A 60,750-nucleotide genomic window follows, 5' to 3' on the forward strand; every position below is an offset into this window, starting at 1 on the left:
ACGACAACCGACCTGCCTCTCGGAATATAAGTTATTTATCTGGCACATTCCTGATGCATCTGGTCCTGTTGGGCCGCGCTGATGTCACTGTCTCTCTTGCAGGGGCAACCTAACACGACTTATCCTCTGAACCGGTCTGCGGCAGAGCCAGAAATAGAACCACAGAGGAAGCTGCAGCGTGGAGATGGAGCATCTTAAGGGCCGACCACAGTAACTTTCCCGTTTGCAGAACATGCGCCCTGCGCATGGCACTCCCCTGGGGGCGTGCGTGTTGTGTGCATGTAACCAATCCCTGCTTTCTGTTTATAAAGTTACAGGTAAAAGGGTCTAGTCTCGTTCCAGTTCTTGGATCCGCGCAGGGAGCTGCAGGCAGCTCAGGAGGGAGGCTCAGAGCCCTGCTAGGAGGGATGATGGTGCACAGGCGCGAAGAGAGGAAGGGTGTCCCACGGGTTGTTAGTTGCAAAGGGCTGGGCCTGGGCTCCATCGCCCTGCTCTGCACCTTGGGGGGCGCTGGCACTAGTCTGAGCCATGGTTCTACCCAGCTCTGAAAGGGGCAAGTCACCTCTCACTCCTCCTCCGTTGCCTCCGATTGTAGCCTGGGGGTGGTACAGCCTGACAAGCAAAGGCCTGTGCAGGGCGGAGAGAGGGGAGCGCAGGTTCCTGGCCAGAGCACGCCAAAGGCCGAGATCTCCCATAGGAGAGAGAACAGGGCTCGGCCCCGCAGGCTTGTTACAACAGTGCACTGAAGCCGTAGCCAAAGCCTGGTGCGGCCCTGGACTCCGAGCCCTCTCGTCACCCCCTAGGTAGCTATGACAGAGACTGCTGTTACACAGCCCTGTCACTGCCACTACAACCACGGGGCGGGGCCATGCTCAGCGCCGCCACAGCGCACAGGTGCCTGCCCATGAGGACAGGTGCCTCCATTCCCTGCTGCCAGGGCCCTGAGTCCGAGGCACTTTCCACCTAAGCACTCAGCAAGACCCACATGAAATGAGTAAGGAGGTGCTCAGCGGATGATGACGATGGGCCCGGAAGGCTTGGCTGGGTCCTGGTCCACCAGGGACTGACACAGGGGAATGCACAGTCACATGGATGCCTGGAAATGGGCCCAGGGACCAAGCCGCAGCGTTCGCTCCACGAGATCAAACTCAGCAAGCTGGAGCGTGAACAGAGACAGCCCTGAAAAAAAGCCCCGCAGGGTATCGGAGAAGAGGTAAGCCCTTAGCAGGGGCAGTGCCACTTTCCAACACTGACGCTGGAGGGGCAGCATTAAGGGTGAGGGCAGCAAGGTCAGTGTCCACCTGCGACAGCAATTCAGTGACTGCCTCTTCGGGAGACTGACAGGAGATGGGAGCATTCCTGTGCACAACACCGTCAGCTGACCGGTCCCCCTCCCTGGCGAGCACGTTTCAGGCTGCTGCGAAACAGCAGGCAGACGTGTGTGCGAGATCTGTGACCGAACGGAAGGGGAAATTACAATTACTGCAGAGCTGTGCTTGAAGGCAAGAGAGCACAGGCAACTGCAACAGATATGTAGGACAGCCAAGGAGCCACAGGGCTGCCGAAGAGCGCAGCGCAGCACCAAGCCATGCCCCCAGCCACCGTGAGCCACAGGGCTGCCGAGAGAGGCGCAGGCAGCACCAACCAGAACCCCCAAAGCCCGTGACCCAGGGCTGCCGAGAGAAGCGAAGGCAGCACCAAAGCAGTGCCCCCTCAGCCCAGTGAGCCACAGGGCTGCGAGAGAGGCGCCGCAGTCACCAAGCCAGATGCCCCCCCCCAGCCCGTGAGCCATAAGGCTGCAGTGATGGCGGAGCGTGACCCTGCCACGCAGTAAGCTGGGTGGAATTCAACACTGCTGCATCCCTTGTTGAGAGAATCCACATGGGAGCTGCACTGGAAACTGCTGCAACCAGCACCTGCTCTCCCCTGAGGCAGATGGGAAGAGGATTGGTGCAGCTACACAGCACAAGAAGCAAACCGTACAGAGGGCTCTTTGTTTTTCTGTGCTGGCTACCGTAGCTCCCACGGGTCATCCATGTGGGCTCTGAGCCAAGCCTCTCCCCCCTCGGGAAATGAGACCCGCTCCCCCAAAGAGACGCAGTCCAGGGTGAGAGGGGTTTTACTTTAGCATCTACAAAGCTCAAAAATAAACTCCTATCAAAAATAGAAATATAAAACTCCAGATGGCAGCAGTCAAACTCCCCGCCACCTGTTCTTGCAAGGTCACTAAACTAACCCCCCAACAGGCCACCCCCTTCCTTGGCACCCCCGGAGAGGCTCTGCCCTGCCGATCGGGAAGCCTGCGCATGTTCATTGCTGCAGGAACTTGGCGACAGCTTCTGAGGCTTATCAGAGGCACTGCAGGTGGCATGACCCAACATGAAATTCCCTGATGAAAGTGGGGTTTGTCCACGCAGTAACCCTGGGGAAACACGGTGGGAAGAACCCCTTTGGGCCTGGAACTGCATTGTGCCAACTATAAATTATCACCTGTACACAGCAACGGAAGTGACAGCTGCAGGGACCAAGAGTGAATTATCGCGCCATGTCCATATTCGTTCGCTCACTTGATGCAGACTCCTGAACCAATACACCGCAGAGCCTGTAAGCTCGCGGGTAAGGGTCCTCCTCTTTGGGGGGCGGTGGAATAATAAAAAGGGGGTGGGGGGGGGGTCCCCCCACCCCCCCGCCCCCCCCCCGTCGCATTTCCAATGTGCCCCCAAAAAGGAAAAAAAAAAAAAACCTTACACAAGTCACGCACGCGCCTCGCATCACTGCACTCCCTCCACCCTGCGCCCCCGCCCCTAACTAAAAGTCTTATCGATTTTCTTCTCCCTTTCAGGCCGTGGGATCGGGAGGGCTCCAGAACCTTCAGGGCCGCCGCGGATCCGACCTCCTACGAATCAATGTTCCTTTCCATGGCTTTTCTCCTTTGTGCTCCTCTTCTCCTCCTTCTCATCCTGGCCCTTAGTTGACGCCTCCCCCGGCCGCGTGACGCGTCGCCCACCCGGCCCTCCTGGAGATTTTCTTTTCCCGGGGGAGGGGAGGGGGGGGGCCGCGCCCCCCCGCCCCCCCGCCAAACGTGTGCGGTTTTTCCCCCCCCCCCCCTCCCCAAAAAAAGTTAATAAACACCTTTTTTTCTGTCGTGGGGGGTCCCGGATGGGTCTTTGTTTTTCCATATTTTCCCGTTTACACTTCCTCTGCCTCCTTACAGACAATGATAAGACGAATGTTGGCGGGACTGAGGACACGAAGGGGCGCTACCAGGTTGGCTGACTGCGAGGGAGGAGGATGTTGCAGGACAAGGGAAGGAGCTGGAGCTCGGCCAGACCTGGAGCAGTCTCTGGTAGCCTCTGTGGCACATCCGGTCAATGGGTAGTTCAGACAACATCTGCTGGCAGCCTCCAAGCAACATGAGGGTCGTCGAGAAGAATTTGCTGATGCTACAACCGTCCTCTGAAAGAACTCAAGGGCCCGTACTGCGGACGAGAAGCCAGAGCGTGAAGCTGAGAGGTAATGAACCAGCAGGAGCTCCAGAGAACCGAGGCAGCCCACCTGGCGGCGTTCAAAGCCACTGCTGAAGAACCGCAGGGAAAACAGCGCAGCCAGAGCGATGAAGCACCATTCTCAAGGGCATCAGTGCAATAGGGTATGGCTCGTGCATTAACAGGCAGCATACAGAGTCCAAAGCATTGGCGTGGTGCGAGGGGCACGTTTCGGGCCCTTTGGAACTGTGCAATGGGGAGAAGAGTCCACAGAAGGGCGAGCTGCTGCTTGGCCTGACTTTCTGCAGCCTGGTCTTGATCATGAACATCTCTCTGGCCAGGTGAGGTGCCGGCCTGGGCTCCAAGGGCGGATGACGCCATACTCTTGTCCAAGGGGTCTCCAAGGCCACAATCTGAAACACAGGGCCAGAAAAGTCACATGGGAGAGACGACGCACACTGAACGATTCCTGGAAAGCAACCCTCACTAGAGCAACCTGAGCGAAAACCCAGAAATCTGAGTCCTGGCGACTCGCATCACTGGCGAGCCAAGCTGAACAGCCATTCTACGCCGTTCTCCGTGTGGGGCTAGGCAACTTAGTCTTCCCCCAGCATCACCACCTGTGCTGTGGCACAACAAGGGCACGCCGCACATGACTGTTTAAACCGGGCAACTGGGATCATCCGCAGCAAACATGCTGCAGGCCTGCTCATTAATTGCCAACAACTAGCCCCTGACAGGTTAATTCCTGGCTATGTCCAACCTCGTCGGTTTGAGCAGTAATACTACTAGCCAGTGGAGAAGAGGTGGTTTGCAGAACACCGCTAAGGCTCATCCTACACAGGTACACTAATAATTGGAGCTATACCATCTCCTAGAACTGGAAGGACTTTGAAGGGTCATTGAAGATATCCAGCCCCCTGCCTTCACTAGCAGACCAGGACGATTTTGCCACAGATCACCTACAGTTGGCCCCCTCAAGCTGAACTTCGCAACTCCGGTTTAGCAGGCCAAATGCTCTCAAACAACTGAGCTATCCCTCCCTCAACACAAGAGCGCTGCCAGTGCTCTAAAAAACCACTCTCCACGAGGGGCGAGGCCCACGCTGGGGCACTCGTTTAACTGGCACGTTACAGTGCTGAAAATTTTGCAGCTCTCGCGGGGAGTTTTCACCCGCTGAGCGAGAAATGCTGCAGCTGCTTGTTAACTGCATGTAGAAAAAGCCTGAAGTCGCGACTGTTGCAAAGCACGCTCGCCATCACAGCTTTAGGAAAAGGTACATCACGGGACGATTGTGGTTTTGCACCAGTCAACCAGGAAGGGTTCGTGTTTACTGAAACATAAGGTGTGTTAATCCCATCTCACAAAGCATGGAAGGCCCAAGATCTGAGCCTAGCTCCGCAGATCTTCTGGGAACGTGCACTGCCCACCATCAAAGGAATCACTCCTTGCTGCAGCGATACGGCCGCCAACTGGTCAGCTCCCACGTGAATGGGTAGGTGCATGGCTACAGGGCTACATTCTAAATGGGAATTCAGCTAAGAATTACATCCAAGCCTAGTCGTTCTAATGTCTAGGTGCCTGTTAGTCAGGGAAGTAATTAGCCCTGCTCCTTGCCAAGGGAAGACTTGCTTGACTAGCATCTTGGCAGCCCCAGTGTGTTTAAGGCACCTCCACCGTCCAGTATGTCTGAGGCCCACAGCTCATGCCGCACTATTCCCAGAGCAGAGAGGCATTGAAACAAGTTCTTTAATAGTTAACGGCTGAGGTGGAAGCCTCTGGCCTAGGGCCCTGACTGATGAATACTAGATCCAGGTCCTGGCCCCTGATGTTCTTGCTCCCTGAGTTGAAGGGCTGGAAGGCCATTGAGGCAGCTTCCTTCTGTGCACTTAATGAAGACCATAAGCAGTGGTGAAAAAGGGATCCCATCCCAGACCACCCCAATCCAGGGGAGCACTGCACGCTTGGATCCTCCTGGCCTGCAGGCCCTGAGGTTACCTTACCTGGCTAGCGGCAGTCAATTCCCGACTAACATATCAAACACGGAGGCGAACAGAGGCTCCTCCCTAACCGACCCGACGTAGGCCCTGCAATCATCATTCCCTTTGCTCAATATGTAATCCAGACAAGGCTAGGTTGTCGCACAGGCCTAAAACAAGAATCGTCCCCCCGCCCATGTTGCTGCCAAGAACGGTGGAGATCACCATCTGCTAATGGTGGAAGATGGACAGAGAGAAGCCTGTCCATGACGTGTGGTCTGCAAAGTCGACTCAAACCCAACAACGTCAACTTGGCTGGATAAAAGGCTTTGGTGTGTAAAGCGGAGGAGCCTGGGATGGAAGCATCCTGAGTCAACAATGACCTCTGGCGAAGAGTCACAAGAGAATTAACGCCGCCCCACATCTGCCTTGAGGCATCTCTGTTAAAAACAATCCCATACCATCAGCTCTGTTCACACCACGAACTCCAACTGTCAGACAACTTGTCGGCAGATGAGAACCACACACACACAGAGGACCAATCCTGATCTCGAACGCCCCATATGGCTGCATGGGGCTCCCGAGACATCCCCGCCTCCCATCCAACACTGGCGGGGCCAGTCTAAATCTGCCAGAGAATGGTGGTTCATGCAATTGCACACTGGCAAAACAAAACGCCCGTGACTGCCATTCTGCTGACAGCTCTGAATTTTCCTCATGTGGCCTGCAAACTCCAAAAGGGACAAACTGAGCTCCAGGCAGAGTCGGAACCTCGCAAAACACAAACACACAGGGCATCCACGCAGAAGGCCGACGCTCTCCCTGCCAGCTTAAACTCTGCCGGGCCAGCACAGTTACCTGCAGACACGACAATCACAGGTAGCTGTACCTCCACGAAAGTAGTAGTTCACATCAGTCCGAGGAGTGCCTGGGAAAGAGAAGGGGACAATCACACCTAGAAGCACACCCACTGAGCACCAGGCCCAGGTGTTCCTAGACAGGCAGGTAGCAGCACACTGTGTGCACAGGACACAGACAAGCACTGTAGGCACACGTAACGGGAAGGACCCAAGACTTACTTGGCGAGTGGAATCCTGACCATGCTGGCCAAGAGCTCCTGACTGCTGAACACACTTGCAGGCACGATAAACAGAACCCCTCGTGCAGGGCAAGTCGATCGTGGGTCTGTTCTAGATGAACCATGGCCCTAAAGCAAACCTCCAGAGAGAGGCATCCCCTCACTAGGCGTCAAAGCATCAAGCTGCTCCCTTCCCCGTCGGTCTCCACAAAGTAATGGACCTGGAGATTGAGCAGATTCCCGCAGGTTCCCAAGCAGACTGGGTTTAGTCTGTAGCACAGGAATGACACTGCTATCACTGTGCCTGCATCCTTCTCTGGGGACTGGGAAGATTAATTGATGACTGAGTTGACTTAGGCTCTAAATGTCTCAGGGCAGGAATTCACCACGCACCTCCGCAGTACTTACCACCCACCCACCCAAACCCCACAGTTCCACACTGCCCCTGAAGGAGACAGAAGCCGTGTTACGCCCTGGCCTCACCATGCACAGCACAGTCCTTACCATGAGGAAGGCAGAGTACACAACTCTCCTGGCTGTTGGGATAATCTGCCCTCCTCCCCGGTGCAGCGGCTCCTGAGCGATCACGGCATCCAGGATCTTAAACTTCACATTGCGGATCACTGAGTGTGGGAAGGAAGAGAGCAAGGAGTGACTGAAACAATGGCTGGAGGAAGTCACATTAGAAATGGAAGGTTAACCCTTCCGCAAAAAACAGACCAAACCGCACATAGTCAGGGATCATCACCCCCAGAGCAGACACACAGCTTGGGTGAACAGGAACAGGAGAAAGGCCAGAAGAGACCAATGTGATCATCTAGTCTAACCTCCTATGTAACACAGGCCACAGAACGTCTCTGAATTAATACCTGCTTGAACTAGAGCGCACGTTTTAGAAGAACACCCAATTTTGATTTAAAAGTATCCAGTGATGAGGAATCATTATTTCTAGTTTAAATTTGTCTAGCTTCAACATCTAGCCATTGGATCTTGCTACACCTTTATCTGTTGGACTGATAATGGACTCTCCAAAGTTTTGTTCCCCATGTAGGTACTTATAGATAAGGCTGTGAGTTTGTCGTGGAGGTCACCGATTCCGTGACTTTCTGTGACCTCTTTAGGCCCCCCCCCAGCGGCTGCAGGAGTTTAGATGGGATCAGGACTGGGGCACAGGAGGGGGTGAGGGCTTTGGATGACACTTACCTTGGTGTGGGAGGGGGTCCCTGGAAGCAGCGTCAATCCTGGCCTCCGAGGGGGAGGCAGGACAGGGGGCTCTGCAAGCTGTCTACACCTGCAGGCACTGTCGTCGCAGCTCCCATTGGCCGTGATTCCTGGCCAATGGGAGCTGCAGAGCTGGCGCTTGGGGAGGAGGCAACGTGCAGAACTGCACAGTTGTGCCTTCGCCTAGGAATGTCGTTGCTTCCGAAAAGTCGCGTAGCCGCATAGGGAGCCTGCCAGCCCTGCCCCCATCCCTCCAGCACCAGTGTTGGTCCCGGGCTGTGTGCCACCCCACCCCCTCCCCAAGATCTAGTCGGAGCACACAGTACAAGTCATGGACAGGTCATGGGCTGTGAATTTTTGTTTACTGCCAGTGACCTGTCCACGACTTTTTCTAAAAATACCCGTGACTAAAATGTAGCCTTACTTATAGACTGTGATCAAGTCATCCCTTAATCTTCTCCTTGGCCAGCTCTTTTAAAACTCTTGGAGGCAAGTTCTCTGGATCTGCTGATCTAAAAATGTCTAGCTCCAGTACTGCTGTTTAACATCCTCCTTAGTTACTGTCGGAATGGAACGTATTTCAGCGGCATATGACGTCTGATTTTTCCCTAAACACAAAACAGGAATATTTAGTGAATACTTCTGCCTTTTCTGCATTGTCAGACATCTAGTCCAACCTCCTGTACAACAGGCTGGAGAGTTCACTCAGCGAGTCCTGTTTGGACTGGTGGTTAAACTAGAGCAGACCTTGTGTCCTGGGGCATATCATAGACAGATACTTTGGCTACCAAAGGGGAGGACAATTCATTCTTCTTGTCTTATTATTTGCATCTGGCCCAAGATCTCTTACTTACACTCATCACAGAGGGGCCCTTCCCTTGTGCCCCACTGGAACCCCTGTACGATGCTGTCCTTCACAGAGCCCAGCAGAGCCTTATCCACCTACACAGAAACAGACACATCACAAATCAGCGATGCTGCATCCAGCTCCACCAAGGGACCATTCTCATGAGTGAATTCTTAGAGGAGCAGCACTGCTTTGCACTTCTGTATCCTCTTCCTTTGACAGAGGGGTACAATAAGACAGAGAGCTCAGAGCCAGCATTTCAGAATTTGGCACCTCGACCCATAAATCAAAGTGGCTTCACTTATGTGGGTGCGAAGCAACTTTGGATCACAGGGCACTTAAGCCACATGTGGCTGGGCCCAAAATCAAGGCAAGTCAGTGACAAAGCTGGGACTAGCCCACAGATGCCCTGACTGCTAGCCCCTGTTCCAACCAGAAAGACAGCTCCAGACCCTCCTGCCAAGGCCTGGGGAAAACATATCGCCTCTGAACACCGGAGTGGACAAAGTTGCCCCAAGTCATTGCAGCGTGACTGCCCTCCTCACATCGAACTTCCTTCCCCAGGGCTGCCGTTCCTCACCTCTGAGGGCAGCGTGTCATCTACCAGAATGTTTGGGCCAGTGGCGTCTGGCCCAAAGGCCCAGATGGAGCGGGCAGCCAGCAAATCCCAGTCATACTTGGTCTGGAAGAACTCACCCAGCTTCTTCCTGGTGGGAAGGGAACAGATGGAAAACGTTAGCCCAGTTCCTGGCTCATCGGGGAGAGACATGCAGGCACAAAGCAGCCTCACAGCTCCTCCTACTTTTCAGGCAGCTCTACACTACACAGTTAGGTCAACATAAGGCAGCTGCAGCCTTGCTCCCGCCGACATAACTGCTCTGCTACACCGACATCATAACTCTAACTCCACCTCCACCAGGGGCAAAAGGCTTATGTTGATGTAGGATACATGGTACCAGCTGTGAAATTGACAAGAAGGACCCCACTCCCCTGGGAAGATGGGAGACTGGACCTTGCACCTGGCTGGAAGCCAGGGTGAGAAGTCAGGGCAGCTCCTGGCCGGCTCCCTGCATGGAGCCTGGCAGCCTTGTCAATTTCACAGTTGGGTGAGCCCTGACATTGACAAGACTGCCCAGATCCCGGCAGGGGGCGGGGACGAGAAGCCGGGGTAGCTGCACCTCACTGTCCAGTGGGGAGAAGCTCCAGGCAGCTTCTCCCAGCTTCTGGAGAATGGGGGTACATAAGCTTCAGACGGTTTCCCCCTGCTCCCAGCAGGGAACGGGTAGAGGAGAAGCCGCGGATGGCTTCCCCGGCTCCCTGAGGGGAATGGAGAGTGGGTAGCCCACCAGAAGTCTGTGGGGCAGCCAGGCTCCTGGCAGGGAACTGCTAGTGGAGCTAAGAGGTCGGGCTCTCAGCTCCCCAGACTGCTCCTTTTAGGTTGGTGGAAATGCTCCTGGCGAGGCTGCGCACCACTGACCCATGGAGGACAGCGTGGCACATGCCACCGCAGTAATTACTGGGCTGGCTATAAGTTGATCTAATATAGCTTGACTTAGGTGTGTGGTGTAGATGCAGGCTTAGCCTCAGGGTGACCCACGAACTGGCAGGGTAGCACATTTAGAGACACCCTCCCTATTAGGTTCCTCTTCCTCTACACTGATGTGCGACTTCCAGAGCTGTGCATTTCCCTCCAGTTCTTCTCCAGCAACCGCCCTCTCACACACACAAAGCCTCTGTTCTCCCCAATTAGCCAGACCTGTTCCAGGTGATCTGGACCACCTCATTCTCAATGTCCTCCGCGAGCCCCTTCTCCAGTGGCTCAGCAATCATCGTGATCTTGTTCCTGTGCAAAGAGAGACGACACCAATCAGCTAGTAGCAGAGATGGGAGCTGTCCCAGAGGCCAATCTACAGTTAGCAGCAACAGACTGAAGTGAAAGGGGATGAGGAACCCAGAGAAAGTTACAATGGAAAAATATGTTCCCCTCTTGTTCTGTGGGAAACCACTGTGTTCTTACAACAGCTGCTTGCACCTGGAACGTGGCTAGGGAGATAGAGCCAGCCACACACATGCGTCAGTTTACTGCCTGTTTATATTTCCAGGACTGACTCACTCACAGCTCTTGGAAAGCCAGGAGACTCAGAGTCCTGCTGTGGGAATGGCAGAACCTGGAGCTCAGCAGCCAGAAGGTTCGCAGATGACGATGTGCAGTGGAATCTGATTAGAATGAGCCCTGGACACTGGGAAGCAGTCCTTTTAACCAGCACGTATCAAAACAGAAACTCCTAGCAAGTCCCCTCCTGAGGCCGGTGTAGGACTGCGCCCTCTTGTACACTACAGAGTGCTGGAAACAGGGCGTGCCAGACCAGATCACATGCAAGGTCCATCTAGCCCAGTACCCAACCTCCAACAGCTGCCAGTGTCAGGTGCTGCAGAGGAAAGTGCTAATGTGGGATAATGTGTCCCTTCCCCCCTCCTCCTAAGCACATCAGAGACTGGCTTCAGTCCCCGGGAAGGGGACCCCCTGTCTCCCATGGGGAGACCATTTCAGAGTTGGACTATCAGGTCACAAAGCCATACTTCTTATTGGGTGTCTCAGCAAAACACTTCAGGGAGGAAGTTTCCACAACAGTCTCACAGAACGTCACAACTGGATCAGCAACCTTTAAAAACAACAGCAGCAGTAGTTTGTGTCTTTTCTTTGAACTTTTCAACTTCACAAACACACTTTACACAGGTACTGTCTGAAACCTTTTAAACCTCTCATTGTTACCAGCAATGCCTGAGATTACTATAATCAAAAGCAACGAGAGAAAGAGCAGGTGCCTGTTTTGTTCAGTGTTTCCTTGGGCAACTGGTAGCACTGGGTGTCGAGTCAGTGTCCCCCCTCCTCTCAGCTAGTTAGGCTGCCCGGAACAGGTGTGGGTCACTGTGGGTCTTTCATAGCAGCAAGGAAGTGAAACACATTTACAAACCAAGGAAGTGTAACTGTGACGCCACAATGGGCTCTGGGCAGGGGCAGCTCTTAAAACAGTTCTCAGGGTTTGAAACTGACTGAATTTCTTTAAGGCACATGGCTCCAGGAGAGCAGCTCCCTAGGTTAGACTCTGAGTCCCATGCACTCTGCAGCGTCATGGGGCCAAATTCTTCAGCAAACACCCCTAATGGGAATGTATTGCAGCTCCACGAAATAGTCTTCGTTCCCACTCCTCCCCTCCCCAAACACCCGCCCCCAGCTGGGCCTCAGGGCTGAAAGTGCTCAGTGACCTACTATGCAGCGGGGATTGTTTCCAGCAATGACTATTTCTGACAATGGATTTTTTCTCTGTGTTCCCCAGGCAGCCCAGCTCTGTGGGCCTCAGTTGTGATGGTGTCATCTGGGCAGCTTGGCTCGGCATGGCCGTTCCCCACATATGTCAGAGGAAAGGGCAGCTTGTAGTGAGCTTGGACGGCTCATGTCAGTTCTCAGGCCTTGGCTCTGGCTGCTCTACAGGCAGCACAGCTGCCCAGCCTACGCTTCTGGCTCTGCCTGCAAGCTGCTCGGCAGCTCCCACCCCATGGAACAGAAGCTCGAGAGCTGCAGTAGGTCTTGGCAGGAAACAAAACGCCGGGTATCTGCATCCGGCAAAATGGTAACTTCTGCAGTAAAACTGCTGGATTCTACGGCATCTTGGGAAAAAAACAACAGCCAAGCTCAGCAGCTGCGGAGATGACAAGATCTAGGCCGTGCACCCCCCTCTGAGCCAGTCACTGAGGCTCTCTGCAGACTCAGACCTGCAATGGTTACACTCGGTTCAGGTTTTCAAAGTTATCTTTGCAGCCATGGGGGCTAGAAGCTCAAATTTTAAAAACATGGAGCTGAGATTCTCAGGCATGATTCTGTGCCAAGGGCCCTGGCTGTCCTGGAGGGATGCATTTGCTTTCTTTGCTATTAAGAAATAAAGGGCAACTTCTCTCCATCTCCCTGCAGCTCCTGGAAAGGGAATAACAATTCTTCGCCCTTGTCTAATGCCTGTCATCTAGGGATCTCAGACATTCCAAACCTCACTCTCCTGTGAGGTATGCAAGTATGTATCACAGAGGGATAAAGTGCAGCCTACAACAGAAGGTAAGTGGTGACTCTGAGGTCAGACAGCAAGTCAATGGCAGAGGCAGGAATAGCACCGCGAAGTCTCAGCGGTCTCTCTACACCTCAGGAGCCAGAGTCATGAGACCCTGTGGAGAAATGGGCCTGGGGGCAGCAGCCGATTGCCACACTTCCAAGGGGGAGGAAGTCCCCATTTTATGTACCCTCAGTAATGATGACAGGAAAGGCTCGTTTCGCTTCCTCACCTTGATATCAATCTCTGAATACATTTTCCGTAAGTCATGCATCACACAGTCCAAGTACAGCTCCCCCGTCCCCAGGATCACGTGCTCCCCAGATTCTTCCACCTGAAACACCAGAACAGATGCCCCAAGCTATAGCACGGCATTCCTTCTGACCTAGCCCCTTCTAGCCTTGTCCACAAGGCCAAGGGAAACGTATTATAGTCAGAGAACCTAGAGGGAAAGTTCCTAGCTCCTGAGTCTAATCAACCAGGCAAGTGGGGCCAGCTCCTGGCTTTCTGAGAAGGAAGAGCAGCCGCAGTCATTCAATCATAGAAGACCGGGGTTGGAAGGACCTCAGGAGGTCATCTAGTCCAACCTCCTGCTCAAAGTAACGCCAATCCCCAGACAGATTTTTATCCCAGTTCCCTAACTGACTCTCTCAAGGATTGATCTCACAACCCTGGGTTTAGCAGACCAATGCTCCAACCACAGAGCTATCCCTCCCTCAAATTCCCAGCAACCTAGGTTCCCAGCAAGAGACACTGCAGGACGTGCTGCTGAACCATTTGGCTGTGAGCAAGCACCCAATTACTCTGCTACCAGCCTCTTCTTGCTGGAGATGCAGGCTCTGTGGGAAACCCGTACCTTTGCCAGACCTAGCCCTCCCAGGGAATGACATAGCGTTCACCCCTTGGAGAATCAAGCTCAGCTAGTCCATGCAGACTAACAGCAAGTGGGTTTCAGGGGAGAGAATGGCAAAGCCAAAACAGGGCTAGTTTTGAACATGTAAAGTGTTAACTGAAGATGGCACAAGGGGGCCCAGAGAGCAGGGCAGGGGACACTGGGATCAGCCTCGCCTCAGCCACACACCTTGGTGGTGAGCGACGGGTAGCTCTTGTTGACTTTTCGCAGGCCATCCAGCATTTTAGGGAGCTCCGAAGGGTTGACAGGTTCCACGGCTATTTTGATGACAGACGTGGTGTTGAACTTCAATGGACGGAAGATCTGAGCCTGAAACCAAATCAGAGCGATCAGTAAGATTCTGGTGACAAGGGAAATCTCCGCTTTGTAAGACGACCACCCCTTGGAGTCTGGCGTCAGCCACAGGACATGCCTGTCATTGCTGGGACAGCACTATGGAGTAAGGACAGGCTAGGAGGAGCCCGGCTGCATTCCCTGCATTCATAGTGGTTTTTGTTGTATTGACAGACCCAGCCAGGCACCCTGAAAACTGACAATGCACAATGGGGCTGCCTTGCTCATGGGAGAAAGTAACATTCTGGCTGGAGGAAATCGTTGCCCCCCAACCTGACCATCCTAGACAGCCAGCACGTTTGTTGCCCCTTGACACTCCCCTACTCCGAACGATGCCGAGCCACACATGGTACCTCCTCATTGCCTCTAGGTTCTGTGATGGTTGCAGTCTTCACAATGGGCTGGTCCACCCCCTCTATTAGAATCCAGTTGCCGGCAGGGACCCGGTTCACCTCTATGTGGTATCTGAAATACAGAACGGGAGAGCACAGCCATTAGTTACAGCTGTCCACACCCCTCACAATGCTATCCCTCTGTTCATCAACCCTCATCAGATAGCAACCTCTTGCCCCCTGGTTCTCAGACAAACATGTCTGCACCTTCTTCCATGCTGCCTGCTCCCTGTGGAACAATGCTCCTGTGCTGAGCGGGAGACTGGCTGCATTCCTCTCCTGAAAACCTCTCTCCTGCTGCAACTCCAGGCACACAGGCAATGCTGATAATGGCCCCAACAAGGTTCTAGATGGGAAGTTATGTCTATGGCCAGATTAACTCATCACTGGGCCCTAGCCTAGGCAAACATACACTTCTTCTGGCCCAGAGGGGAGGGGAAGGACTGGAGAGTGAGCGTGCCCCACACTCACCTTGCAGCAGCAGCTCCTGTCCTGCAGGGGGTGGGGCCTAGCTCCCTGCTTCAGGTGTCACAACCTGGTGTATGGGGGTCGCAGCACCACTCGGGTTTGGCCAGCCCTTCAAATGTGAGCGATGCTGCGACCAATGCTGGGCCCAGCCCCACAGGATAGGAGCCCCCTACACGCTCGGTCTCCAACCCTCCCGCACCCTACCACGGTCAGGATCAGCATTGAGGTGCTGGGGTGGAAGGTGCATATTTGTGATGATGGATCACAAAAAAAAGTAGCATGCAGTTGGCTGGTCACTTAGTAAGAAGTTTGGGACCCACTGATCTATCGGATAATGGTAAAAGAGAATACAATCGCATCCATAGCTGTGCTGATCATATCCTTCTCTGCACCCTTTGAATGTCACTTATCCTCTCCCACTGTAAGATCTTTAGGGCTTAATGGGCATTTTGGATCAATTTCATAAACTCAACATAGCCCCAATCCAGTCCATCAATCTGGGACTTTTCACCGCACTAAATGCACCCCTCCATGCCTCCAAAGCCCCGAGCTTTTCTCCCGCATGCTGCACCATCAACAGCAGCAGCAATGAGTGGGGACTCCTCTCTCAAATTGCCAAGGTTTGTCCTCTTCACTGATACCCTGGTACCTTGCCACTGAGATCCAGAGCCGTCCCACAGTGCAGATCTGGGAATCCTCTTCATCCTCCAAGGTGTAGTTTTCTCCCAGTAACTTCACGGGCTGACCTGCATGGATGGTCCCACTCAGCACCCTGCCAAAGGCGTGGAACTGAACCCCGTCGTCTGTGCTGTACATTTTCGTGGTGTGACACATTAGTGGACCCTTCCCCCCCCAAAAAAGAAATCAAAGTAAGTCATTCCCAAGACATGCACTCACACAGCAGTGATTAATTAGACCCATGTGAGATTATCAGGAACTCTGTCTGAAAATCCAAAAGGAACAGTTTTTGGGTCCTCAATTTTCTTCCTCTGCCGGGAATTCCCTCCCCATTGGCCAGACCCCTTGAAAGAGCACGGTTACATGCATTTCTCCGGTGCATACTGAGGCAGATTGGAGTTTTCCTCAGGTAGACACCACCATGGAAGCCTGTAGCTGTGCGACCTCACAATACGAGCCCTGACAATGCAAACGGAGAAGTTTGGGCCAGGCCTCTCCTTGGATGGACCACTTCAGAAAGGGGGATTGGAGAGAAGAACCCCATTGCTGACCTGCCAAGTCACTCCTTGGTTTAAGACCCAGTGCTAGAAATTCTGTGCTGCTGGAGGTCCCATATTTCAGATGAGACACAAAACCCAGGTCATACCCGGGTTTCATGACAGTTTTCACTGGTAAAACTCTGCTTGGGTAATTAACTTTCACTAGTTACACAGCCCTTAACTGGGGTAAGGCACTCTGTCTCTCTCAGCAGTTTAAAGGCAATGATCTACTATTTACAGGTAAATTCTTCCCTTCCCTTCCTAAGCTGTTGTTTAGCATTGGTGGGGCTGTTAAACAGCTGCCGAGTGCCACCCCAGAGGAAGCTACATTTGAAGAAGTGATCCCTTTAGTATAAAAGGCAATATAAAGGCAGATACTCTGCTCAGGCGAGCTCAAACCAATTTTTCAGCTCAGATTTTCAAGCAGAGAATCCGCCTTCATCTAAAATGGCAAAATAATTGTCCCCAAAGGGCCCCAAACATCCAGCCATCACAGTACAATTCCCAAGTGCTGGAAAGTTCTGTCCAAATCTCTGCCTTTCCCCTGCACATTCTCCAATAACCCTCTCTCTCTATGGCTGCCTTGGCAGGCTGCTGAATTTCTCAGTGCAGAGAGATTTGCCTCAGTAGCAGATAAGAGATTGTGAAACGTTGCTGGATGCCTCTCTAGGAGGCGACTGCCTTGCCAACCCCAGGAAAGGAGGATTTCTCTGCTACCCCATGCTGCTTTTGGAGATGGAATGGTAAGTGAAAGGGGTCCTTACATCAGGGTCACACTCGCTCATGGCCTCCCCCAGGTCTGAGTCGACGCCGCCGGTGTAGGTGTGCTCGATTTTGGTCTTGGCGCCCACCTTTGGGGAGGGAATGTGCTGCACACACATGTCCACAAAGCCTAGGAGAGCAGAGCTTCATGAGAATGCTGCTAAGTGGAGGTATCCAGAGTTTAGCACTGAGGGGGCTTGAGTAAAACACGACATCTTTAACCCGGAGGACTAGTCAGTCTACAGTCCTGGATGACACAGCTCACTTGGGAGCGGACAGCTTATACAGGAACTGCCATCAGGACACACTGCGCTGCTGGCGAAGGATCAGTGAACCTCCACAGGAAGCCAGCCTACTGGTTTTTCACTGCACATTGGGGCATTCAGGGGAAGCCTTTCAGGAGAACACACTAAAGGCAGAGTTGAGGCTATGTGTGTGCAAATGAATTACTTTCAGGGACTTCCTGGCACATTGTACCCAGTGCAAATCAATGTCACGTACAACATATGGCCTGGAAACTATACCAGAGCTTCTGGGCAACTAAGTCCCACTTCCTCCAAAGGGGAAAGTCGGTCAACCGGGTTTAGGTGCAAAGGCCAAGACCTTTAAAAACTAGAAACCTACAGTTCATCTCTAAATCCAAATGTAGGCACCGAAATAAGCAGCCTGACTGGTGGAGCAACGGACACCACTGGCACCAGCTGAGAAGCAAGGGGAACTTGCAACATGGGGACCTCGCCACTAAAAACGGAGCCCTAATGCTCTGCCAACAGCAGGTTAAACTGACACCTGGGGGCATTCAGCTACCCGCCCAGGAGCCCAGCAGCTAGGGCAAGGGAGAAACAGGACTTACCTGTGAACTCCCCAAAGAACTTCTTGCAGACGAGCCTTAGCAGGGGTCGAATGTTTAGCTTCAGCTCCTCTTTGGTCAGGTGGATGCCCAGCTCATCCAGAGTGCGGGGGAGGGTGGTGTCCACATCACCAACCACCTGTGAGACAGCACACACCACTGCCACAGTTACCGAGAGGTTCACTGCCACTGACTCCCGGGTGCAGACAATGGTACATCCGAGTCATTCAAATGGCGATGGGATAGGACATCAGTGTGAAAGGAACGGGGGGCCTGCAGCCAACATCTGGCCTTCTACCCTGGGAGAGCTGGGCTCAGATCAGTTTAGTTCCTGCAGTGAAACTGGTTGGGGAGCTTAAAGTTGGTACTTGGTGGTCACTGGGACACATCCCAAAACCAGCACACCTGGTGCAGGTCCTGCTGAGGAGAGCACTATGAACAGAGGGCGTATTTGGAACGAGGAGCAGAACAGGTGCAGGAAGAGTAGGGGCTGCCCCCTTAGACACAAACATTTGTGATTGTGGAATTTTCCTAACAGGACAGCAGACACATTTCATATATAGCATCATCTAGTGGTCAGTCTTTAAACACTCAGTGACAGACAGGTACTACAGGCTTCAATTACTTGGTACTGCACTCACGTCACAGGAAAGGGGAAAGCAAGAATGTACCTGAGCCAGGATCTTGTACAGGGGTTCGAGGACAAACTCTACAAAGCTCCGCTGGGAACTGCTGGTCGGGGCCTTTTTAGTGAACTTTCGTCTGTGCAGGAAAGCCAAGAGGAAAGAGGTGAATGGAAAATGCTCTGCCACCCAAAAGCACTATGACCTCTGTGATATGTACACTAGCCCCTGCGTGCCTGGATATTCGTATTTCCCCCTTCCCTTCCTGGTCCTTACGCAGAGTGTAAGATCTGCAGGGCAGAGAATCTGACCTGACCTGTCCTGGGAAGCTCAGTGCACGCCTGTGGAGCTATACACATTATACAAAAAGACAGACACCAATGAACTCTCATGGGCATTTAGTGGGAACTCGTAATCCCTAGGAACTGAACCTGCAACGCCTCCAGGGTACCCAAAACCACTCAGAAAACTGGAAGTCTAGCCACATGCCATCCCACATCCTCCTCCAAAGTCCCTCTGCATAATCCCGGTGAGCTAGAGCAGGCATGTCTGTGCCCCAGAGTAATCCCAGCAGTGACAGCTAGCAATGCCTGTGGAGGAATATGAGCGCTGTGCCATCAACTGGCAGGACACACAGCAATGTGGATTCACACCTAGTAATGGAGAGGTTCAACTCGGCCTGTTGTTCTACAGGATGGAGGAGTGAGCAAGAGATGCTGCTTGGACAGTAAGAAAGCTAGTGAACAAAGATCATTAAAAACACTACGTACGTCTTGGGGTTGAAGTAGATATCACCCCAAAGTCGCTTTGCAAACTCCTGGTAATTGATGTCTCCTACAAGGGAATAAAGAAATAACCTCAGCTATCACTCGATGAAATACCTCTCTCCACTTATGGGGTCATGTTTTCTTTGTAAATGATCAAGGGAGTTCAGAGCTGCAGAATATCCCATCTCATATACTCTGGGAATAGGCAGGACTGAAGCTCTAGATTTCATGCCATGCTGAGTTTACAAGTGATAAGACATTAGCACCCACTCACACCACTTCTACTAAGAGCACAGTCCATTAGCGTGCCTTACCAACCACTGCCCGCACGCTAAATTAGCCCGAGAGTTGGGAAAACCTCAGGCCGGGCACCGAAGGATGCCACAATGAAAGAGGATCTTGTTTATTCCTTCTTATGGCATAAGAGTGTCAGACCCCTGATCTCTGAACAAAGGCTGCTTTTCATGCCCCCACCCCCGAGTTGGGCCAGCTGCCTAGCAGCACCTCCTAGATCCCAACTTCACCACAACTGCAGTCCCGTGGAACATTCCAACCCAGGGACTTGCCGAGTTCTAGCCAGCCAGGCTAAGCACATGGCTGTTCTTTTACTGCCTGCTCTTTCAAACCAGAGAGACTGCCTCAGGCTGGCAACGAGGGAGCAGAGATGCAAACCACAGCCAGGACAGTTACATAAAAGAGATCCAGGGGGCAGCTAGAAGGCAAGACCCCCCAGGGCCAAGCTTCAGCCTCCAGACAGCTGAGTCTCAACTCCAGAGAACAGGACTTTCCTCCGGCTATGCTGAAAGATTCTTAACCCTTTCAGCTCTGAACCATGTTACCCCATGCAGAGTGCAACACATATGCAACCATTTATCTAGAACAGCGACACTGGTTTTCCCCATTATAGATGTACGTACCATATAGTGGCTTCCACCCATTCCAATATTTACAAGATAAAGAATTACAGGAAAAAATATTTATCCCGCAATGTTCCTCATTGGGATTCCTGTTTCCTCAACCACCTGAAAGTGACTGGTGAGAAATACCCCAATTGGGCTCTGCAATAACTCTCAGCTCCCTAAATGTTTCGGAGCACCTGTGCTAGGACACAGGTGCATACATGAGCCATCAGAGACCTGAGCTGCTGTAAGTTCTTGAAAGGGCTCCACAGAAATGAATAGGACTTGAGATGTTGATGCGTGCATGGTTTTTGGCTGAGTCTTACCAAATGTGTCTGCATAAATCTTTGCAAAGGAGCCAAGCGTGAAGCAGATGCTGTACTGGGAACTGGAGAAGCAGACGTTCCCCAGAAGAGGGGAGAGGATCAGGTTCTCGTCGGTGGAATACATACTGAAACAGAGAGAGCTTTTATGTACAGCATAACTCTATAGCGTGATGGAGCAGAGACTGGAGCTATGAACAGAGGAAGACGCTATCAATGAATGTAAACCCAAGCCCAGAAATGAGACCTAATCTACTGGAGGAATTCTGCACTGCCCACAGGGGCCTACAAGAAGGCTCCAGCACTAAGGAGCTGTGTTTCAGGGTTGGTTGGTGCGCGCGCGCACACACACACACGTTTTACAGTTTAACTATTGTTCTCTCTTTTTAAAATACATCAAACAAATGGAGAAGGAAAAAAACTTTTGGACAATTGAAGGGAAGAGACCAGCAGAGAACAAACAAAGCAGGGATGGAATAAAATGAAAACGTGGATTTGCAACATGCCGCTATCCCAACTGCCAGTGCTGCTCTGTAAGGTGCCCGTTAAAGCAACGGGGAGCAACATATGGTGTGTATGGAGAGCAGTGAAATATGGCCTCCCTCCCCTCTGCCCTGTTCAGCAAGGGCCCCACGGCACTAGGGGCACAGCCATACACAGGTCGCTTGAGAGACAGCACTACTTCACAGGGGATTTAGCAGACTGGGATGATCAAGTCCTATTACCTTTTAATGGAAACTGGACACTCAAATCCCATGGTCAGCTTTGACAAAATCTCAGCCCAGTCTCTAAAAAATTATCTAGGGCTTCATATCATTTTGAGAGCATGTACCATGGGACAGGCTGCCCCTGTCAAAACGCCAGAGATGGAGAAAGTCAGCCCCCCCCCCCCCAAATTACATGCACACACTGTAGAACAATCCCCTCCACCAAATGTGTGTTACGTGAACGAATCCATTCCAAGTTACGTGTCTAGTAAATGCACTCGCTATGGGTGGAAACAGTTCCAGGGCATGCGACTGTATTGATTTATACTTTTGATTTTAGCATGAGTGATGCTCAAACACAGACTCCAAGATGGACTAAGTGGGCCAAGGATACGATGCTCCAGTGACCACCCCAACTCACAAATCTGTACCTGATCAAGCCGTTGACCTCATCTACTATGTGTCGGAGTTTGTAATAGGCATCGGTGGGGGGAAGCTTCAGTTCCAGGATCAGCCGATCTATCTTATTAATGCACACGGTCACTGCCAGCCTCTCCTGCACTGCATGCTTGATCAGCCTCTCTGTGTTCAGCATAACCTGCAGAAAACAAGGAGCATTACCAGACGAACTAAACCCCCTGATAACATGCTATATGGGGCGTGACAGACAAAGCAGTGACCCTTATCCACTAGGCCAGCAGCCTGTAGAAAAGTCTAAGCTCGGCCACCAGTGATCTGCTAATAATTTGAATTTTAGAAGGATGTGTTTAACCTCACAGCATTCCTTTAAGCCACCCCTTCCAACACCTCTGATATAAATAATCATCTTTATTTCAGATCAGGGAGGAAGTGGAGGTACAAAGTAGTTAAGCGAGTAGTCCAAAGTCACAGTACATCAGTGTCAGACCTGGCAATAGAACCAAGGAGCCATGACGTTCTGCTTCAATGGCTAGAAAATGCTACCCTTTCTAAATCAGCCTCCAAAGAGCCCCATCACTAATGCAAGTGAACTCTGCACAGATTGCTTCAGCTAGTCTGAAGTCAGGATCAAGAGGGCCAAGAGATTCTGAAATACATCCGCAGGAGGTAAAAGAGGATAACACTTACCCCTTCGGCCGCATCAATGAAAAGCACAACTCCATCCGAAATACGAAGGCCAGCAGTAACCTCATCAGAAAAGTTCACATGGCCTTCAAAACAAAAATCAATCAAAGCTCAGTGATCCCAGTTCAGAGATCACTCACTGGAGTGAGGAAAGCTGCCCCCAGCTGTGGTGACCTGTCACTGGTCACAAGCTTGCACTCCAGATGGCAGGAGTGAGAAGAATGGCGTTCTTTTGCCTTGCAGAAAGCACCTCAGTTAATCTAGCAAGAGCACTGTTGCCAGCATTGTGTATAAGGACCTTTCACACTGTCCAATGCAGATTTTTGAGACTACACATGCTACTAATGTTGTTTTTAATAGTCGTCTGCTTGCAACTGTAATGCTATCCACAAAGCTTTGTGGAAATGCCTGAGGAAAGGTGGTAATTAAAGTAGTAATTTCAGAGAGGTGAATGAACTAGGTTAAGGAGCAGAGCTGGTCAGTAAACAACCTAATCCCTGCAAAACCCTCCTCCCTCTTCTGGTGTCTTCCGTGCTTGTCTCTCCTTGGCTTAGACTGAAAGCTCTTTGGACACGGCGATGCGTCAGCCTTTGATCCCTGGCTGTTTTGTAACTCCAGACATCAGCACAGCAGGTACCAAGTTCTTCTGGAAACCTAAGCATAAATCTCACAATTGCACTTTGGAAAAAATCTGGCTCAAACATGGGTGCCGAGACCTTGAAAATCTGGCCACATAGCTACTTCCCATATATTTAAGTCACCGCTGCTGATTCAGCTCATACACAAACAAGTTTCATTGGTCCCTTATTGGCCTTAGAACCTTTCTGATCCTTCTGTCTGACCTCGAACAAGAGAGAGAGCAACGTTCTCAGTCCTATTAGCCCTGAAGGAACTAGTCCAGCTAAGACAGCATGAGCTGAAGCCTACGATGCCTTAAGCATCAGAAACAAAGAACTACCAGCTAAATTTCAGCTGCAAAATCTCTCTGTAGCTGGTAGCGTTTTCAGAAGCAGAGAGCAGCCAGCTGGAAGGTCAGATTTGAAGCTGTGTTAGGGCTGAAATGGAATCACTAAGATTAAACATGAAACTCCAGGATGTCATCTTTGAAGGGAAACTTTTCAGTGTGTCATTGCACTTTATAAAGTCTAAACTGAATAACTGGTCTGTGAAATTTAAATAGACAGACACTGGATTTGAGAAAATGTAAACTGGTTTGGCACAAAACCCCATTATGCCCTAGCTCCAAAGCCCCCCCATCAGACCCTCCTTTGGTAGACACTGGTTTACATTTTTCATATTCCGTTCATGTCTATGCACCTTCCTTCAGAGACCTATAGGTTTTATGAATTGGGGCCCATTTGTGGAAGCCTTTACTGAAACGTCCATTTCTTACTCACACCAGTAGCACCACTGGCTTTACTGAGACTAACTCACAAGCAGGACTGAGCCCACAAATTGGCAGTGTCTGGGTCAGCTCAACACACCTGGGGTGTCCATGATGTTGAAGAGAAAGGATTTCCCCTTGGTGTCTGGTAGAACCACAGTCACTGGGGTGCTCTTGATGCCAACACCCCTCTGAAAGAAAAGAAGTCAGGATTAGCAGATAAATTACAGTGCCACATGACTGGAGAAAGCGGCAGTCAGCCATGGAAAGAGAATTCATCAGACAAGACACAGAAAATCGTCCACCCATCCCAATGTCCCATCTCCTATCATACTGGATTAGGCTGTTGATCCAGACACCCAGTAAATTTGCTCTAGCAGTAGCCAACACCCAGTTCATCCGAGGAAGGAGAAATCTCCTGAATACTGCACTCAGCTAACAGTGCAATGCTGTACATGGGAGAATAAATTCCTTCTGCCTCCCTTCTTGCTGCTGCCCCCAGGTCGCGCCCTGACATATGAGCTCTGCCCACAGGCAGTGTAAAGAAACAGTGAGAGGATGGAAATACCAAGTTCACAGAACAAACCCAGACATGACTCTGCACCAATATGTAATCAGTGTGACCCAGTTTGTTTTTTTCTTAAACATAACCAAAGACCCCAGTCTAAAGGTTCAAATCCCAGAAAGCCCAGGGTTTACGAAAAATGGAATCTATTTATTCCAATCTCGGCAAATAACCTCTGCCTCACGCCTTCCCTTCACAGACTGAACCCACTCGTGCCACTGGGACAGCCTCCAAAATTAAAGAGAGTTTACATTTATAAATCATCATCATCACGGCAAATCCCCCAGGGACACAGCCTCCTTGCAGATTGAACACCACCCGCATGCTTAAGGAGTCTGTGTCTCTCTGACCTTACTGTGCCACTGAAGGTTTTGGTTCCCATGTGATTGCCAAATGCGCAGTGGCCTTTCTTGGTACACACACTTCAGCATTCGCTGGTCTTCCATCCAAATAATAGGTCCATCACCAATTTGACATTTACCTCCAACACACAGGATATCAAATGGCCCTTTCACAACACTACATTGGTCATGTTAGCCTCAGCATCAGAGAAATTCTTGGGCTGTTTCAGCTACAAGGACAATTGACCAGATTGCCACAGGTGGTCAGCTTCAGTAGATTTTTTTATTTAATTAAACACGACTATTAAGGTTTTATATAGGGAGGCCAAGAGTAATGGAAGGAAGATAAGGTTTGGTCTGCTTCTCATTGCCTTAAGTGATAAGATCCCTGGTTTATAGATCAACTGGTGCAGTGAATCAAAAAGAACTTTCCTCCCAGCATACAGGGCACAAGAGGTCACACTTAGAAGCATTACGAGTGAAGAATTTATTATTTCGTGTCTTTCTGCAGCTTGAGGGCAGTTTGCTGGAGTTAGTGCCTATCTCAAGGTGCACTTACCTCTTGCTCCGTGAACAGTATGTCAGTGTAGCAAAGCTGCAGAAACAGAGACAGTTCTCAGGGTCAGATCATGAAACAAGACATTTTTATATCAAACATTTTAAAGTCTGAAATAGGAAGCGATGGCTCTTTATATATAAATAACACAGTAAATACATGGCAGAGCTAGGAACAGAACCCAGATGCCTGGCTTCCAGTTCTCAGCTCTAACCTTTAGATCACATTCTCCCTCATGCACAGAATCTCTTCATTTGAATGTGAGCACCCTTTGCCCTCCTGTCATCCCAAATGATCAGAACATATGGAGACGCCACTTACATCCTGGTCGTAGCGCTTCCTGATCTCTGGGTGCGTCTGCTCTATCAGGCAATCCACAAAACAAGTCTGAAAGTATCAAAAGGCAAGAAAAAGCAAGGTGATCTTATGGGTGATAAACAGATAGAGAAGGCCACCAAATCTTTTCTATTTTAGTCAGAGAGGTGGGAAGGAGCAGAGCTGGTGGCTAATTGTATGTTATTTGAAGTGGAGTCTGTGATAGAAATCTCTCAAGGGACTAAAACTATCAGAATGGAGAGTAGCGATAAAGTAACTGACAGATTTAAAAGTTTAATGGAAAATATTAAAGAAAGGTGATACAAAGAGTTTGATGTGTCAGTCATTGGTCATCGGGGGAAACATACAGAGTATGGGGGGACGCTGGCAATTGGTTATGGTTCAGCATATAATACATACAGCCTGTAATGTCCCCAATGCGGGGTGTTCGGTGGGTGGGGTCAAGATATAGTAGGGGGGCAGTGAGGGTACATCGCTCATATAATGGGCTACACACAGTCATGGGTATGAGTAAGCGGGCCGGGTAATGGGGGCAGGGTGACCCTCACGTGGTGGGATCCAGATTGGTAAGTTCAGGACTCAGGGGATATGGTTTGGTAGGGGGGTTGTAAGGGTTTCCCCCTCCCCCCCGTGGGTGCATGGAGCCACATCGGCTCACTCCTGGTATTGGCGGTGGCTGGTGATACACTTGATCTTAGCCAAAAGGCCGAGAAGCGATACTACAGTTTTACTATGGGCCCACTCAGGATGGGGGCCCCACTGTTTGGGCATCAGTACAAACATAAATAGATATAATCTGAGCCCTGAAGGGCTTCCAATCTAAAACACACAAGAGATGAAGGGTCATGAACAACCCTTAAAGAGGGGGTAGGGCTACTCCGGAAGACCAGGGTTTAAAAAGACAGCTCCTAAACGACCAGAGGAGCTAGTGAACAGGAGCAGCTAACAGGGGAGTTTTGTGAGGGAGTTTACAGGGGGAGTGTGATGGGGGGATGGGCGGGTGGGGGGTGCTACATAGCACTTAACATTTCTTAAACTTCTTGAAACTTAAGCTACAAAACATCCCCTAATAAAAACAAAACAACAACAAAGGACCCAGCTGCAGGAGTAAAAAGGGAGTGCAGGCAGAAGTCCAGCAACAGAGTGGGGACTACTCAGTTTATTGCACCCAATGCAGCATGTGTGACTACCTGCCCTATAGGCTGGTGGCATTATGTATGTATTTGGTGGAAGGAGCTCCTGGCCCTCAGAGACTGTGTACGGACTTTGGAGGCCAGGGTGCCTGAGCTGGAGGAGCTAAGGGAGACAGAGAGGTACATAGATGACAGCTCTGTGTTGCGAAGGAGGATGAAAGCCTCAGGGATGGAGAACATCCAACTGGAGCAGAAAGAAATGATCCCATAGTTGGGACCCTCCTTCCAGATGGTGTTGCGGTTGCCTCTCGCACTGAGGTCAACACTCTGGGGGAAGGAATTCCAGTTATTAGGAAGAGACAGGTACTAGTAATGGGAGATTCGATCATTAGAAACCTAGATAGCTGGGCTTGTGATGACTGGGAGAACCGCATGGTGACTTGCCTGTCTGGTGCGAAGGTTGTAGATCTCTTGAGACATCTAGATAGACTTATGTGTAGTGCTGGGGAGGAGCCAGTGGTCGTGGTACATGTAGGTATCAATGACATATGGAAGGGATAGGAGAGAGGTCCTGAAGGCCAAATTTAGGCAGCTAGGTAAGAGATTGAAGGCCAGGAACTCCATGGTAGCATTCTCTGAAATGCTTACAGTTCCACACGCAGGACTAGTTAGACAGGCAGAACTGCAGGGTCTCAATGCGTGGATGAGACGATGGTGTAGGGAAGAGAGGTTTAGGTTTATTGGGAGCGGAAACTTCTGGAAAGGGGGAGTCTATACAGAAAGGATGGACTCCACCTACACCAAAATGGAACCAGATTGCTGGAGCTTAAAATTAAAAAGGTCGTAAAGCAGTTTTTAAACTAAGGGCTGGAGGAAAGCTAACAGGTGCAGAGGAGCACGTTGTTCAGACATCCCTTAGAGGAGGATCTATAAATGGAGATTCCCTATGTCCTAATAAGGAGGAGAGGATGGAAGATGATAAAATACAGGTAGGATCTGAAAAGAAACAGTCAAATGAAAAACAGTCCCATTCAATTACATTATGTGATGGCAGGCAGCTAAAAAGTGACAAGTTTTTAAAGTGCTTACATGCCAATGCTAGAAGTCTAAATAATAAGATGGATGAACTAGAGCGCCTCGTGTTAAATGAGGATATCAGTATAATAGACATCACAGAAACTTGGTGGAATGAGGATAACCAATGGGACACAGTAATACCAGCGTACAAAATATATTGGAAGTACAGAACAGGTCATGCTGGTGGGGGAATGGCACTATATGTGAAACAAAGTGTAGAATCAAATGAAGTAAAAATCTTAAATGAACTCAACTGTACCACAAAATCTCTATGGATTGGGGGATTTCAACTATCCCCATATTGACTGGGTACATATCACCACAGGAAGGGATGCTGAGATAAAGTTTCTTGACACCTTAAAGGACTGCTTCTTGGAGCAGCTATTCATGGAACGCACCATAGGAGAGCCAATTCTTGATTTAGGCCTAAGTGGAGCACAGGATCTGGTCCAAGAGGTGAATATAGCTGGAACACTTGGTAATAGTGACCATAATATAATTAAACTTAACATCTCTGTGGCGGGGTAAACACCACAGCAGCCCAACACTGTCGCATTTAATTTCAGAAAGGGGAACTAGACAAAAATGAGGAGGTTAGTGAAACAGAAATTAAAAGGTACAGCACCAAAAGTAAAATCCCTGCAAGCTGCATGGAAACTTTTAAAAGACACCATAATAGAGGCTCAACTTAAATGTACACCCCAAATTAGAGAACATAGTAGGAGAACCAAAAAAGAGCCACCGTGGCTAAACAACAAAGTAAAAGCAGCAGTGAGAGGCAAAAAGGCATCCTTTAAAAAGTGGAAGTTAAATCCTAGGGAGGAAAATAGAAAGGAGCATAAACTCTAGCAAATGAAGTGTAAAAATATAATTAGGAAGGCCAAAAAAAATTTGAAGAACAGCCAAAGACTCCGAAAAGTAACAGCAAAAACATTTTTTTAGTACATCACAAGCAGTAAGCCTGCTACACAACCAGTGGGGCCACTGGACGATCAAGATGATAAAGGAGTACTCAAGGATGACAAGACCATTGCGGAGAAACTAAATGAATTCTTTGCATCAGTCTTCACGGTTGAGGATGTGAGGGGTATTCCCAAACCTGAGCCATTCTTTTTAGGTAACAAATCTGAGGAACTGTCCCAGATTGAGGTGTCAGAGGTTGTTTTGGAACAAACTGATCAACCAAACAGTAATAAGTCACCAGGACCAGATGGTATTCACCCAAGGGTTCTAAAGGAACTCAAATGTGAAATTGCAGGACAACTAATTGTCATCTATTACCTATTATTTAAATCAGCTTCTGTACCAAATGACTGGAGGATAGCTAACATGACATCAATTTTTAAAAAGGGCTCGAGAGGAGACCGTGGGGATTACAGGCCAGTAAACCTGACTTCTGTACCAGGCAAACTAGTTAAAATTATAGTAAAGAACAAAATTGTCAGAGACATATATGAACATAATTTCTTGGGGAATAATCAACATGGTTTTTGTATAGGGAAATCACACCTCACCAATCTACTAGAATTCTTTGAGGGGGTCAACAAGCATGTGGACAAGAGGGATTCAGTGGATACGAAAGGCTCTTAAGCAAAGTAAGCAGTCATGGAATAAGAGGGAAGGTCCTCTCACGGATTGGTGACTGGTTAAAAGATAGGAAACAAAGGGTAGGAATAAATGGTCAGTTTTCAGAATGGAGAGATGTAAATAGTGGTGTCCCCCAGGGATCTGTACTGGGTCCAGTCCTATTTAACAGACTCATAAATGATCTGGAAAAAGGGTAAACAGTGAGGTGGCAAAATCTGCAGATGATACAAAACTACTCAAGCTAGTTAAGTCCCAGGCAGATTGTGAAGAGCTATAAATGGCTCTCTTAAAACTAGGTGACTGGGTAACAAAATGGTAGATAAAATTCCATGTTGATAAATGCAAAGTTATGCACACTGGAAAGCATAACCCCAACTATACATAGAAAATGATGGGGGCTAAATTGGATGTTACCACTCAAGAAAGATCTTGGCGTCATTATGGATAGTTCTCTGAAAACATTCACTTAATGTGCAGTGGCAGTCAAAAAAGGAAACAGAATGTTGGGAATCATTAAGAAAGGGATAGATAATAAGACAGAAAATATCATATTGGCTCTGTATAAACCCATGATACGCCCACATCCTGAATACTGGGTGTAGATGTGGTTGCCTCATCTTAAAAGAGAGATTCTGGACTTGGAAAAGGGCAACAAAAATTATTAGGGGTATGAAACAGCTGCTGTATGAGGAAAGACGAATAAGACTGGAACTTTTCAGACGACTAAGGGGAGATATGATAGAGGTCTATAAAATCATGACTGGGGTGGAGAAAGCAAATAAGGACGTGTTATTTACTCCTTCTCATAACACAAGAACTAGGGGCCACCAAATGAAATTAATAGACCGCAGGTTTAAAACAAACAAAAGGAAGTATTTTTTTCACACAATGAACTGTCAACCCGTGGAACTCCTTGCCAGAGGATGTTGCGAAGGCCAAGACCATACTAGGGTTCAAAAAAGAACTAGATAATTCATGGAGGATAGGTCCATTTTCCGACATTGGCCGCTGTCGGAAAACAGAATACTGGGCTAGATGGACCTTTGGTCTGACCCAGTATGGCTGTTCTTATGTTTAACAGGGAAAGAATATACAAGTAGATTAACACTGTGAAGAATGTACACGGCATGACTAGTTACATGTGGGGTTTTTTCCTTTTTTTTATTCATTGGGAGTACAGGGGAAAATGGGGGAGTTAGTAAGAGCAAAGGAGGGAAGGAAAGAGGGATTGTTATACTCTGTCAGCTCCCTAGCCCTGAGGAGCAGGCTTGGTTTTGCAGGCATCACAGCAGAGGGGAGCCTTGACAAAGCCATGGTAAGGGTATTGCTCCCCTCTCCCCCAATCGGTTAGATTTACCTACATATTGTACTGATATATACTATCAAACACTCCCGAGCTGATGCGTACACATCACTTCTTAAAGCTGAGTTACATAACTACACATGCATTAGCTAGAGAACACAGAACTGAATACATAAACTGGCTTCTGGCTTACTACTTTAACCACTGAGAGACTATCAACAATCAGCTTGGCCTCCTAATCAAAAAACAGTCACTCCTGTGAGCCAGTGAGCTCTCACACAGGCACTATTAGCAAGGCATGTCCCTGCACAAGTGTGCTGTTATCCTGGAACAGCACCAACTGATTAATTAACACAGAAGACACCCTCTGTCCTCAGTTAGGCACAGCCCTGTATTCGCTGTACCTTGCCATGGTGGAGATGCCCACACAGGGTCACATTCCGAATCAGTTCAGAGTTGTCCATCAGATCTGCCAGGAAACTAGAGGAAGAGAAGAAACAAATGACAGTTAGCTGCTTCTATTCTGCCCACAGTACGATCCCCCAGTAAGACTAGGCACTTCAATTGCACCTTTCATCCCAGGGTCTTGAAGTGCTTTAGAACACTCATTCTCCTAGCTCCCTGCCAGGTAGGTAAATTCATGGACTGGGAAACTGACCCACAGAGATTAAGTACTGGACCAACGGTATTGATCCATTGCTAGATGAAATGGTAGAACTGTCAAAAACAGTGCTGAAAAGGTGGGAGTGTTCAATAACTATTTTGATCTGTACTTTGGGAACAACAGATGATGTACTTATATCATATGATGATGATAATACACTTTCCATTCCAACAGGATGCTAAACAACAGCTACTAAAGCTAGAAATTTTTAAATCAAGAGGTCCAGAGAACTTGGATCCAAGAGTTTTAAAAGAGCTGGCCAAGATGCTTGCTGGACCGTTAATGTTGATTTTCTGTAACTCTTGGAACGCTAGGGAAGTTCTAAAAGACTGAAAGAAAGCTAATGTTGTGCCAACATTTAACAAGGAGATGACCCAGTTAATTATAGAGACCTGTGACCTTGACAAGATAATGGAATGGCTAATATAGGGCTCAAGAAGAATTAAAGGAGATTAATATAATTAATGCCAAGTAACATGGATTTATGGAAAATAAATATTGTCATATTAATTCATAGTCCCTTCAAACCACTATCAAGTTCAGCATAAAAGGTAATAAATGTTGATCCCTTCGGTAACACATCTGACTTGGTACTGCATGATGTTTTGTTTAAATAACTAGATTGATACAAGATTAACATGGCAATTATTAAATGGATTAAAAACTGCCTAAGAGACAGGTCTCCAAATGTATCTAAGTGGGGAATCATGACTGAGCATGCGCTCTTCTAAAGGCATTCCGCAGTTCTTTGCCCTATGCTATTTAACGACCTGTATGAAAACAAAAACAAAATTTGCAAGTAACACCAAGATTGGAGAAGTGGTAAATGAAGAGACTAGGTCATCGATACAAAGCGATATGGATCGCTTGATAAGCTGGAGGCAAGCAAAAAATATGCATTTTTATATGGCTAAATGTAAAGTTATACATCTAAGTACATAGAATGGACGCCATATTTTTAGGATGGGGGACTCTATTCTGGGAAGCAGTGATTCTGGAAAGAACATGACGGTCAATGGTGGATAATCTATGGAACATGAACTCCCAGTGTGACACTGCGGCCAAAAAGGCTAATGTGATCCTGGGATGTATAAACCGGGGGAATCTTGAGAAGGAGTAGAGAGATTATATTACCTTTGTATCTGGCACTGGTGCAATTACTGCTGGAATACTGTGTCCAGTTCTGGACAATTCAAAAAGGATGTTGATAAATTGGAGAGGGTTCAGAGAAGAGCCATGACAATGATTAAAGGACTGGACAAAATACTGTACAGTGATAGACTTAGGAGCTAACGCTATTTAGTTTAGCCAACAAAAGGTTAAGGGATAACTTGATCATAGTCTATAAGGACCTATGGGGGGAACAGAAATGTAATGATGGACTCTTCTATCGAGCAGACAGATATAACAAGATCCGATGGCTGGAAGTTGAAGCTAAACAAATTTAGACGAGAAATAAGGCACAATTTAACAGCGAGGGTAATTAACCACTGTAAGAACTTTAACATAAGAACATAAAAATGGACAATGGCCCTTCTAGCCCAATATGTTGGTCTTCTGACAGTGGCCAGTACTAGATGCTTCACAAGGAGTGACAGAACAGGGCAATTTATTGAGTGATCCATTCCTTGTCATCCATTTCCAGATTCTAGTAGTCAGAGGCTTAGGGACACCTGGAGCAAGAGGTCGCGCTCCAGCCTATTTTGGCTAATAGACACTGATGAACCTATCCTCCAGGAACTCATCTAATCTTTTTTGAAGCCAGTTATACTTTCGGCCTCACAAAATCTGCTGGCAACAAATTCCCCGGGTTGACTATGTGTTGTGTGAAGATGTACTTCCTTATGTTTGTTTTAAACCTGCTGCATACTAATTTCATAGGGCAATCCCTGGTTTGAGTGTTATGTGAAGAGATAAATAATACTTCCCTATTTACTTTCTCCACATCAGTCATGATTTTATAAACCTCTGTTATATTCCCCCCAGTCGTCTCTTTTCCAAGCTGAACAGTCTCAGCCTTTTAATCTTTCCTCATATGGAAGCTGTTCCACACCCCTAATCATTTTTGTTGCCTTTCTCTGTACTTTTTCAACTCTCATATACATATATAATTTTTTTTTTTTTTAAGATGGAAGGACCAGAACTGCACGCCAGTACTCCAAGGTCTGGCGGCTGCCATGCATTACTACCAGTGGGCAGATGATATTTTCTCTTCTTATATGGTTCGTAACAATTCTGCAACTGTTCTGAGTACTGCCGCCACTGAGCAAGATGTTTCACAGAGAACTATCCACAATGACTCAAGATCTCTTTCTGAGTAGTAACAGCATAAATTTAACCTCATCAAGTTTGTATGTATAGTTGGATATGTTTCTAATGGGCAATACTTTCGATTAGAACACTCGAATTTCACGCATTCATACTGCACTGTTTTGTAAATCCCTTATTAATAACTCTTTGCAATTTGTTTCGACTTAACTCTCTGACGTAGCTTTAGTAACAATCTGCACACTTTGCAACCTCACTGTTTCACCGCATTTTCCAGAGCGAGTGATGTTCCCAAGCGCAGCTAAGATTATCAGGGCACGTATTGTAAAAAAGTATGGAAGTAGGAGTGAATTTTTGTTTAGTGACCGTTCCGACTTTTACTAAAATACCCACGACTAAATCTTAGCCTTATTTTGAGTAGGTTGAACAGTACAGATCTGGGGAAACCTTCTATTCACTCCTCTATTGACACCTCAAACTGTTAGTTCTTCAGATCTATCACCTAAAAAGAACAATCAGGAGTTTGAATCCTCTCAGAATCCTTTGCAGTGAGATGGACGCAAAGAATTAATTTAGCTTCTGCAATTGCTATGTCTTTCCCTGAGGCTCCTTTAGCTCCTCCAATCGTCCATGTGCCACTGATTGTTTGGTAAGCTTCCTGCTTCAGATTTGTTAAGTTTAACAGCAAAAAGACGCGAAATTCTTCAATTCTTCTTTGGCCTGCCTAATTATACTTTTACACTTGGCTTGCCAGAGTTTATGTCCTTTCCATTTCCTCACTAGGATTTGACTTCCAATTTTTAAAGGATGCCTTTTGTCTCTCCTTCTTATTCTGTGTCTTTAGCACAGGTGGCTTTTTGATCTTCTTACTGTTTTTCCGCCCTTTTTATTTGCGGAGCATAATATATTGCAGCTTTCTATTTGTGTTTTTAAAAAGTTTCCAGTAATGTGCAAGCATTTTCTCTCTTGTGCCATCCTTTAATCTTCTGTTAACTAGCCTCCTCTAGGTTGTGGAATTCCCTTTTTGAAGTTAATGCTACTGTGCGTGGGTTCTTTGGTATTTTCCCCTTAAAGATGTTAATTCATACTTTATGGACACTTTATGTGGTTCAGCTATATTCACCTCTTGAACCAGTCCGTGCTCACTTAGGACTAAATCAAATGCCTCTTCCTTGGAGGCATCTGGGACCTAACTCCTCCAAGCAGCAGTCATTAATGGGGTCTAGAAATTTTATCTCTGCATCCCATTCTGAGATGACATGTACTCAGTCAATATGGGGATAGTTGAAAGTACAGAGGAGTCGCATCTTACGCGAGAGTTAGGTTCTGAAGTCAGCGTGTAAGGCGAAAATCACGTATAGTCAAACGCTCAATATGTTAATGGTGGGCAGAATGGCCCACACTATAGGTACAGTATTTAAATTATTTTTTTTGTTTTGCCGAGCGTGTATAGTTAAAATCACATAAGTTAAATGCGCCTATGATGCGACTCCACTGTATTGCATTTTCTGTTTTTGTAGTCTCTCTAATCTCCCTGAGCATTTCACTGTTACCATGATCATCCTGGTCATGTGGTCAGCAGTATATTCCTACAGCTATATTCTTATTATTCAAGCACAGACTTTCTATCCATTGAGATTCTATGATACAGTTTGATCCATTGAAGATTTTTACTGTTTGACTATATGCTTTCTTTCACATATAGTGCCAGTCCCCAGCCAGTGTGACTTATTTTGTTACTCCAGTATATTTTGTACCTTGGTATTACCATGTCCCAAGCTTCTGTGATGCCTACTAAAACAATATCCTCATTTAATACCAGGCACTCAAGTTCACCCACCCTCTTGCATTTGTAGACAAGCTCTTATAAAATTTCTCAATATTTAGTCGTCTGCCCTTATGTGATGCAACTGAATGGGACTCTTTCCTTTGACTGTTTCTCTTCAGTTATTTATCAGGGGCTTTGATGGATTCTCCATCACTGGATATTTTTTAATTGAGACTGGATATTTTTCTGTAAGATCTGCTTAATGCCTCACACTGCATTATACAGGATGTCAAAGACCACAATGGTCCATTCTAGCCTTACAATCTACAAAGCGCCTTATACAGTCAGTAGGACAGCTGTAACTAGCACCCAGGATTCCAGACTCTCTCTATATTTTTTCTGAGTGACTCAAGAAAATAGGTACGTTTTAAGTGAAGTTAAGGTGTGGGTTTCTGACAAACTCCACATTACCTAGGGGGAATGATGAAAACTAGGGCACTATGCGTGCTGCACAGTGCAGTGAGTGAAATGCATTTTTAAGCTTCAATTCCTTTTGTACCTTTGTCCTTCTCCCCTCTAGCTAGAAAAAGCAGAACCAAGTGCTCTTGCAGTTCTGACGATGGTGTCCCTATGTCAATGAAAGGCCAAACTGCTGCAGTTTTGGAAAGCTGGAAGACAAGACGTTTTCACCTCCACTCTAGAGCAATTTTTTCCTCCGAGGAGTACATACCCATCCCTCTTATCTCCCCTCAGGCTGTGAACATGGGAAAGCGAAGGACACACTGTACGAATTACTTGAACCATATACGAACTTTTGAAAGAAAGAAAAAGCCAAAAACAGTACTCACTCCATCTCATACACAGTGACAGGCAACGTCTGCTCCATCAGGGAGAATTTCTTGGTTTTCACAGGTTTAATAATAGGCTCTGAAAACAAAGAAAAATGAAAAGGTATTCCTTAGTACCCCTCAGCCCCAACATTCTCTCTAATTTTAGAGGTTCGCTGTAATAAAGAGTACACAAAACTTTAAGCTGGCAATACGATTTTAAACTAACGGCATCCCTTTGACTCTTGCATGTGCAGAGGCTCAGAAATTAAATTGAAATAAGTTTTAATTTGCCTTCTTTAAAGTAACTCACGAACAAAATTATTCTCTCTTAACTATCTCAATAGAACTTCTGTTAAAATGACAGAAACAAAACGCTAACCAGAATGAATTCTGAAGAGAAGAAACTAAAGATACTGTCAGCAGCAAGACTTTATTTTCCTTCTCCCTTACAAGTTTGTTTTAAGAAACCCTCCCTGATCACACCCACAATTTGCTAATCTATCATTACTCACCAGTGAGAGGCTGGGTATCCTCCTCCTGCACTATGGTCTCTACTTCAGGTCCGTAAACCTCTTCAGCAGTTGGATAGTATTTCTTATCCTCATGCAGTACGACCTCCATTCCAGGATGATCTTCATCATGATCTCCTATATCATCGTCGTCGTCGTCATCATCAAGCTGAAACCAAGAACAATACTTTGCTATTCTTTAGAGCACCATACAAACATTAAACTCCGTTATATTATCATCTCTATTTTATAGTTAGGAAACTGGAGGCAGTGAGCAGGTAGGTGATTTGCCGATGGTCACACTTCAAGTAGTTGACACAGCTGGAAAAGAATCCAGCCATCACTAGAATTTAGATCATATGCAACTGCAGTGCAGGTCCTAGTCTTGCTGTATCAGGCACCGATCAAAGTCAGGTCCAGAAAAAGGTTTTGAGGGGCTCCCCCACTTTTCGGTTTGGAGGCCATTTTTCCACCTTGAATCCATTCCAGATAGCCACAAAGAACAATAGGTCATCTTTAAAACAGATACCAATTCCACACACAGGTGATGCTTGCACAGCAAGCAACTGATACCAATACCCTTTATCAATGTGCACAATATACCCAAGGCTGACTGTACAAGTAGCGACACACACTAGACTTCCTTCTGCATCAAAGTGTGGCTACCAAACCCTGTGCATTAAATCTAAAAACCCCACATGTGTGAGAGTTATGATTTCACTAGTACCGTAATGATTATTCTGCATATGCATACAAATACTTCACCATTAGGAGCTCTACTACTTTAAAGGAACAACCCAGTGATTAGTTCCAATTTCTTAGATCACTAAAGATCTGCCAAAGAAAGTAAGTCAAAGAGCAATTTTCAACACCATTCCTAAACATATTAGTGGCTATTTCTGTTTCCATAAATATAAATACTACTCATATTCCTCTATTCAAAAATGTTCTTACACTAAGATCATCATCATAATCTCTGAACATCTTCCAGTCACGTATTAAACACGATTAACGTGTATCATGTGTTGGTGTTAACATCTCTTAATGGGAGACACCAGAAAGTATGAGTAAAATAATGAGGGACTCAGTGTAAGGATCTTGCTTAAAACACAGGATATGGAGCTCCGATCTGAAAGCGTACAACAGCTGGGAAACTCACTTAAATAAGAAACTTTATCTGGTTTTTTTCACACATTCAAGTGGAAGCTGAATTTCCCTGTCTTTTTCTGGCTATCAAGAGGGAAGCTTCTTATTAGATTTTTAATTTTTATTATGTTTTTAGAAATCTACTAAATCAGAATATTTAATAGTATCAAAGTATTCCTTGAAAACATTAAGTAAGTGTGCTGTGGTATGGGGTGTTTTTGTTCTGTTTTTTGAGAGAGAGATCATTTTCTGGGGACAGGAGACACTGACACAGAAGGAATAGTTACTCTTCAGCTTGCACCAGAGATCTGTTGATAACTATAGTCAGGATTAAAATTCGGGAGAAACAGGTTAGAGTAGGAGGAGGAAAGCTTAAGACATGAATAACCTTCATTTCAGTATTACGTTATTTTGGTGAAAACACAAATTAAGATTTTTCTGCGCAAGTCTCACTGCACCTCATCAAGATCCTTGGCCTCTCTGCCCAGTTCATCATCATCATCATCAGAATCCAGCTCTGGCCCGATGTAATTCCCAAACTCATCATACAGGTCTGTGTCCATGATGCTAAGTACCAAGAGAGACAAAGCCACGTGTAACTAGAATAATCAGGGCAATTGTTTTCCTGCACCATGGATGAAGCTGCATCCGGCCCCCATCCCTTCACCCTGTCATTTAAGTTTATTAATTGAACACATTTGATAACTGACTCCCTCCGCCAGCACCCAGTGCTCCCCCCCACGGCCCTTTCCAGGAGCCCCTTCACCAGCACCCATCCCACATCACACCCTCTAGAGCCTCTGGTTAATCAGCAACCAGAGCCCATCCTACACTGCACCCCTGCCACTCCCAGCACATCATTTCTACATCATCCTCCCTAAAGTCCCCTCTGCCAGCACCTAGCATCGCTGGCACACATCATCCTCCCCAAAGCCCCCATCACAGCACTTAGTGTGCCCCCAGATAACCCCTCTCTGCCAAGTCCCCCACATTACTCCTTCCATCAGACCCCAGTGCCTCATAATCCTTCTGAGCCCCAGTCACCAGAACCTCCCACATTAGAGGGGGGATGTGCTGGGGGCTGGTAGAGCCCCTTCTGCCAGTCCCCCACATCACCTCGCCCAAAGGCCCCTGCATCCTCCCACATCCCCCCACCCAGTCCCCTGCATCCTCCCACATCCCCCCACCCAGTCCCCCCTGCACCCCCCATATCCCCTCAGTCCACAGCAACTTCCCCTACATCCCCCCAGGCCAGGTCCTGGCACGCCTCCAATCCCCCAAGCGACAGTGCCATGCACCCCCCAGTCCCGCCGATGTTCCCCAAACATCCGCCCCAGCCAGTCCCCCGCGCCTGGCACCCCTAGCATCCCGAGTGTCCCCCACATCCCCCCAGCCAGGTGCCCTGCACCCCGCCCACTCACAGTCAACCCGCTCGTCCAGCAGTCACGCTCCAGCGGTCCCTCCCAGCGTCCCATCAGCCAGCACCGCAGCCCCCCGCCCAAGAACGCCCGCATTGGCCCGCTCAGTGCCAGGCAGGCGGCGTCCTCACCCAACGCTCGCGCTCCGCGCCTTCCCTCGCCGGCAGCCGCTGACTCTGCGACAGGGTGCGACAGCGGCGCGAAGGAACGCCAGAGGTGGCGGTTGCGAACTGGCCATAGAATGGGCGCGCTTCAAAACCCAGTTGCGGGCCAATGGCCGCGCGGTTGCGCCGGGAGGGGGAAGTTCGGAGGATGTGAGCCCGGCTGGGGTCCCGCTGCCCCATGGGGCGGGCCGATCATCGGCTGTGTAGCCGGTTCATGATCAGGCGTTTGCACAGGCAGCCCTAGGTGGGGCCTCGGCATCGCGGCGCGGGCCCGTTGTATAGGAGACGCGTAGGGTGAGGCCCGGGCGGCGTGGCTGCGGGGATTGGGGTCCGGGCGCGTGCAAGCGGGGTCCCCCGGGGGCTCGCTGGCTCTCAAAGGGTCACTCTTTTCCTCCTGTGGGGTGGCCCGTGCCCCGCCCCGGCCCTTTGCCCTGAAGTCCCCCGCCGCGCGGCTCGACGCCCCAGTGCAGGACTAGCCCGGGCACCTCGCGCAGCGGCCCGTGGCGAGAGCGGGACGGACCCCGGCTGCTGTCAGGGGCCCTGCTCCGTCCGCCGGGTCCGCGTGTCCGCCTAGCGGGCAGACGCCGCCGCGGGTCCCATCGCTGCGAGGCGGGCCTCTATCGCAGGCGCCGCCCACGGGGGCGCCGGAAATCCCCGTGGCCGGTGGCAACCGTGGGGGTCGCCAGTGCCGGCGTTTAGTGGCTGCGCGCGGTGGCGAACGCTTCGGCTCACGTAGCGCAACATCTGGAACAGAAACTGTCCGGCCGGGCCCTGAATGCTCAGGAAATTGGGCGGGGGGCGGGAGGTGGCGAGGCTCCCGCTGGTGGGGCTCTGAGTGGGCTGTGGATAGGACGTTTGGGGTGCAGGAGGGTGGCTCTGGCTAGCAGGGGAGGTGGTGGTGCTGGGATGAGAGTACAGCTGCAGAGGGGGCTCTGGGTAAAGGGCAGGAGGTGGGGTCTCGGTGGGCTGGGCGTTAATAGGAGTTCAGCTGCAGAGGCTCTGGCTGAGGCAGGGGGTCTGGGGGCGTCTGGCGGCTGAGAGAGGTATTTCAGACTGCATGCAGGAGGGGGCTCTGGGCTGAGGCAGGGGGTGGGGCTGGAGATGAGCAGTTCAGGCTGCAGGAGGGGGCTCTGGGCTGAGGCAGGGGGTGGGGGCTCGGGATGAGGAGCTTGGGGTGTAGGAGGGGGCTCTGGGCTAGGACTGAGGTTCAGAGAGCAGGAGAGGGATCAGGGCTGGGGTTGGGGCGTGGAGAGAGGCTCATGGGATGCAGGCCCTGGCCGACGCTTACCTCAGGTGGCTCCTGGAAGCAGCGCCATATCCCTTCTTGGACTCCTAAGTGGCAGCACAGCCAGGTGGCTCTGTGCGCTGCCCTGTCCACAGGCACCGCCCCTGCGGCTCCCATTGGAGCGCCGGAGGGGGCCACTGGAGCATGTAGGAGCTAGAGGGGGTCATGCCGTGGCTTCCAGGAGCTGCATGGAGTGGCCCTCGACCCTGCTCCCTGGCTGGAACACCGGAGTGGGGAAAGCCCCAGATCCTGTTCCCCAGCGGGAGCTCGAGGGCCGGCTTAAAAGGACTGGTGGGCTGGATCCAACCTGCGGGCTGTAGTTTGCCCACCCCTGGTCTAGAGCCCCCACCCCCGTGCTGGGACTACCACAGCGATATAGTTATTGTGTGGGAAGCCTACACAAAGGTGGTGTCCTAAGGCAATGGGATGTTAACGGGCCCCTTAGAATATGTGCTAACTATTTAGTTTAAGTAATCTGTTTGATCTGTGAGCTGTGACACTGAGTACCTCCCCCCCCCCGCCCCTTGAGGAAGTGCTCTGTGTCCCTCTAGCTTCTGTTGGTGAAAGAGACAAGCTTCTGAGCTACCCAGAGCTTTTCTTCAGCACTTTAAAAATAAAACACTGGGTGTCACATCCTTTGCCACATCCTCATGCACTTTGAAAAGTACCTTACTCCATGAGTATTGCCATTGAAATAAATGGGAAGATTTGCAGGGTAACATGCTACTCTGCACGAGGAAGCGTGCCTGACTGGCAAATAGTGTTTTTATTTTCAGTGTCTGTATCTGATCCTGAATATTGTTAGGAGTATGTGTGAACTGTAAATTGTTTATACTCTCTGGCAACATGATACTTGACATTTTTTTTGACCCTTAGGATTCATTAACTGTAACATAGTCTGTAATTTTAGCAAAGTTTATATCCTGGCAGCCTTAAGTTAATGTTTAGGGGGTCTGATGATAAAGTGATATACAATGACACCTGTTTTCAGTGACTAACTAGGAGTCCAGAATAAAAACATTTGTGTAATGAAATTGAACTGGAAAATGTGGGCATACTTCAGGGGTGCTGGAACAATTTGTATAATGGGGGTGCTGAGACCCATTGATCCAAACAGTAAACCCTGTATATATTGGAAACCACTTCAAGTCAGGGGGTGCTGCAGCACCTCCCACACACATCCTTAGTTCCAGCACCTATGGCATAGTTTGAAGTCATTATTTAAGATAGGAACTTGCCTGGCTAAGGTGGGATCATTAACTCATGACACCCTGTATTATTAGTTACTTATAGTGAGTCTAGCAAGAACTCTAGTGATGAAATGGATGGGTGGGAGAGTGAGGGGTATTTTCTTGTATGATGCTCATGCACCTAAAGTCACTTTCATGGTTATATGTGTTGCTCTTAGGTTTTTGAAATGGAGGAAACTGGAGCAATAGATTTTTGTGCTTTAGAGAGAGAACTGCAGGCTGCAGTTGCTGCTGATGAAAAGTATCAAAGAGAAAACGATGCCAAGTTCCGAGCCGTTCATCAGAAGGTGGCATCCTATGAAGAATTCAGGTTTGCAGGGTTTTGTTTTCTGTGGCGAGTCACAGAATTGGGAATATAACAATTGAATGTTTCTTTCATCAGGATGAAAGTTTCATATTAGTGATTCAGAGAAATGTAGGACTGGACGGTACCTTGATAGGTCATCTAGTACAGAAGTCCCCTGTGCTGAGGCAGGAGTTAATATTATTTAGATGATCTCTGACAGGTGTTTGTCTAACCCAGGGGTTGGCAACCTTTCAGAAGTGCTGTGCCGAGTCTTCATTTATTCACTCTAATTTAAGGTTTCGCTTGCCAGTAATACATTTTAATGTTTTTAGAAGGTCTCTTTCTATAAGTCTATATAATCTATAACTAAACTACTGTCGTAGGTAAAGTAAATAAGGTTTTTTAAATGTTTAAGAAGCTTCATTTAAAATTAAATTAAAATGCTGAGCCCCCAGAGCGGTGGCCAGGACCTGGGCAGTGTGAGTGGCACTGAAGATCAGCTTGCGTGCCACCTTTGGCATCCGTGCAATAGGTTGCCTACCCCTGGTCTAACTTGTTCTTAAAAACCTGCAGTGACAGAGATTCCATAACCTCCCTACGGAATTTATTTCAGTGCCTAAGTATCTGTACACATAAGCAGTTTTTCCTAATATCTACTCTTCTCCCTTCCTGCAATTTAAGACCATTACTTTTTGTCCTGTTCACAGTGGTTGAGAACAATTTATCCTCTTTAAACCAATCTCCTCTTTAAACTCTCCTCTTTAAAACACGCTTTTACATATTTGAAGACTGTTATCATGTCCCCCATCAGTCTTCTCTTCTCCAGACTAAACACACACAATTTTTTCTATCATTCCATGTAGGCCATGTCTTCTAGACTTTTAACCATTTTTGTTCCTCTCCTCTGGACTTTCTCCAATTTCTCAACATCTTTCCTAAAGTGCAGTGCCCAGAACTGGACACACTACTCCAGTTGAGGCCTTATCAGTGCTGACTAGAGTGGAAGAATTACTTTTTGTGTCTTGTTGCAATGTTCCTGCTAATATATCCCAGAATTATGTTCACTTTTTTTTGCAACAATATTACGTTATTGACTAATGTTTAGTTTGTAATCCACTATAACCCCCAGATTCTTTTCCGCAGTGCTCCTTCCAAGGCAGTCATTTCCCATTTTGTAGTTATGTGCAACTGATTAGTACTTTGCATTTGTCCTTATTGAATTTCATCCTGTGTATTTCAGACCATTTCTTCAGTTTGTCAAAATTATTTTGAATTCTCAACCTGTCCTCCAAAGCACTTGCAACCCCTCCCAGCTTGCTATCATATGCAAACACACTATCCAAATAATTTGTGAAGATATTGAACAGAACTGGACCCAGGACAGATCCCTGTGAGGCCTCACTCAATATGCCCTTCCAGCTTGACTGTGAATACTCTCTCAGTATATTTTTCCAACCAGTTATGCATCCATCTTATATAGGTTTGTCTAGGCTATATTTCCGTACTTTATTTATGAGAAGGTCTTGTGAGACAGTATATCAAAAGTCTCATTAAAGTTGAGATATATCACGTCTACTGCTTCCGCCCATCCACAAGGCTTGTTACTCTGTTAAAGAAGGATGTTAGAATGGTTTGATTATTTTTGCTCCATTAGCTTTCTGGATAATGAAGTTAAGCTGATTTATAATTCCTGAGGGCATTGTGTGCCAAAAAATTAAAAATTCTATACAAAATATTTTTAAATCCTGCAAATTCTGCAAGTTACATTTGTCAATAAATTAAATACAGAGGCTCCAGCATGGCAGTGGGGAGCACAGGCCGCTGGCTGCATGAAAGTGGGATATCACCCAGTAGCTTCCCCACTCCCCACTCCTGGGACACTGACTCAGCGGTGAGGCTACATCCAATCCTGACACAGCACAAGGTCTGGGCCTGTCCCAGAAACACCCTGGGATCCTGCCCACTGCACCAGGTGTGGGGAAGGCAGACTCAATCAGGCAGGATTCAAGTGTGGAGAGGCTCAGTGTGGAGGGATCCAGGTGTGGGGTGAGAGGATTCTGTGTGGGACAATCTGGGTGCAGGCAGCTCAGTGATGCACAGGGGTTCCAGATGCACAGGGGTTGGGTGGATGGAGAGCAGCTGAGGAACTATTGGGGGAGGAAGCAGGGGAGGATGTTGAGCTTCCTGCAGCTGAGAGAGATTTCTGGGGGTGGGCCTGACGCAGCCCCAGCCACTGCTTGCAGGGGAAGAGAAAGTCCCATCCTCTTCTTCCTCCAGCCCAGCTGGGTCTAGCAGCTGATCCTGGCTTAGGGTAGGAGCCACTGACTGGAATGTCTCCAGCCCTGCAGTGATTTACCTCTCTGCTGGCTGCCTGAAACGATGTACCTGTGCAGCTAGGGAGTGGTGTGTGACTGCTCTTGCAGCTTCCCCTTGCTTCCCTGTCAGAAAATCATTTTTCTGTGAGGGACATGAATTCTGCACATGCACAGTGGTGCGGAATTCTCCCAGGAGTAAAGTCTTGTGTATAATTCCCTGGATTGTCCTTATTCTCCTTTTTATAGCTAGATACCGTATTTGCCCTTTTCCAGTCCTCGGGGATCTCTCCTGTCTTCCATGAGTTTTCAGAGATAATCGCTAATGGCCCAGATATCTTCTCAGTTAGCTCCTTGAATATTCATTTAGTCATGCCTTGCTGACATAAAGACATCTGACTTGTCTAAGACTTTGTCTACCCTGGCAAATGAAAGACAAAACTTTTGTTGTTCAGAGGTGTTAAAAAAACACCCCCCAAAAGACAAAAGTTTTGCCAACGACGAGCGCCAGTGTGAACAGCACTTTGTTGGCAGGAGTGCTCTTCTGCCGACAACACTAATGTCGCTTCTTGGGAGTGGAAGTTTTTTGTCAGCAGGAGAGCTCTCTCCTGCTGACGAACAGTGGCTACACTGCACGGCTTTTAGCACCATGGCTGTCATGGCACAGCCGTGTTGCTAAAAGCTGCGTAGGGTAGACATAGCCTAAGTCATTCTTAACTTGTTCTTTTCCTATTTTAGCCTCAGATCCTACTTCACTTACACTGATGTTCACTATCTTAGTTGCACAGTCACTGCTCACCTTTCTGGCAAAAATGAAGCAAAAAAGGCATTTAAAACTTTGGCTGTTGCTACCTTTTCTGTTATTGTCTGTCCCTCTTCATTGAGTAATGGGCCTACCCGGTCATTGGTGTTCCTCTTGTTTCTAATGTATTTGTAAAATGTTTTCTTAATACCCTCTATGTCCCTAGCCAGTTTAATCATGTTTTGTGCCTTGGCCTTTCTAATTTTGTCCTGACTTGTTTGTCCCTACATGCTCCTTCGTAATTTGATATAGTTTCCACTTTTTCTGTGATTCTTTTTTGACTTTCAGGATGGAAATCTCCAGGTTAAGCCAGGGTGGTCTCTTGCCATACATCCTATCTTTCCTATGCACTGGGATAGTTTGCTCTTTTGTCTTTAATAATGCCTCTTAAAAGCTGCCAGCTCTCCTGAATTCTTTTAAACTTGTTTCCAACAGGATATTTGGGATATTTCCCTCCTACCATTCCTTAGAGTCATGAACTCCTATCATTTCAGGATCACTTTCATCCAAACTGCCTTCCATCTTCAAATGCTCACCCAGTTTCTCCCTATTTGTTAGAATCAAATCTAGAACACCCTCTCCCCAGTTGCTTTCTCCACCTTCTGGAATAAAAATTTGTTGGATAATCTTTGCCCTGCTGTGCTATTTTCCAAACAGATGTATGGGAAGTTGAAGTGTCCCATCCCCACCAAGTCCTGTGTTTTGGATTATTTTGTTTGCAGTTTTAAAAAAATCCTCATCTACCTTTTCTTTTTGGGTAGGTGGTCTGTAGTAGACCCTACTACGTGATCACCCTTTTTTTTTTTCTCATCCCTTTAGGCATTATCCAGAGACTGTCAATAGGTCTGCATCCCACTTCTATCTTAACCTCAGTGCAAGTGTCTACATCTTTGACATACAAGTCAACACCTTCTCCTTTTTTCCCTGCCTGTCTTTCTCTTCTGTGCCAGTATTGCAGTAATGTGAATTACCCCACCAAATCTCTGTGATGCCAGTTATATTGTAAATGTGATTATTCACTAGTATTTTTAGTTCTTCCTGTTTATTCCCCATACATCTTACATTAGTATACAGACATCTAGATTTCTCTGTGATTTCTACTATGTTCACCTAAGATTCCAACCCTTCACCCAGATCTCTGTTTTGCATTTACATGGGGGCTTTTGTCTTCTGCCCCCATCAAACCTAATTTAAAGCCCATCTCACTAGGTTAGCTAGTCTGTATCCAAAGATATACTTCCCCTTCATAGATGGACCCTATCTCTGCTCAGCAGTCCTTCTCAGAGCAGCATCCCATGGTCTAGGAAACCGAAGCCCTCCTGGCGACACCATCCGTGCAGCCATGATTCACTTCCAGGATGTCTGTCTCTGCCTGGGCCCCTACCCTTGACCAGAAGGAAGGATGAGAACACCATGTGCGCCCCCAGCTCCTTCACCCTCACTTCCAGAACCCTGTAGTCACTTCTGATCTGCTCAGAGTGAGACCTTGCATTATCATTAGTGCCTTCATGGATAACCAGCATACGGTTGTAGTCAGAGGGCTGATGATCCTTGGCAGTCCTTCCATAATATCTCGGATATGGGCCCCCGGCAGGCACCGCACCTCCCAGGATGCCATGTCAGGCCGGCAGATAGATGCCTCCATCATCCTTAGAAGGGAATTACTGACCACCACCACCCTTAGTTTCTTCCTCGGAGTGGTGGCCACAATCCTTCCAGAGTTAGGGATACATGTCTTCTCCTCCTTCACCTTTAGGGGAAATTCTTCATCACTTGTTGCCAAGGTGGCATGCCAGTTTTTTATCTCTAGATAGTGGGTTGGGCAGGGGGTGGGGACCACTGCTTGCTGCCAGAAGTAACGAGCAGCCAGCTTCCACTCTGTGAAAGAGTCATTTTCTCCTCCTCGGTGGCCCGTCTGCAATCCTGACCAGCTGGATTGCTGCTTGCTTCCTGAGAGATTGTACCAGTAGGCCCCTCTCACACTGGATGGTCCCTCCCATCCTGGCTTTCTGTGACAGAGAAATGCAGGCCACATTCTCTGCAGGACATGTGTCATAAATATAAAGGGAAGAGTAACCACGTCTCTGTATACAGTACTATAAAATCCCTCTTGGCCAGAGACACAAAATTCTTTTACCTGTAAAGGGTTAAGAAGCTCAGATCACCTTGCTGGCACCTGACCAAAAGGACCAATAAGGGGACAAGATATTTTCAAATCTGGGAAGGGAGAAAAGGCTTTGTTTTGTCTGTTTTTGATCTTTCTGTTCTGTGTGCTTGCCGGTGACCGATCAAGGAGGCAAGCAATCCAACTCAATTAGAATTAGTAAGGGTATGGCTACACTTCGAATTTCAAAGCAGAGTGTGGTCAGAGCGGCAGCGCTGGGAGAGAGCTCTCCCAGTGCTGCATGTAAACCACATCTTTTACGGGTGTAGCGTGCAGCGCTGGGAGCCGCGCTCCCAGCGCTGCCACCCTGATTACACTGACGCTTTACAGCGTTGCATCTTGCAGCGCTCAGGGGGGTGTTTTTTCACACCCTTGAGCGCGAAACTTGCAGCGCTGTAATGTGTGAGTGTAGCCAAGGCCTTAGTAAGTAATAATAAGGGAATGTGTTAGCTTACTTTGATTTTGGCTTGTGATTTTCCTTGTCTAGAGGGAGGTTTTGTCTTGAGGGAGGTTTATCCCTGGATTTGTAACTTTAAGGTTTTGCATAGAAGGGAGATCCTCTATGTTCTTGAGTCTTTTGTTATTCTGTAAAGTACTTATCATCCCGATTTTACAGAGGTAATTTTTTACCTTTTCTTTAATTAAGAATCTTCTTTTAAGAACCTGATTGATTTTTCATCGTTTTAAGATCCAAGGGTTTGGGTCTGTGTTCATCTGTACCAATTTGTGAGAATATTATTTTCAAGCCTCCTCAGGAAAGGGAGTGTTGGGGCTTGGGGGATTATTCTCAAGCCTGCCCAGGAAAGGGGGTGTAGGGGCTTGGGGGGATATTTGGGGAATGTAGGGCTCCAAGTGGCCCTCCTTAAATGTTTGTTTAAATCACTTGGTGGTGGCAGCATTACTTAATCCAAGGAATAGGGGAGTTTTTAACCTAAGCTGGTAGAAATAAGCTTAGGGCTTCTTCATGCGGCTCCCCATGTCTGTACCCTGAAGTTCAAAGTGGGAAGGGAACGCTTACAATCTGGGTAGAGACATCCATAGCTGGATTGTCTTGTCTGGATGCAGGAGCAGGTGAAGGAGCCAGGAGCAATGTCGGCATTGGCGATGTGGTCTTTCTGAACCATGCTGAATTTATTCTGTCTTCCTCCTACAAACTCCCCTGTTTGTTAGCTCCCTTCGGTCACTTCACATCTGGCTTTTAAGCCCTTCTTTACTAGGTCAGCTCTGCCCCCTTGTTAACACACAGAGGAAGGGTGATCAAATAAATGTCCTGCAGTGACACAGTTGCATCTTCCACTGGCATCCTGTCAGTTTTGGAAAATGAAATAGGTGTTTGGTGGGTCAGTACTTATATGAGAGACCTCAAGGGGATTCTTTGGATGCAGAAGGAGATAGAGATGGCACTCTGGTTGGTACTGTGAGACTACTGCTCAGGCATGGCGTCAGAGATCACTGTGCTGTTAGAGGTGCTAACTTTTGCAGAAGACATAAAACTGAGATCCTCACCACCTAGGATGATTAAAGATCCTGTGACACTTTCACAGTAACATGCTAACTCATGGCTTGATCAAATGATGCTTTGGATAATTACATTCAATTTCTCTAAATTGTTCCTGAAGCTTCAGTTGAATAAGATAGGTCTTTGCTTCCTAGCCTTTGCTTCCTAGCAGGCCTGACTCATGTTGAAGCCCAGCCCCCTTCTCCCCAACCATCCATGTGCCTGCATGCCCTCAGAACATGTTTGTGCTGGCTTGTCTGGGGGTGTAGGTACAAGCTTGTGGCCCACTGTAGTGCATGTCTCTGCCTACCCACTTTAGAGTGAGGATGTCAGCTAAGGTACATGTTGCTGTGCTCATGATCAGATAACCTGCCAATGCTATCCCACAATTCCCATGCTGTTAACCATATGCCATGTTAGACCCCAGAAGTGTTTGTACGTCCTCCTTCCTTTCCATTTATTCATCCATCTGTATCCAGGTACATTGTAGTTTTTCTCTTTTTAATCTCTTCCACGAGTTCACATCACATCCAGTTCTCAGTCTCTGCTTTGCTACTGTCCAAAGCTTCCTCTAGCAGTCAGCCGTTGCCCTGTACTCTGTTTCCAGCACCACTGTTGAAGTCCCTGTTTTCATGCGAGAGTCAGGCCTGGTCTACGCTACAGAGTTAGGTCAATGTAAGGCAGCAACACGAAAATGTTGCCCCCACTGATGTAGATCGTTTACTACACCGACTTAAGAACTCCACCTCCTCAAGAGGCCCAGCACTTAGGTCAACGTAGTTAGGTGGATGCAGTGTCAGTGTAGACACTGCGTGACTTATGTCAACTTTAATGGTCTCCAAGAGATGTAGCACAATGCCCCACCATGACTGCTCTGGTCGCCATTTTGAACGCCACTGTCTGGTGGCCAGATACACAGGTATATGCCCTCCCCTCTAAATCCCTGCACATTTTTGAAATTCCATTTGCTGTTATCAGCATGGAGAGCTCACCTAATAACTGCCCAGCTGATTATGCTGCAGATGCACTCCTGCCTGGAGTACATAGGAGGTGGTGGATCTCCCAGGTCTTTTACATGATAGAACTTTGCACCACAAACTCAGTGACTGTGCCAGTCTCACAGAGAGGAATCAAACTGGAAATGGTGCTAATTTCAAGCGAGCATTTGCTCTTGCTGGGTTTACCACTCCCTTTATATTTCCTGCAGGGATATTGTGCTGGCATCACACCTGAAACCTCTAGAGAAAAAGGACAAAATGAGAAAAAAGAAAAACCTTCTGTGGAATTCCTATGCTACCCAAGCTAACGGCAAGCAGGACAGAGAGATGGAGCTAGCCCAGGTGAGGAGGAAAACTCCATCTGTAAGGGTTTGTCTACACACAAAAGTTAATTCAAATTAATGTAGGGGTGAATTTAAAATGCAGTAGCTATTCCAGAATAACTCCATGTGTGGACAAGTATTCCAGAATAAGAGTGCCTTGTTCCACTTTAGTTTAATCTGCTTCCAAAGCGGATTGAACTAAGGGCTTGTCTACACTTAAAAATTAATTCGGATTAAGGGCGGTGGTGAATTTTAAAGCACAATAGCTTTAGCACAGTGGGTCTCAAACTTTTTTACTGGCGACCTCTTTTACATAACAAGTCTCTGAGTGAGACCCCCTCCCCCCAGTAAATTAATCACCCTTTTTAATATATTTAACGCCATTATAAATGCTGGAGGCAAGTGTGGTTTGGGGTGGAGGTTGACAGCTTGCGACCCCCCATGTACTGACCTCACGACCCCCTGAGGAGTCCTGACCCCCAGTTTGAAAACCCCTGCTTTAGCACAATGTGTAGACAAGCAGTAGAAGAAATCTCCAGAATCACCACAGTAGATCAGACCATCTAGTCCTACGTCTTGTCTCTGACAATGGCCAGGACCAGCTGCATCAGAGGAAAGTGCAAAGCACCCCCTAGGGAACAATCTATATAATAATATTCCAGGATTCGCTCTGGGTGTCACTCTGACATGGAGAATGTCTTCTGAGTCTGTGTGAAATGATGGAAACAGCCACAAGCATGGGTGAAAGTCTTTTTGCTTAGAACAGGGGCAGCAACCTCTGGCACGTGGCTGGCCAGGGTAAGCACCCTGGCGGGCTGGGCCACAGCATACAACCCCTCATTTGCTACCCACACATCATCACACAACATCTCCCAGCACTCCCCCAGACACAGTTCAACACAAATCTTCCTGCACCACAAATACAAATAAAAACAAATTCCCAGCATAGCTACTCCAGACACACTGCAACCAGCACACACAATAACCCCAAACACACACAGCCTCTCATCGCAGCCCATACCTCTCATTCACCTGCTGCACAAATCAAAAAAATCTACCAGCACAACACACACCCTCACCCACTCTCACTCATATTTACCATAAAACCATAAACTTGAGTGGCAAAGCCATTTTGACTTTACGAATTAAACTCAGTGATAGCACAGCCTTTCAGTTACAAGTTATGGAATGACCTGTCCAAAAGGGAATTCTGCTCCCAACACCCACCAGCTGGTGGGATTCTGCACCTGTTTTATGTAACTATTGATCATCTTTTCATCCAGGGATGGGATGGACTCCCTGAAACGTCTGCAGACTTTTACAGATATTGGCGCAGATGCTTGAAAAGTGGACAGGAAAAATGCCAGTTCCTGTTTCAGCTCGGCGGCAAGGGCCTGGGCAGAATCTTTCAAGCTGATGTTGGCTTTGGTCTCCTGGGTGAATTTCTTGTGGTGCTGGCCGAGCATGCCTGTAGGGAAGACAGAGAAGCTGTCCTTCAGATATTACAGAGCCTTTGTGGGACCAAGCGCTTTGGACTAAATGTGGCTCTCCTGAGCCAGGTGGAGAAGGATAGCTGCAGGGACTTGTTTGCGAAACTGCAGAGCATGAGCAGGAATTGTGGTGCTGATGGCCTTCCTGAGGGCACAGCTGAAGCTGGTACAGCTGCTTTACAGGAAGAGGAGAATGAGGCTGAGAGAGAAACCCATCTGAGGGGAGCTGGCCAGCGAAAGGAGGCAGATGACAAACTAATTAAAGAGCTGGTGAAATGTTACCTTGTTAGCTGAAGGAGCACAGGCTCTCCCTACAGCTCACACTCCACCAGGGTTACTAGGAGCTGAGGGCCAGGAGGGACCCTTCCTGTACTGCTCTGTCATCAAAGATGGAGGGACAGTGAGAGCCCCTTTTCCACAGAAAGTTGTTGATTGAGTTTTACTTTGTACCTGCTTCACCTGCCTGGTACAAATAAATATTAGTCACCAAAAGGATTTTACTGAGGGAGGGGCCGTCACGCAGGAGACAATACTTGCTGTGAATCAGTAGAACAGTATTGAATATATTATTTGGGGATGGGAAAAATCACTCTAGTATTAGTAGGAGAAGATTAATTCTCCTCTTTCTTTTCTCTGGCTCCCTGTTCTTGGTCAACATGGGATTTTAGAAACGTAAGCAGCTGTATTATAATAGTGAAACAGGTAACAGCCAAATGAGGAATGGGTTCATGTGTACAGCCATGTCTGGGACTGATCTGACCCCCTCCTTAAACAGAATCTGGGATAAATACATGGAATGTACATTGCTAATTTCCACAGTCATACTGCTGGGGGCAAAAAATTAAAAATTCTGCACCAAAAATTAAAAATTCTGCAAATTTTATTTGTCAAATAAATGTGGAGAATCCAGCGTAGCATTGGGGAGCACAGTCAATTGGCTGCACAGAGGTGCAGGTCACTCTGTAGCTCCCCCCGGGACATGGACTCAGCGGTGATGCTGCACCCAACCCTGACACAGTGCAAGAACTGGGCCTGCCCCAGAAACACCCCAGGACCCTGCTGCTCTGTGCCAGGTGCACCAAGTGTGGGCCAGCAGGCTCGGGCCAGCAGGCTCAGCCCAGCAGGATCCAAGTGTGGAAGGGCTCAGTGTGAGGGGATCCAGATGTGCATTGAGAGAGTTCTGTATGGGGCAGTATAGGTGCAGGCAGCTTAGTGGGGAATCTAGGTGCAGGGTGGATCTGGAGGCTCAGGGGTTTGTTGGAGGTTCTGGGTGCAGTGGTAATGGGACTCTGCAGGGGGGTCCAGCTGAAAGTGATTGGGGCTCAGCGGGGGTAGTGGTGTCTGGGTGTGTGGGGGGGAATAAAGCTTGGCAGGGGTGTTTGGTTGAGGGGGTCCAGATGCAGGAGGGAGTGGGGCTTAGTGGGGTGGGGATCCAGGTGTAGGTAACTCATTGGGGTGGTCCAGGTTCAGGGGCAGTGGGGCTCGGTAGGTGGTTCTGGGGGTGTGTGACGGTGTGGCACTAGCTATGAACCTGTTTTCCCTGGCAGCTTGGGACTTCAATACCCTGTCTTGTTAATCCAGACACACTAGCCTGCTGCAAACATAGACCCACGTCTGAACCACATCCCCCACAAGCTGCAGGCTTAACTGAAAACAGCTTAAGAAATGGTCCTGTCTCCAGCGCCCAGATACCCAGTTGCCAATGGGGTCCAAACCCCAAATAAATCCATTCTACTCTGTATAAAGCTTATACAGGGTAAACTCATCAATTGTTCGCCCTCTATAACACTGCTGGAGAGAGATAGCTGTTTGCTCCCCCAGGTGTTAATTACTTGCTCTGGGTTAATTAATAAAATCACTTTGCTTATTAAATATAAACAGTAGGATTTAAGTGGTTCCAAGTAATAACAGACAGAACAAACTAAATTACCAAGCAAATTAAAACAGCGCCATAACAAGGGCGAGGCGAGTGAGGCACTTGCCTCAGATGCGCAAAGCGGAGGGGTGCAGCTCTGACGTCACAGGGTGTGAGGCTCGGCACAGGGGTGGGGGGAGTCTGAGTATGAGGGGGTCTGGATGCACAGGGGTGGGGTGGATGGGGGAGCAGCTCCCCATACAGTGATCCCTCCCCCTGCAGCTGAGGAGCGATGGGTGCAGGAAGGAGAGTTTGCAGAACTTCCTTAAGCTGGGGTAGAAATCTGGGGGTGGGTCGACCTGGCCCTGGATGCTGTGCAGGGGAAGAGGAAGTCCCATTCTAACCAGACTAGCCGGAGCTAGGAGCTGAGCCCTGTGTAGGGTTGGAGCCACCACTGGGTCTTCCCGAATCTCACATTCTATATGCTAACGGCATATTGGGCTGCATTAGTAGGAGCATTGTCAGCAGATTGACGGAAGTGATTATTCCCCTCTCTTCAGCACATCTGGAGTATTGCGTCCAGTTTTGGTCCCCCCACTACAGAAAGGATATGGACAAATTGGAGAGAGTCCAGCAGACGGTAACAAAAATGTTTAGGGGGCTGGGGCACATGACTTATGAGGAGAGGTTGAGGGAACAGTGGGGGAGGTTTAGGTTGGATATTAGAAAAAAAATTTTCACTAGGAGGGTGGTGAAGCACTGTAATGGGTTCCCTAGGGAGGTGGTGGAATCTCCTTCCTTAGAGGTTTTCAAGGCCCGGCTTGACAAAGCCCTGGCTGGGATGATTTAGTTGGGGTTGGTCCTGATTTGAGCAGGGGATTGGACTAGATGACCTCCTGAGGTCCCTTCCAACCCTGATATTCTATGAATGGGGGCAATGTTCCAAATAACTCAGCTCCCCTTTAATTGCCAAGATAAATGGCTGGGCTTTCAGAAGAGCCCAGCACACTGTGGCGCATGTTGGCTGCTGAGCTTTTGAAAAGCTGGGCCTTTGTGCCTCAGTTTTCCACCTGTACAATGGGGATAATAGTATAGTGCTTTAACCACCTTCGTGCAGGGCTTTGAGACCCTTGGCTAGAAAAAATAAAGCCTTGTTGACATTACCACTTACAGGGCTGGATTAACCTTTTGTGGGCCTGACACTAAACATATTTGTGGGGCCCCATGGAGGCAATGGAGTATGGCACAGAGAGTTTGGTTCCCAGAGGAAGGGCCTGGCCAGTGGCAATGGGGCACGGCATGGCGGGAACAGCCCTGCTCTGCTCAGCCCCACACTTCTCCCTCTCCCCCCAACTGAGACTGGCCAGGCTTCTGCACCAGTCCTAGGTGGCTCAGCTTCGAGGAGACAGGTGGGGCCCCACAGGTGGTGGGAAGCAAAGATTGCCTGGAGCTGGAGATGTGCTGGGGTCTGGCTCGGGGGCAGAGAGGAGCAAGTGTTGGGTGTGGGGGAGTCAGCAGGCTGGTGGATCTCAGGGTCTCAGTGCGCAGTGCAAGTGGAGCAGGCCAGGGCCCCTTCTGAGCATGGGCCCAGCTCTGTAAACCCAATACTGGCCCTTGCTTTGGTATCACTTATGTCGCTCAGGAGTGTGAATAAGTCACCCTCCAAGCCACATAAGTTACAAGAACCTAAGTGCCAGCGTGGACAGCGCTTCTCCCACTGACATAGCTACCGCTTTCGGCGGAGTTACGCTGCTGGGAGAGCTCTCTCTCATCGGCATAGAGCATCTTTACCAGACGTGCCACAGCAGTGCAGCTGTGCTGATGTAGCACCTCCAGTGTACACTAGCCTAAGGAAGTGCAAAATATTAGTATTATTTACTGAGTGACTTGCCCAAAGCAACACAGCAGGTCAGTGGCACAGCCAGGAACAGACTCCAGAAGTCCTGGTTCCCAGACTCTGTCCCTAACAAGCTGAATGCAGTTCGCGTTATGGTTCAGTTCTCTCTTTCTCCACAATGAAAGGAAATTAATGAGCATGCACGGGTAGCATTTTGCTTGCATTTATTGCTAATGTGCATTAGGAAAATTCCCAATAGCCCAAGTGAAAATGTTCCAAGACATAATCACAAACAAACAAGAGAAATAATTTTCCTGGCCTGCAGCCAGTGTTCATCAGGCTACTCCATGGGAGTGCATCTGAACACATAGCAGCAGCAGCGGCTGACGTGGATGCTGATGAACACCATGGTGATGACGACATAGCTTGTGAGGATGGCCTTGATGGCATATCTCGTCTCGGGGTCATCGAGGGTTCGCTTCCGGTGACCTTGGAACCCCACGGAGAGCCGGAAGCCAGCAACCATTTGCCCCTCACGCCAGCAGTAGTAAGTGCCCCTGTCGTCCAGCTGGGTAAATCGAATGTGCAGGTGGTTGCCATGGTCAATGAAGACCCGCATGCTTTTGTTGACCCCAATGAGGAAGCTGGTGCGGTACAATCGGGTTGAATCTTTGTCCCATGCCACTGCCTGCTCAGGCCTGGCCCCGGGGCAAGCAATTATCAGGCTGCTGCCAATTTGTTGCTTGTGGAACTGAATGGGGACTTTGGGCAGCCAGGGTTTCTGGCCAATCTTTGCAATGAGATTGGAGATGGACAGCACTCCTTCCTTGGGGCCCTCTGTCTTTACACAGGGCGTCAGGCAGCTTCGGATGACAACCTCAGGCTTCCTTTGCCGGATGGTGCCCTGGAAGCGCCCGGGGACAGATCTTGAGCCACAGGACACCACGTCTGTCGGGACTGTGTGGTACCTGGGGTAGAGGTAGGCGCTCTTCACATAGCAGAGGCCAATTCTCCGTTGCTCACCTCTCACCCCACAGCGGTCACACTTGGTCCAGTCCCAGAAGGTGGTGAACACGCTGAAATGCTTTTCTGTGTGATCCTTCTGTGGGTGCTGGCTCCTGTCCTCAAAGGCCACGGTGATGGCCTGGGAGGGCTGCACATCCACATCATAGCCATAGAAGAAGTCCCCTTCCTTGGTACCACAGAGATAGTGGCCTGAATCTTTCACCTGGGCCTGGAAGACTATGAGACTGAACATCCTAATGCTGAAGCGCTTCAGCATGTCGCTGCCCACACGGATGTGACCAGAGTCCAAGAACATGGTTCCATCAAAGTCTGTTAAGACCTTAGTCTGCTGGCTGCCCATGCTCTTCTGGAAGTACCACACGACTGAAGTGACCTCCTCTGGCTTGCACTTACAAGGGAGCTCAAAACTCATGTCAGCCAAGTAGGCAGCATTGTCGAACATCAGGAAGGCTGGGCAGGGTGTTTTCTTGAATATATCTTCCTTCTCCATGATTGCAAAGGCATGGAGAACATCTGCCATCCCAAGGAGAATGGCAGTTCCAGCCAGCCTCATCTCCATTAGCCAGTCTAGATCCTCATTCAAGGAGTATAATTAAATGGCATCAAACCTTCCCAAGATCCTTACTGATCCTCTGGTCACTAAGGTTAACAGCCAGAGAACAGTGCTATAAGCACGGGTTTTGTAGTCGAGTTCGGCAGTAGACTCTCCCCTCTGGAACTGCTTTGGTCAATGGGAGAGGCTGGATTGCAGTTGGGATTATCTCATCACAGCCTAAGGCTTGCTGGGGAAGCTATTGTAAACTGTTTTAAAGAACTTCGTGTTTGTCCTGCACTGAAGGTTCAAGGCTATCGACAGGGTGCTCAGAGACATTAACTCTAGAACCTTTTCTTTTTTCCTCATGTTGGTTCTAGAATGTGAACACAGCCCTGAGAATGGGAATCTCAGACAATAAACAAGCTTGCAACTCAAGGCATGATACAGATGTGTACACAAAAGCAGCACTGAAACGCAGCCACCTCTGAGTTCAAGGCAACAGCCAGGTAAGTCACCTGTACACAGCACAACTGTGCAGTGTGGCAGGGGACCTCCTGTGCCTCACGGGCCTCCACATTACTCCCTTGTGCAGTAGGAGGACTGGAGCAAACCAATCTGACTCTGGAGTTTTTTTCTTTTCACTCCTGTTTTATTTTCCCTTCTTATATGGTGGGCCTCAGGATAGGCCCAAGAAGTCCCCTTCAGCAAAACAGCAACAGCAGAACCCCCCAATGCAAACAGAAATGCTTTCCCCACCTCATCTTTTAGAGTGTTACCCTACTACACTGGCTCCTAGTTGCCAGTGTTTCCCCAAGCAGCGTTGTCTTCGTTTCTTTCCCTGTAGGGAGGGGACACTGCTTTCCAGCCAGAGAAAGCTTTTTCTTCCTCCTTGCCCCGGCTGCAGCCTGTCTCTCATCTCTCCCCTCCCTTCCCCTCTCTCACCAGAAACAGGGGGTTTTAAAGGTCACTAGCAGCCTTTAACTGGGCTCAGGTGTCTCTAGTTAACTTGAGATCACCCTTTTTCATCTCATAGGGAACAGGGCTTTCACCATTTTAGGGCTGATAGATTGTGCTCTCCACCACTCTAGCTTGCCCAGAATATCAGGGCAAACATTGGTTGTGAACACTGATGCGGAGCAGACAAGACTTCCGTTGTTTAAGGTTTTGGTTGACAAGCTGCATGGGATCCCGTGTATCCCTTTGGGATAGACGAATGGGGAGGGCTCAGCACTACCTGCGTTTGAACCCATGGTTTCAGGGGGCCTTGGGATTTCATACCAGACATGTAGGCCATTAAGCCCTCCCCACCTTCACCTTTCCAAAAGCTAGTTTGGAGCCCTGCATTTAATAGAATCACAGATTTAGGGTTGGAAGGGACCTCAGGAGGTATCTAGTCCAATCCCCTGCTCAAAGCAGGACCAATCCCCAACTAAACCATCCCAGCCAGGGCTTTGTCAAGACAGGACTTAAAAACCTCTAAGGAAGAAGATTCCACCCCCTCCCTAGGTAACCCATTCCAGCGCTTCATCACCTTCCTAGTGAAATAGTGTTTCCTAATATCCAACTTAGACTTGCAACTTGAGACAATTACTCCTTGTTCTGTCACTGCCACCACTGAGAACAGTCTAGATCCATCCTCTTTGGAACCTCCCTTCAAGTAGTTGAAGGCTGCTCTCAAATCCCCCCATTCTTCTCTTCTGCAGACTAAACAATCCCATTGCAAGTGTTGAGCCCTTGGAAATTCTGGCTCTTGTCTGATGGCTCCAGCAACAAGTCAGTTCAGTGCCTGCCCAGATCATCTGTTTGCAGACTCGTGAAGGCTTCCTGCTGCTCAGCTCCCCTGTCCTCATCCCCTTGCCTGTGCTTGGAAAAAGTTATGCTCGGTTTTCTGTCACGTACGCACCGAGGACCACAGGGTGCCCTGTGGGGAAAATCTCCAGCCCAAACCCCCAGGCCTCAGGGTGGGGCACAGGTAGGGTGACCAGATGTCCCAAAATTTGGGGCTTTGTCTTATATAGACACCTATTGTTCCCCATTCCGATTTTTCACACTTGCTGTCTGGTCACCTAGGCACAGGTAGGTTCCTTATCTCTCTCCAACCTCAGTGGGCTCCCTTTTCTGGGACCTGCAATGCATTCTGGGGCATGCCTTGGTGATGCCAATGCCATCCAAAGGAGGCAGCTGCGGAGTCCCCAGGAGAGCACCCCGTCTGTGCAGCTGAGAGCAGGACCCTCCTGCAGCATGGCCAACCGCACAGGTTCAAAAATCATGGTCAGACTCCAAACTCAGCAGATTGGCCTAAAATCATGTGATTTAAAAGACCACGATATTGTGGTTCTGGTCTGTCTTTGACTGTAGATGCCCTGCCCGTACCAGGGTGTGGGTGAGGATCAGTGCAGCCAGCACTGATTTTACAGCACTGATATTACAATGATTTTGGACCCTGCTGCAGCAGCAACCACCCCCATATCTGCCCATCCCAATCAAGCAACAAATCTGCCCCACATCAATTCTGCCCTGCACCCTCTCAACTCTGTTCCTCCAGGGGCTCTTCACCTCCCTCTCCCAGGCTTGGGGGGTTTCAGTGGGGTCCCCTCTGCCCCTTCCAGGCTGGGGACATGTGATTCCAGGGGCTCTTCAGCTCACTTCCCAGATGTATCCTGCTGAAGGAAGGGCAATGGGGCAGAGGCCCCATCCTGTCCCTATTGCTCACAGGAGGAGGTGACAGGAGGGAACAGGGCTGAGCTGCTGACTCTCTGCTCCTTTTCCCTCCCTTCCTGTGAGAACTGGGTCCTTGGCTCCTGAGGGGAGGGGGTAGAGTGCTGCCTGCTTCTGGCAACACCCATGATTGGCTGTTCTTCCCCAGTAGGCGGGTCAGTGGGGAAGGCAGCCAATCAGAGGGGGTTTTCCCGAGGCAGGGCTGGCATTGGCAGATGCATGGAGGGTCTCATGCAGCAAAACCATGTGGAGGTGAAAAAGTTGCGAGGGCCGGTGATGTTGCTCCTGGGAGATGGCCAGTGCCTGAGCGAGGGGCCTGTGCTTTGTCCATCTGCCCCAGCTCAGGGTTGTCAGCTGTCAGAGCACAGCACAAGGGTCTCTGTTGCCGCCCTCCAGGCTGCGTCTAGACGAGGACTGAAAGGGTGGATTAGCACACGGAGACCAGCTGTGGGACTGTAATGCGAGTTAGCTGGTGGAGTTAAAGCCGAAGTTTTAACCGAACCAGCCTAGCCTCTAGTAAGGTCAGGGTGCCTTGTCCACATGAGCAGCAGCTGCCACCTTCCAGCAGCAGCCCTTTAAATCCTGAGGCCCTAGGCCAGATGGAGGCGCTGTCCATCTCGCACCCCCTTTTCCCTTGTAAGGGTTAAGGCAAGTCTTAGTGTGGTGATGCCGGCTGTTCAGCACACCTGGGACTGAGCCAGGGACTTCCACAGCTAAATGTGTGAGCTGCTAAAACTGCCTAAATACTGTGCCAAGCTCAGTCTGTGCACCAGGCCCTGTAACCAACGTGCATCAGCGTGTCACATTACGCCCCATGTCTTTGGGGCAGAGCCTGTCTCTCACTGTGTCTGTGCAGCACCTTGACCTTGGATGGGGCCTCTAGAGGTGCTGTTGCCATAGAGCTAATGAATTATAAAATAATACTGATTGGCAGGGTTGAGAGCACTGTCTGGAGAGGATCCCAGGGCACAGAGTGTGACAGACTTCTGTTACCAATCTGCCTGAGGTGTCAGGTGATCAGGCTGAGGCCGCAGGATCGTTAGGGGAGGAGATAAAGGAGCACACCAAGGGTCTACGTTTTAAAGCTTTATTAAAATAACAGTGGTGAGTGCTGGGAACGCTCCCACGTCACTCAGAGGAAGAAAGAAAGTGTTAGCGCTGTTAGAGCAAAAGGAATTTGTTAACTCCTTGCTTATGGCAGTCCTCTGCTTATCATCCCAGTATCATCCCAGTTAATCTTTGCACGTATGTAAC

At 48.7% G+C, this 60,750-nt stretch overlaps 3 protein-coding genes across 5 annotated transcripts; 1 reads left to right on the forward strand and 2 right to left on the reverse strand.

Moving 5' to 3' along the window:
* Nucleotides 1–2,102: 2,102 nt before the first annotated feature.
* Nucleotides 2,103–39,154, reverse strand: EFTUD2 (elongation factor Tu GTP binding domain containing 2). Of its 3 annotated transcripts, XR_012654688.1 has the most exons (29): nt 39,085–39,154; nt 37,994–38,102; nt 36,393–36,558; nt 35,899–35,977; nt 30,755–30,830; nt 25,236–25,301; nt 24,918–24,953; nt 23,553–23,643; nt 22,072–22,154; nt 21,396–21,562; nt 20,261–20,385; nt 19,039–19,102; nt 18,317–18,407; nt 17,649–17,784; nt 16,798–16,925; nt 15,466–15,659; nt 14,310–14,421; nt 13,792–13,932; nt 12,943–13,044; nt 11,191–11,273; nt 10,367–10,453; nt 9,191–9,317; nt 8,618–8,705; nt 7,047–7,165; nt 6,301–6,392; nt 5,690–5,849; nt 3,785–3,898; nt 3,243–3,479; nt 2,103–2,628 (listed from the first exon to the last, which is right to left on the reverse strand). XR_012654688.1 is itself a non-coding variant. In XM_075059718.1 (24 exons), the coding sequence occupies exons 2-24, from the start codon at nt 38,096–38,098 to the stop codon at nt 6,912–6,914; spliced, it is 2,601 nt and encodes an 866-aa protein (XP_074915819.1). In that variant the 5' UTR covers nt 38,099–38,102; nt 39,085–39,148; the 3' UTR covers nt 6,897–6,911. The 3 variants fall into 3 exon arrangements, 2 of the variants coding, with proteins under 2 accessions (XP_074915819.1, XP_074915820.1); XM_075059718.1 differs by lacking the exons at nt 2,103–2,628; nt 3,243–3,479; nt 3,785–3,898; nt 5,690–5,849; nt 6,301–6,392 and having other exon boundaries at nt 6,897–7,165; nt 39,085–39,148; XM_075059719.1 differs by lacking the exons at nt 2,103–2,628; nt 3,243–3,479; nt 3,785–3,898; ... (1 more) ...; nt 6,301–6,392; nt 7,047–7,165 and having other exon boundaries at nt 8,610–8,705; nt 39,085–39,148.
* Nucleotides 39,155–41,814: 2,660 nt separating this feature from the next.
* On the forward strand, nt 41,815–52,380 carry DNAAF19 (dynein axonemal assembly factor 19). The gene is made up of 3 exons (XM_032795692.2): nt 41,815–41,962; nt 49,922–50,054; nt 51,319–52,380. The coding sequence occupies exons 1-3, from the start codon at nt 41,820–41,822 to the stop codon at nt 51,817–51,819; spliced, it is 777 nt and encodes a 258-aa protein (XP_032651583.1). The 5' UTR covers nt 41,815–41,819; the 3' UTR covers nt 51,820–52,380.
* Nucleotides 52,381–55,557: 3,177 nt separating this feature from the next.
* On the reverse strand, nt 55,558–56,802 carry FAM187A (family with sequence similarity 187 member A). The gene has a single exon (XM_032795690.1). The coding sequence runs from the start codon at nt 56,800–56,802 to the stop codon at nt 55,558–55,560; it is 1,245 nt and encodes a 414-aa protein (XP_032651581.1).
* Nucleotides 56,803–60,750: the final 3,948 nt, after the last annotated feature.

This window comes from Chelonoidis abingdonii, chromosome 21 (assembly GCF_003597395.2).
Source record: "Chelonoidis abingdonii isolate Lonesome George chromosome 21, CheloAbing_2.0, whole genome shotgun sequence".
In the NCBI taxonomy this organism is placed as follows: domain Eukaryota; kingdom Metazoa; phylum Chordata; order Testudines; family Testudinidae; genus Chelonoidis; species Chelonoidis abingdonii.

Coding starts and splice junctions, on each gene's coding strand:
- EFTUD2 (XM_075059718.1), bottom strand. CDS start 38,098: ATGGACACAGACCTGTATGATGAGTTTGGGAATTACATCGGGCCAGAG. Junction 19,103..20,260: donor GATTTATGCAGACACATTTG/GTAAGACTCAGC, acceptor ATTCCCTTGTAG/GAGACATCAATTACCAGGAG. Junction 13,933..14,309: donor AACCTAGAGGCAATGAGGAG/GTACCATGTGTG, acceptor ATTTGGTTTCAG/GCTCAGATCTTCCGTCCATT.
- DNAAF19 (XM_032795692.2), top strand. CDS start 41,820: ATGGAGGAAACTGGAGCAATAGATTTTTGTGCTTTAGAGAGAGAACTG. Junction 41,963..49,921: donor GCATCCTATGAAGAATTCAG/GTTTGCAGGGTT, acceptor TATTTCCTGCAG/GGATATTGTGCTGGCATCAC. Junction 50,055..51,318: donor GAGAGATGGAGCTAGCCCAG/GTGAGGAGGAAA, acceptor CTTTTCATCCAG/GGATGGGATGGACTCCCTGA.
- FAM187A (XM_032795690.1), bottom strand. CDS start 56,802: ATGGAGATGAGGCTGGCTGGAACTGCCATTCTCCTTGGGATGGCAGAT.